At 41.8% G+C, this 72089-nt stretch overlaps 1 protein-coding gene across 5 annotated transcripts; it reads left to right on the top strand.

The window, feature by feature from the left end:
• The first annotated feature begins 20007 nt into the window (after window positions 1-20007).
• On the top strand, window positions 20008-68145 carry SEPHS1 (selenophosphate synthetase 1). Of its 5 annotated transcripts, XM_061582278.1 has the most exons (10): window positions 20008-20329; window positions 23742-23838; window positions 24624-24892; window positions 34609-34712; window positions 36116-36223; window positions 38545-38699; window positions 47262-47352; window positions 49624-49723; window positions 56637-56849; window positions 66877-68145. In XM_061582278.1, exons 3-10 carry the CDS (start codon window positions 24700-24702, stop codon window positions 67089-67091), a joined length of 1179 nt encoding a protein of 392 aa, XP_061438262.1. In that variant the 5' UTR covers window positions 20008-20329; window positions 23742-23838; window positions 24624-24699; the 3' UTR covers window positions 67092-68145. The 5 variants fall into 5 exon arrangements, with proteins under 5 accessions (XP_061438262.1, XP_061438260.1, XP_061438264.1 ...); XM_061582276.1 differs by lacking the exon at window positions 23742-23838 and having other exon boundaries at window positions 20009-20329; XM_061582280.1 differs by lacking the exons at window positions 20008-20329; window positions 23742-23838 and adding an exon at window positions 20401-20606.
• Window positions 68146-72089: the final 3944 nt, after the last annotated feature.

The following is a 72089-nucleotide window of genomic DNA, read 5'->3' as shown; positions in this document are numbered from 1 at the left end:
GAAGGCACATTAACATTTTTTTCGTGCACAACTGCTCTTGTGTAAAAGAGCTGTATTAAAAATAAAAATAAAACATATTCATAACAGACCTCAGGCTTCCAGAGGCTGGGTAATTAGTAACTGAGAGGGGGCAACAATACCCAGTACGAATACATCCCATCATCAAGTACTACCCACTTGTGTGGATGGGAAACACTGAGATATTTAAATGGAAAGTTCTCATATGTGTATGAAAATGCACAAAAGCGTACACAGAAAAATTAGATCTGTATGACAAATGTGCACATTAACAACCTGGTATGTACACAGGCTTAGACAGCCAGAACCTGCATTAACAAGCAAGATATACATGTGAAAGCCTACCCCTGCTGAGATGGTAGTATACAGCTTTAATAAAATGTATTTGTAAATCAGTGTTTACTATAAAAACTGCACTGGAAACATACTTTTTAAATATATATATATTATTTGTTAATGACATTTTTCACTCAACTGTTTAAAATGTATTAATTTTAATTGATTTTATTTGCTTTAGTGCAGGGTTTCTCAAACTTCCTATCCCCCCCCCAACCAGGCCCACTTGAGATAGCTGAAAATTACTGAGGTCCACCAGTCACAAAATGGTGGTGCAGGGGCAGAAAACGGCAGACAAAGCAGAGTTTAGCATAATTAGCTGGCAATTACTGATATTATTTTCTACTGATATCTGATCCATCTTTGGAAATTTTTTTGCTACAGGATTATATTTGTGGCAAGGTGTTCCATAGCTTAGCTTTCCTCAAACTAAACTCATACATTTCCTCTAGAAGTATTGTGAATCAGACTCCTAATTTTAAGCAGAGTTTGCAGGTCCACAGGCTCTAAGTGTAGAATTCTTTTTCTTTTATATTTTCCCCTTTATATCCTCTCCTGCCCCTCTAAGTATTTTACCCATCTCCTGTAATTTCTTCTTCCATTCTCCTTTCATGCTCAACTTGTACTTATCTCTCCACCTCTGCTTCAACTGCTAGTTTCTTTCATTCTTCTTCCCCGCCACCATTACATTCCCTGCTTCCTCCTATAACAGCTTTCTAATCTTACCCCCTTCCTTTCTGTTTCTAGTTTTATTTAATTATTTATTAATAATAAATATTAACCTTTCATTTTACTTTCTAATTTCCTTCAACTCCTCCTCTGGCCCTTTCCCCTCAGAGGAGAGTGACCTTCCTCTCCTCCCCCATAACTTCTGCGTTTCCCAGTCACAACTCAGCATGCAAGGAGTTGCTGGTGCTGGCATCAGTCCAACCAAAAGACTATGGCATGGCTGGGGAGTAGGGCAAGCTATGGCACTGAGTCCCACTTACAAGTGGCCCAAAGCCCACAGTTTGAGAAACTGCTTTAGCGCATCTTCTAGTGTTGTGTGTTAATTTATATTGTAAAATGCCCTGGAATAAATACTTAGGAAGGACAGACTATAAACAGCCTTATATAAATACTGTGGATTTCAGATTCAAATTACACTGTGTATAAAAGAAATGTAAAAGCAGGTGCAAGGATCCTTTTGACAACACCTTATGACCTATTATAATATCTCCACTTGGATAAAGATAAACAACACTATTCCACTTGACCCAAAATGAAGTTCCAAGTTACAGTTTTGGTCTGGCAACAGAAGGCCAGAGAGGAGAAGCTCACTGAGAATATCAGAGAATGTTCCTGAATCTCTCCCAAAGAGGCAGAGAAGAAAATACAAGATCACAAAAAAAATCCTAAGAAAAATGACATGATTTGACAAGAATGAATATGGAGAGCAAAGGGAGGCATCCAACATTAAAACCACAAATATTGATAGAATGTGCATTTGAAAGAGACTCATTTCTCTCCCCCCCCCAGATTAACAACATTAAACAATTTATACATTTCAAATTAAAAATGTCTTCTTAATATTACTTGTGAAAATATTGCTCAAGAAAGTTAGAATGGGTTCGTTTCTCTGGGACTCTCCACATTCTGGGGGCTTTGTCCCTATACATAAGACTGTAATAGCTCAAGGCAGCCATGTCAGCATGCCAGATTCCATCCCCGCCTCCATCCATTTCTTGTTGCCCTTTGCTTTTACCACATCTCCCTATCCTATCCAGGCTGTTCTAACCAGGATTTTATTTATTTATTTATATTTTTTTAAAAAACAAGTTCTTGCAGGAAAATCTACAAGAATAATGCAAATTTTTTTTAAAATATTTATAATATAAGAACAATTTATCAGAAATCCAGTAAAAAAGTAGAAGACTGAAGAAAAAAAACCAAAAGTTTTACTGAACAAGAAAGTTTTTACCAACTGGAGAAAAAGAGCCTCAAAGAGCTTGTCATCTGAGCCTCCCAAAGGAAAGGAACCACCATAAAGAAAGCTCTGTGTTCCTCATCCCAACACATCTGACCTCAGATAATGGAGGAGCCTGGAGCAGAGGTTCCTCTGAAGACTCCAGAGAACACGTGTGGACTGAGGGGTTTCTTCCACTATCTGAATCCCAGCCATGTAAAGCTTGAAAGGACAAAACCAAGGACATTGAATTAGATGTAGTAACCTGCTGGGAGCCAGTGAATCCTTCTGAGCATTATATAATAATAATAATAATAATAATAATAATAATAATTTTATTTCTGAGTCGCCTATCTGGCTGGGTTAGCAGCCACTCTAGGCGACATACATAATAAGATAAAATACAACATATAAAATACACATATAAACCAGGAACCTCAACTATAATTAAGCTAAAACCACCCACAACTGTAACAAGATAAGACTAGTCCACCCCAGGAAGCTTGTATGCCCGCCTAAATAGCCAGGTTTTCAAGGCTCGGCGGAAACTTGGCAGGGAAGGGGCATGGCAGAGGTCATAGGGCAGGGAATTCCAGAGGGTGGGGGCCACAATCGAAAATGCCCTCTCTCTGGTCCGCACCAGCCTAGCTGTTCTAGCTGGTGGGACTGAGAGAAGGTCTTGTGTGGCTGATCTCATCAGGCGGCATATTTGGTGATGCTGGAGGCGCTCCTTCAGATAAACTGGGCCGAAACCGTATAGGGCTTTAAAGGTTAATACCAACACCTTGAATTGGGCCCGGTAAACAACTGGTAACCAGTGTAGATCTTCTAACACCAGACTGATGTGATCACGGCGACGGCTGTTCTTAATTAAACGTGCCGCCGCATTCTGTACCAGCTGTAGTTTCCGGACCGTTTTCAAGGGTAACCCAACGAAGAGCGCATTGCAGTAGTCTAAGCGAGAGGAGACCAGGGCATGTACCACCCGTGGGAGCAGATGGACAGGAAGGTAGGGTCGCAGCCTCTGTATTAGATGTAATTGATACCAAGCTGCCCGGCTCACTGCCAAAATCTGAGCCTCCATGGACAGCTGGGAGTCAAGGATGACCCGAGGCTGCGGACCTGGTCCTTCAGGGGCAATCTTACCCCATTAAACACCAGGTCTATATCTCCTAACCTTCTCTTATCTCCCACGAGCAGCACCTCGGTCTTATCGGGATTCAGTTTCAGCCTATTACCTCCCATCCATTCACTTACGGACTCCAGGCACTTGGAAATGGTATCCACAGCCAACTCTGGTGAGGACTTGAACGAGAGATAGAGCTGAGTGTCATCCGCATATTGATGACACTGCAACCCAAATCTCCTGATGATGGCTCCCAGCGGCTTTACATAGATGTTAAATAGCATGGGAGAGAGGATAGAACCCTGTGGCACACCACAATTGAGAGGCCAAGGGTCTGAAACCTCATCTCCCAATGCTACCCATTGATGCCTGTCTGAGAGATAGGAACGGAACCACCGTAAAACAGTGCCCCCTATTCCCATTCCCTCCAGGCGATCTAAAAGGATACCGTGGTCGACGGTATCTTCTCTCAGACATGTTTTAGTAAGAATCTGGCTATTTCATTCTGAACTTGCTGTAATTTTGAATCACTTTTCAATGGCAGCCACAGGTGAAGTGCATTTCAGTAACCATTTTGGACTCCATACCTTAAGATGTGGATTGGATTGGAAGTGGGTATACGTCTTACCCAATCAGTAGTTGCTTCAGTAAAGACCTTAAGATATAAAAACCCATGAGGCACAAATTTCCTATTTTGTACTCAGAACCAACACAGGAGTACTTTTGTATTCCAAATATGGACACCAAGCCAGAACTACACATTAAATGTGGGTTTCTTAGCCCACTATCTTTAGTTATAACATTCTACTCTGCAAGGAGATGTGTGTGCTAAGCATTGCTCTGCCACTCACCTTTGATAAATCTCTTCACCTCAATTTCTTCCTTTTCCCATCTGTGCAGAAAATAAAAATACATCTAATTATAGGAAGTGCTCTTCTATCTACAGATGATGGGTGCTACATAAATAACATAGCAGGCACAGACTCTTGTCTTTTTGCAAGGTGCACTTTCAGATGAAGCACAATCACACTGGAGTATCCACAATCCAACTCCTTCTTGAAGCAAATTGCTCTTCAACTGTTGCCATCTTGTGGCATCTGACCTGTTACACATTCATTTTATCTGTTAATGGTGTTAGTTCGAATTGGAAACACACATAATTTTAAAATGAAATGTAAATGGATTAGAAAAGCCTACAGGAGATCTATTAGCATAAATCCAATCAAGGGGCCTTTGTTTAAGTTCTTTAAAATGGCTTTATGTTTTAGCTGGGGGGGGGCTTGAGATGGTTTTTGCTTACATTCCTTAAGTTTTAGAGTCACACTGCCTCTAGTTTCTTTATATTTTACATTACTTTAATATTTTGTATAATAAAATTCTCAACTTTGCTTGCAGCATTATTATATAAGTCAGAGGGGTTCAAGTTGTGTTTGTGTTTTAATTGTGCCATTTCCACATTAAAATGTTTCTGAACTCATAGCTTAGGATCTGTGCATTTTGTAATGTAAAGAAGGCCCATGACTAGGATAATGCATTTTATATTGTTATACACATTTGTGAAGCTAATCCCCATATCTGCATCTTGATGTGTCCATTACGACAAAGGATTATACACATTACAAAGTACATGCCAAAAAGCATAGACCTAAAAAGTAAATATATTGTTATCTCACCCAGCATTAAACTTTTTGGTCAAAAGTAAAGCTGCTATACACATCACATTTTCTGACACACGGAGTAAATAGGCAGGAATTATACAGCCACGGGAGTGGCTGTATTAGGGTTGCCAGGTCAGAAGCATCCCAAAACCTGAGATTTTAGGGGGGGGCAAGTGATGTCATGGGGTGGGCCCAAGTGATGTCATTAAGCATGATACATTAAGCATCAATCACAGTTGCTTGGAGCGTACAGTTAAAAAAAAATCTGACTGGAAATTAAGCTAGACATATTAGCTAAAAGATGGAGCCTGGGTAGGGAACATTTAATCTAGCCTACTTGCTTTCGGCAAGAAGGGTTTAAGTGCCTTCAGGCCAGGCCAGTCACCAGAAGGTCACTGTAGGAAGAAAGGAGCCTAGTGTTGTGGAGATGTTTGATGGGAGCATTTGGGAGTAAAGATGGATGCCCCTGAAGGGTGCAATTCTAAACACATGTACTAAGGGACTAAGCCCCCATAGAACTCAACAGGACTTACTTCTGAGTAGATAATAGTTTGGATTGTACTGTTGGTAAAGCTTGACTAGGGATCCTCTGCAAAGACATCCATATCCAAGCAGGGTTGGCAACCCCCTGCCTGGAATGCCCTGCCCTTATCTTTTAATGTGGCTGCTCCAAACTTCTTTACAGATTTGATCCTTCACTTCAGAACGAGGTCTGAGAAATGAGTAAGAGTAAGAAGATTCTCTACCCTTTCTCTCTGCATAAATGCCCTCATCCTTCCCCTGCGCCCAGCAGAAGCTCTGGGCCAGGCGGGACGCAGTGGCATCTCATAGAGGACACCCTCCCCTTTACTGAGGTATATGATTTGTGCTGTCCCAGAGCAGAGTTTGGGGTGGGCACCCCCAGTTACTTTTTTTTATGATTTTATGACATCATTATGTATTTATGATAATATCAGAAGCCTGATGATTTTGATTGCATAAATGTATTGTTATTCTTGACGGGGAGAGTTCCCCAATCACAGTGATATATCATACAGGGTACCCCAACATATATTTTGGGGTTCAGAGACATGTTAAGTTTGGTTTGAAGTTGCAGTAGTTGTCAACTCTTCTTTTTTAGTGTTTTGAACTTTCAAGCAAATAAGGCACTGGGAACTAGGAACCAACTTCAGCGTTGTATCAGTTAAATAGATTAAACAGTCGTGGGGGGGGGCGGCTGACATTTTGGTGTATATCTCGGGAACCAGACCACCTAGAAACTTAATTTTTTTAATAAATTGAAGCTGAAAGTCCAGAGATTAAGGGGTGCTAGCTGGAGAGCCGCAGGGCCCCCCCAAAAACAGACTCCAGCCAAACAATGGAGACCTGGTAACTCTAGGCTGTATACTATAGTAGTCAGCATGGATTTTTCACATTCCACAATGTTAAATTGAAGATACCCCCCATGCCATCTGATGCTTCCCATAAACTCATTTCAAAACAAAACTTTACAAAACTTATAGCCCTGAACTCAGAAATGCTTACCTAACAACCCTCTACATTTTCATGCCGATACACAAAACAGAGAGAATCGAGAGTTCAAAGTGTAAAAAAGAGAGAGAGCAAAACCAGACCACTTCTGGACTTTTTTCTGCCAGAGTGCTGAAAATTTGCTGAAATTAATTAAAAATCAGCCATGTTCAGAGTACCTCTAGTCCTTGCATCATACTCACACCTTCACCTTCTGCAGTTTAAAAGTTTAAAAAATGCCTAGCCGATTTTTAATTAATTTAAGAAATGTAGTATTGAACTCAATAATAAGGCCGGGCATGCTCAGGAAGAACCAACTGTCAGTGTTCTAAAACCTGGGCTTTCCTAAGCAGGGGGCCACACCCACAGCAGACCTTTATTTCACTTTAGACAGTTGTGGCTTCCCCCCAAAAATCATGGGAAGTGTAGTTTGTGAAGGGTGCTGAGAGGAGACTTTTATTCCCCTGACAGAGCTCCAGTGGCCAGAGTGGTTTAACAGTCAGTTGTTCTGACTGAAGCTCTGTGAGGGGAACAAAGCGTCTCCTAGCAACTCTCAGCACCCTTCACTAACTACACTTCCCAGTATTCTTTGGGAGAAGCCATGACAGTCTAAAGTGAAATAAAGATCTGGTGTGTATGTGGCCAGGGACAGCTTTGGTTTAAATTTGGGTGTGAGGCTACATATGCCTGCTGTAGAATAAAAAGGTGAGGGAAACCCTGAAAAAAATGATTCTGTTCACAATGTTTTCCTTTTGGAAAGGGGCTTCCCCTCTGCCCAGTGCCCACCCATCCAATCTCCTCCCCTCCCCTTCCTGGCCTCCTCCCTCCCTGCCTGCCTCTCCCTCACATCAGTATCACCTATCCTAACCATGATTGCACAGAAGTTAATCCCACTGAACTAAAAAGCATGCAAATGATCCAACCTGACCTCCCTTCCTCCTCCCCCTTCTATCCCCTCCCTCTTGCCCCTTCCCTCCACTCCCAATCTCCTCCTCCTCCTCCTTCCCTTCCGCTCCTCCCTCCCCTGTGGTCCATTTTACCTATCCTAAGCATGATTACACAGGAGTAAATCCCACTGAACTCACTCAGTATGCACATGATCAAACCTGCCCAGCTGTCCTCCTCCTTTCCATCACCTCCCTTTTGCCCCTTCCTTCCCCCTTTCTTCACCTCTCCCCTTCTTCCCCTCCCCTTCCAATCTCCAACTTCCCCCTCCCCCTCCTTCTGCTCCCTGTTCCCCCTTCCTCTTTTCCTCTCCTCTCCCCCTTCTCCTACCCCATGGTCAGTTTTTCCTATCCTAGCCATGATTGCACAGGAGTAAGTCCCACTGAACTCAATTAGCATGAAAATGATTAGACCTGCCTTTCTCCCTCCTTCCCCTCTCCTCTCCCTTCCTCCTTCCTTCTTCCACTCCTCCTCTCTTCCTTTTTCGTCCTCCCCTGCCAACTCCAGGTCTCCCTCCCCATGGTCACTTTTACCTATCCTAAGCATGATCGCAGGGGAGTAAATCCCACTGAACTCAATAAGCATACAAATGATCAATCCATTCTCAGCAAACTTGCACAGGATCCCATTTCTTACCTCCCGGATTAAAAAGCAGAGAAATTAACTAATAGGCAAAAAACCTTGTGGTTTAAGATCGTACCTATAGCCAATAGATATTTCTATCAAACTTTTAAAAGCAGGGAAATTGGGCAGTTACATTATGTTATGTTATGTTAATATTTATACCCTGCCTTTTTGCCAAACAGCCCTCAAGGCGGCTTACAGAAAAAGTAAACACAAATATAAAAATACATCAACAAGGCAATACATCAAAAAAGCAATACATTATACAAAGAATTAAATTAAATAGCAAATAACAATTAAGAAAAAATATCCAGTTATAGTAAATATACCAGGGGAGCAGGAGACCTGACCTCCTGTCTGAGACATTGTACTGCCCTACAAATTTGTCAAAAGGCAAACACAATTTGGGTTGGTCTTTCACAGTCCAATCTACTTCCTGTGTAGCTTGGAAGAATTTGGTAACATGTGCCTCTGAGCATATGGTGAATGGTGGCAACACCTGCAATCAGCCCAAATAACAGAAACAAAGCATGTGCTATGCTGATCTTATTTTAGCAGGGAGGAAGCAACAATATTAAAACAGTTGATATAGTTCAGATAGTCACTTTAAATATGTTTGATTTACTTTGCAATTTTAGTGAAGTTTCCTATATTAAATGATTTTATTTTGCTTCCGTTTCTGTAAATATGTGAAGTACAGCAACACTTTGCAACACCAGAAAAAAGCTCCAAAAACAATTGTGGAATAATGGCACTGAGTGTTCTGCAGAATAGTTTCCAATGGACATGAGGAGTGTCTCAGTTTGCACAAGATAAAACAGTAGGAGGTGAAATATATTCTAGCAAAATTCTAGGTGTGCTCTATGCTTTTAATTGACCATGCCCACCTTTCCTTAAGTGGAGTGGTTTAAGCATAGCATCTTCAGCAGGCCAAGTTTGTTTTTTCCAACAGCTAGTAGCAACATATTGTGATCAGTCTGATTTTACATCAAACTGCAGTTTCAGATTCAACTGTTAATACGCCCAAAATAGAAATAGAACATAACCTCCAGTTTGAAACACAAAAGGCTGTCTTCACCATCATATGACATTGACCAATAAAAAGGCTTTGAAATTAATAAAAATAAAGTTGACAGAGATTTCTAGGATGAATAATGCGGGAAATATAATTGCCTAGGTTAGATTCTCTGTAGAAACAATAGTAACACAGGAAAGAAGCCAAGTAAGAAGAACACCAACAAACATACAAAAATGTAATTCTTCATCTTTGGAGATGGCAGGTGTTGCCACCACTCACCATATGCTCAGAGGCACATGTTACCAAATTCTTCCAAGCTAAATAGGAAGTGAATTGGACTGTGAAAGGCCAACCCAAATTGTGTTTGCATTTTGACAAATTTGTAGGGCAGTAAAATATCTCAGAGAGGAGGTCAGCTCTCCTGCTCCCCTGGTGCATTCACTATAGCTGCCCAATTTCCCTGCTTATTAAAGTTTGATAGAAATATCTGTTGGCTATAGGTAGGTTCTTAACCCGCAAGTTTTTTTGCCTACTAGCGAATATACTCAGATTTCTGAGGTACGAAATCTTCGTTGGGAGATACCATTTCAGACTATAAGGGGCTCCATTCCCCCCTTTCAAAAGCTCTGCACATAGAAAAATAAATAAATAGTCTTGTGGCACATTAAAGACACATTTATTATAACATAGGTTTTCATGGTAGCAGGAAGGGAATTTTTATCAGTGAAGATGGAAGCAAATGAAATGAAAAAGTATTTATTATTATTATTATCATTATCATCATCATCATCATCTGCTTGTTACCTACAGGTCTCCAAGCAACTTACAACACTGTTAAAAATAAAAATACTATAAAAATAAAACAGAAAAACAGAAAAGGACAGATTATTTTAATTACCTATTTAACAGTGGCCATTTACAAACACACACACACAGAAAACCAGCTGTATTGATAACATAGACATCCTGACATTGGTAATCCAATTAACACATGTAGTATGATACAAATCCATTTTGCCAATTCAATCCACATGTGATAGTATTAAACCTCTTGATATATTGTAATTCAGTGGTTTCACGCTGCACTCTTTTACGTTTTTTTTTTTTTAGGATGGCTACCTTAAGGTTAGACAGCCAGTGTGGTGTAGTGGTTAAGATGCTGGACTACGACCTGGGAGACCAGGGTTTGAATCCCCACACAGCCATGAAGCTCACTGGGTGACCTTGGGCCAGTCACTGCCTCTCAGCCTCAGAGGAAGGCAATGGTAAACCCCCTCTGAATAACGCCTACCATGAAAACCCAGTTCATAGGTGCACCATAAGTCAGGATCAACTTGAAGGCAGTCCATTTCCATTTTATGTTAAGGTTAGTTACAGAGTGTTCTGTCCCAGAAGGAGAAATGTCTAATTGTTTTTTTGATATTGTAATTTCTGATGTCAGATTTGTGCCTATTTATTATTTTTTGGTAGAGAATGTCTTGCTTGCTTGTAGAATGCTGAACTGTATTGTCAGATGATGGCATACAGCACATTGGAAAATGAGCAGTTGAATGAACCCCTGATGTTGTGGATGACATTGTTAGGTCCTATAATAGTGTTCCCAGAGTAGCCATGAGTTGGTATTTAGGTCCATGTGTCTGCCTCCCTGTTGTTGGTGAGTAGCTTTTAGGTTGGGGGCTGTCTGCAAGTAAGAATAGTTTTCATACTGGTTCTAACTTTTTATTGATTGTAAGTCACTTTGGGTTCAATATTGTGAAGAAAAGCGACTAACAAAAGGGTGCTGTAGCCCCTTCTGGGATGATATTCTTGATGTCTTATAAGTCCATCTTTGCCATCCACCTACTGTAGCTTGGATGGCATTGTGGTGTTTTCTGGCAGGTTGTCAATAGACTGCCAGCTTGAGAGCAGCAGCGGAGCAGAATGACAACAGTATCCCAAGTTCTGACATTTCATAGGCCAGGCAGAAGGTGGGGGCGGTTGTTTTTCTGCACCAACTCCAGGCTGGCACAGCTGAGAGACTCAGACCAGACCCTTCTCAAGGGTTTGAAAAGGCCTAGGATACAGCAGATCCATAGCTGGCTCTGCTCCACCCCACAATGCCCTGCTTCAAGTCCCTGTCCTAGCTGCTGCCAGTGGGAACTTCCAGAGCTTGGAAGATTACTTTTTAAAAGTGATAAATTACAGTTACAATTACTTGGCCTAAAAAGTAATAATTACCATTACAATTGCTCTGAAAGTCATCACTACTATTACATTTCAGTTGCTTTTTTGAAAAACACCTACAAGCTGCTGGCCTTGGCTGTTGCACATCTAAGTAGCCTAAAACAACATTAAAAATAAACACATACAGAGGTAGTTGTTGAGCCTCCTCTTCCCCAAGAGGGCCAGGGAGGGGGGAGACATGAGTTCCAGGTTTCCCAGCTCTCAGAGGGCGGGGAAGACCAAGGGATTGTTGAGTCTGAGCAAGACCTTGGGAGGGGGAGTGAGTTTGACTCCGGGCCAGTTCCCACGGATGGCAGGGCCTTGGAAGCAGAGGGTGCACCGCCCCCCAACAGGTGGGAGGAGTCGTTGGAAGAAGTTTCAGAGGGGGCACTGACTCCCCCTTTACCAAACGGTTCTCGGGATGCCTCAAGCGCATCACTGCCCCCTGACCTCGAGCTGGTTGCTAAGGAGACAGTTCTTTCAGGTGAGCCGTTGGAAGCACACACCCCGTCACCCCGCTCTCAACGCTGCGAAAAGCGGACAGGACAGAGGCAGGACTTGCGAAGGAGCCAGAGATTACGATCTAAAACTTTCTCTACTTAAGACTGCCGCTCTCTGGGTTAAGTTGCTGAGTCAACTTTCTTCACGCGTTGCAGAGCATGTCTAGAGCGCAGTTAGGGACTTCTAGTGAGCTAGCTTAGAGATCTCTATGAAGCGAACTGCTTTTGATGTATCCATTACTTTAATAAAACAAGATTTGATTGCACCTGCGTCTCAGCCTCGTGAATCCCACTCTGAACAGGACAGGTAGTAGAACAATTCTTTTTATCCATAAGATAGCAATGGTGTTAACTCCATTCTGGTAAGGGAGGTGGGGAGGGAGGCAGAGGCCACTACTCAGATCTTTGCATGTCAAACCAAGTGCAACCCCCCCACTCAGCCAACAAGCATAATCTCTCCCACTTAACCACCTCTCAGACCCTGCCCTGCCACCAACTAAGGGACACTCGCCCAAGCAAGCATTTTCCCCTGAGATGCAAAAAAGTTAAAATACTGCAAATGCAGCACAGTAGCCAGAGAGGGTGGTGGAGGCCACTTTATGTGCCAAATGCAAACACAGTATTCACACACACACATATTGTCATCTTTCACTTCCACAGCTCTTTATCTCCATTCTGCTGCTGCCTCCTTCTCCTCCTTTATCCATGTTCTTGCACTCCGGCTCCTTTTTCCCTCCACTCCATTCTTCACCACCACTATCCGCTTTTTTTAAACAATTGTTTTCTCCACTCCACCCCGTCTCACTCTCCACCTCCTCCCTCATCACCTCCTACCCACCCACAGAGCATGAGGGAAGAGCGACGCTACACAGAAGCCCAGTTTGAGGCACATGATTTTCATCTACAAATCAGAGGAGCAGAAGACTTCCCTTGCTTTCCCCTCCAAGTAACGCCCAAACGTAATGCTGGAAACATTACAATTACTCCACAAAAGTAATAAAATTACTCCTAGTTCTATTACAATCAAAATGAAAAGGAATTACCCACTCGTTCCTCAAAAAAGTAATGAATTACAAGTAATTTGTTACTGTAGCAAATTACTTCCAAGCTCTGGGAACTCCACCCACAATAGTGTTCCATTCACTGACCTTACAACTCACTGTTTTCTAACCCTCTCCACCAGCACAGATTATTCCACTTGATTGCACAGGAACGTCCCTATTCTCTGTCAGCCTTCTGCCTATCCCACAGCCTAGGCCATACCGTTTTCTTGTTCCAGTTTTGATTCTAGACTTGTAAAAATTTTTGTATTTGACAGAATTTCAGGTGACCTGTACTCCTCTACCTTGAGAACAGCTGTAATGGACACAGCAGTAAGACAAATAATTTCATAGCTTTAACTATGCGGTGTGAAGAAGTATTATTATATTGGTCTTATTTTTCCAGCCATTTAAGATTTTGCATTTATTAAGGTAATAATAAAATAGTATTGCATGTCCCCCACTTTCCTGAGCTGTTTGAAGTTCCAGGGGCAGTATTACTGGTTTTAATTATTTTTTATCATAAAGCATTTGTTTTATTTATTAATTAAATTTATATCCCACTCTTCCTCCAAAGGTGTCCTCAATGTAAAAATCTACAAGCAGCACAGAAATGAATGCAAATAGAAACTCGTACAAGGCAGATACTGTTTTTTTCCCTCACACACACACACACCTCTGCCCCCTTCCCCTCAGCTGGAGGAGGGGTCATCCTCCTCAATATCTGATGGGTATCTCATTCAAAAACACAGAGGTTCCCCCAAATATCAGGAGGCCATCTCCTATTAGCTCCCATTAATGTAACATTAACAGCCAACATTAACCAGCAATCTGTCTAACAAAATAATTGTTGGCCAACATCCATAACAATAGCTATACCTGACAGATAGGGTCTTGAATCTCAGAAAGTGCCTAAATAAGCATTTGTTACATATTTGCTTCATAAACTTAAAACCATGCAGCAGTACTTCAAGTCCTCATTTTGTGGCAGCCATGCCCCCCTTTAAAGGTCAAACATTAGCATACTTCTTCAGCCCCCCCCCCAATCATTTTGGAGGGGGAGAACTATTTGCTTTTTGTAAAAAAAAAAAAAAAAAGGCTGGCTTTTCTTAAAATTTACACACCGTTCCTAGGTGTTTAATCAGGTTAATTTGGGGATTATTATTTTTTTTGGTAGTGAAGAAAAACAGAAAATAAGACAAAAACTTGCTAAAATGCCATCTGAAGCAGGTGGTTTCAGCTCACAGAAACACTACACTATTTATATTCTCAAGCAATTTACAGGGAGCTATATGTGATTATATAAAAAAGCAGAAGACAGAGGAAGGCAGATGTTTTAATGGCTGCCAGTCACTGCAATGTGATACCTGCTTTAGTTCTGTCCCCACCCTGCTACTTGATATGGTAATTCAGGAAGCTGATGCTGGACTTGTATCCTCAAGAAGGCTAGGCTACATATTGAGGCATCAGCAGATCTGGTGGTACAAATAAGAACCTCCCTCTCAAACAAAGGACAGACCAGTAACTATGGCAGAAAGCAAGCCTGTTGACCAATTTCACAGAGAGGAAAATATTATGGTACAGAAATCTCTAGAGAGTGCAGTCGACATGAAATAAAAGTCAAACTGTAAATTTTCAGCAAGGCAATTGATTCAAAAATGGTTGAAAAACCAGGCCTTCTTACACTCAGGTATAATGACCAGCCAATACTAGCCTTTCAGCTTGCAGCCAAGTGTTTATACACACTCCTCAAATAAATTTACCCCTCAAATAAATTTACTCCTCAATTACCAAGAGCTGGACCTCTTAATAAACGATCGGTTTTAACACTAAGAGGCAAGTTGGAACAATTAAATCATTCCCAGATTGTTCTGTAGTTTAGTCCAGTAAGTTTGAACCATACTTATGAATGTTGGTATACGATTAGCTGGGAACAGTAGTGTAGTAGCAAATTCAGAAGTGTAGGGCTCCTTCACAACAGTTACACCATGCCCTCTCACAGCCAACATCCTCTTTCCCACTTTCTTTTGTCTCCCTTCCTCTCCCTGTCATCTCGCAAGTCCACACTCCACTGCAACAGATGTCCCTAGGAGCCAATAAGCATGAAAAGGGAGCTACGTGTTAGATACTGAGAAGAGTCTTCTCTGTGGCTGACTCGTCTGCTTTCACTCTGATTAGCTCCAGTCAGCATGAAAGGACAAGGACGCTTCTCAGTGGCTAATATGCTGCCTTTTCATGTTGATTGACCCATACATAGGGATCTTGCTGGGACCCTGCTTCCAAAAAAGTAACGGGTCTACAACCCCCAGCATCCCCAGTCAACTACACCCCCTGGCTGGGAAAAGATAAGCCAGAAAAGTCTGCAAATATTTCATAGGACCATAAGAAGAGCCTGCTGGACATGGCCAGCGACGATGATGGCAGAGCCATTGATAGCCTCTTCAATATAATATAAATATTCTCACAGTGGAATGCACAATAAAGTAATCCAGATATTATAACAAATTTAAAATATATTAAAATATTTTTAAATGGTAGCAATAACATAATCACAGTTTACCAATTAAAAACCAGGAACATAAAGACGTCTTTCCCCTGGTATTGAAAAGATAACCAAGCACCAGACAAGCTTCCCTGAGGAGAGTGTTCCATAAATAGGGTGCTACCACTGAGAACAGCCTCTCCTCAAACACTATCCAGTTCATTTCCAATAGCAGCGGAACCTGGAGAAGAGCTTCTAATTATGAACTCAGCACACACAGGCTGATTTGGAGGCAGGCATTCCTTCATGTATCCTATTCCCAAGTAATGCACTGGCATTCTGAACTGTGCTCGAAAGGAGAATAGTAAGCTGTGGAGCAGTTTAAGCTTTAGTGTGGTATGTTCCTTCCCTCTTATTGATCCCAATGTTCTTGCAGATGAGTTTCTAAACAGTCTTGAAATAAGAAGAGCCTGCTGGATCGGGCCAATGATCCATCTAGTCAAGCATCCTGTTCTCACAGTGGCCGACAAGATGCTTATGGGAAACCCACAAGCAGGACCTGTGCACAAGAGCGCTGTCCCCTCCTGCAGTTTCCAGGAACTGGTATTCAGAAGGATACTGCTTCACCACAGAGGGAGTACATAGCCATCATGGCAAGTAACCATTGATAGCTTTACCCTCCATGAATTTGTCTAATCCTCTTTTAAAACCATCCAAGTTGGTGGCCATCACCGCGTCTTGTGGGAGTGAATTCCATTGTTTTAACTATGTGCTGTATGAAGTACTTTCTTTTGTCTGTCTTGAATCTTTCAACATTTCACTTAATTGGATATCCGTTATTTCTTGTTATGAGGAAGAAAAACTTTTATTTGTGGATATTCTCTATCCATGTCATGCATAATTTTATACACTTCTATCATGTCACCTTTTCCTCGTCTTTTCTCTAAAAAGCCCCAAATGCTGCAACCTTTCCTCATAGCGGAGTTTTTCCACCCAGCTGATCATTTTGGTTGCCCTTTTCTGAACCTTTTCCAACTCTACAGTATATTTTTTTAAGAGAGACAACCAGAACTGTACACTGTATTCCACAAATCACACCATTGATTTGTATAATGACATTGTTATTGGCAGTTTTATTTTCATTTTTTCTCCTAATGATCCCTAGCATGGAATTTGTCTTTTTCACAGCTGCCACACACAGGGTCAACATCTTCATTGAGCTATCCATTACTCCAAGGTTTCGTTCCTGGTCAGTCATCGCCAGTTCAGACCCCATGTAAGAGATCCTTTTGGAGCTCTTTGCAATCCCTCTTTGTTTTAGTGATTATGAACAATTTAGTATTCGCAAACCTAGCCACCTCACTGCTCTTTCTGAACTCTAGATTATTTATGAACAAGTTAGAAAGCACAGGTCCCAATACTGATCCTTGGGGGAACTCCACTTTCTACCTCTCTTCATTGAACTATCCATTTATCTCTGCTCCATAGCCAGTTCCTGATCCACAAGAGGCCCTCTCCTCTTATTCCATGACTGCCAAGCTTATTCAGGAGTCCTTGGTGAGGTATGTTGAAAGCTGTTTGAAAATTCAAGTATATTATGTCAACTGGATTACCTCCAGTTGTCACTCTCAAAGAACTCTAATAGGTTAGTGAGACAACTTGTCCTTGCAGAAGTCTTGTTTTTCTATATGCTGGGTTATTTTATCTTTAACAATGCTTTCCACCAGTTTTCCTGGAACAGATGTTGTTAACCAGCCTGTAATTTCCAGGATCTCTCCTGGATTCCTTTTTAAAAAATGATGCTTCAGTGGCTCTTTCCAGTCCTCAGATATGGAGGCAGAACTTAAGGCCAAGTTACATATTTTTTGTTAGATCAGCAATTACATATTTGAATTGTTTGAGAACTCTCAGGTGGATGCCATCTGGACCTGGCAGGTTTTGTCTAATAGGCTTAAAGCTTTGACTCTCATCAGCAATATTTGCCTCAGTTCCTCACACTTCTTTCCTGCAAAAGTGCTTTTGTTTGCCGCCCTGGACTTCTGCTGGGAGGAAGGGTGGGATATAAATCAATTAATAAATAAATGTTAGTTCAGGCACAGTGATCTGCCCTATATCTTCTGCTGTGAAGACATATGCAAAGAATTCATTCAGCTTCTTTGCAATCTCCTTATCCTCCTTCAGTACAGGACTCCTTTGACTCCCTTGTCATCCAAAGATCCAACCACCTCCCTAGAAGATCTTCTGCTACTAATGTATTTAAATAATTTTTTGTTGTTGGTCTTTATGTTTTTAGCAATGTGGTCCTCAAAGGAAGCCCCATGTAGTCCAGCCTGGATGTTACTGAGCATGTATAACTGTATCCAGCCTGTCTTAATTCAGGAAATACTACTGCTGACACATGAGCCATAGCCAAGGGACAGCATTCTAGAGATACTGACATCATTTGGACATGTAGTTGCAAAGCTAGATTTAGGTGCACTTCCTGACTGTACACCTTGATCCTTCAAGGAGAGTGCAATCTCATCTAGAACAGATTGAACCACACCTCCTTGGATAAATCAACCACCTGCCAACAGTTCTAATGCAGTACTACTTCAGTTAGTGTTTGTGAGACTAAAGCTTCCGTTATATAAAAGATGAAGGGCAAATTTGGACTTCCATTAAATTAAAAAACAACACAGACACAGGAAGCATATGGAGAAAGCAGAAGATATATTTGGAACTAAAAATCTTTACCAACACGTCCATAATCTTTCTGATATAATTTTTTATAGCCAATTTATACATTGGTTTCCCTCGTAAAATGTCTTAAATTTTGTTCCACAACTGAGATGAAACATCACAAATGGAAACTTGAAGCACAGTTGTGAAGAAAGTAAAGCAGCGGTCACTTGAAGCTATTGCTCAATAAATCCACCATTGCAAGAAAGACAGACAAATCAGTTCCACTAGCAGCAACTCAGCATCAGTGGTAGCCATACTTTGTTGTGGTCCCTTGTGAGAAATACATTTTACCCCACCTCTCTCAATCCTGATTATACATCAGGATCCGATTGGAAATGAAACATGATTGCTAGAAGTCATTTAATTAAATATGAAGTACATATCTTTACAATGAATATAACTGATACATGCATCTTTATACATCTTAGTTAACATGACAAAGTTATATGAGAGTATTACTATATATTAACATCAATCACTAAAGTTTTGCAAAGAAAAATTTAAGAGGATTTCTGGTTTTGGTTGGCCCCTCTGTCTGTGAGCTTTTGTGCACCCCACACCTTATGTGGTCACTACTGCTCATCATTCCCTTTCCCATAAAATGGAGAAAACAGAATTTTACTGGCCTAGTTAGAAATTATTCTGTCCAGCTGTCAGACTAGAAATACATTGAAAAAAGAATGCAAGTGTAAGGTTGCTCTCAAGACTTTATAACATGTCTTTGTTTTTTAAAGTGACAGAGTGTTGCATATGCTCAGGAGCAATGTGTCTTTGATTTCTTAAAAAGTTGCCGTCTGTTGGACTGGAAACATTTTGCACATGTTCAGAGGCATTGTCACCATAGATGCTTCGAAAGGCTTTCCCTCAGATTCTTAAACACACTAATCCTATAGTGCCACTTAAAAAAAACAAGAAAACAAACAGCATCTCTACCTCTTACAGATATGCTTCACAGATGTAGATGCCCCTTGCTCTCTGGCCATCCTTTGACAACATACAAGACTTTATGCTTGTCCCATATAGGCTGGGGTACAGCCAAGAGTGTACAGACTATTACACATGCATAGATACAATGTCCTTTCACTTGGATTTCTTTTTACAAAGATACTTCCTGTGAGTCTGGCAATATATTCTGCATATCCTGAGGCATGTTCCAGAGAGGAGGGAAAAGACAGACATATGCCTGAGGATGAGACATCCCTTCCTGACGCATATATTCCCTCTCTATAGTAGTTTAGGGCAGAGGTTCCCCAACTGTGGCTCACAGACCATTAGTGGTCAAGGAGCTTCATTCAAATGGTCTGCAGTGTATCTGTGAAAACATTTACCATTTGAACTCTATGGAATTCAAATTGTAATACAATTAAATAGATCTAAGAATCAATAAAACGCAATTAAAAATCATACATCATTCAGTGCAGTGCATTACTATTGCTCCAGCAGGCAGAAAAAAATCATGAAGTACCCACCAAAACCCTCAGCAATATTCAAGAGGTCCATGGGGAATTTTTTTTTATTTCCCCCCCAAAGCTGCTTATCTGAATAGAAATGCATTCTTATTATCTTAATAGAACTGCTTAGATACGCTGTTACCTTGCATTATTAATAAAACTTGCTTTCACAAAGAGAAACACTCTGTGCATGCTTACACGCACTAAGGCAGAGGGGAAAAGGAGGAGGGGAAGTGTCTTCCCTTCTTTCACCAGAACCACCTCACAAGCATGCAATCCCTTGCTCTCCGGCATCCATTCCGCAAGATTTGTTTAAAAAGGGAGGCGCAGGCTTTTCCAATCCCGTCTTAAAACTGAGCGGCACGTGCCTCCCTCTTCCGTGCGCGGTGGTACCCACTGCTGCGATTCTCTCTACAGCGCGCACGCAAAGCGTGCAGCTCCCTCCTCTTAAAGGCAGGTAGCGGCCGCAACCGTTAAAGGCACCTCCTTGTCCCTCCCCTCTTCCATAGGTCCCCTAGAGGGCGGGGCGGGAGCAGCCGTTGAAGGTGGAAGGGAGAAGAAAGGGGGGGTGGCTTAACCCTCTCGATCCCGTGGCGGTATCTCCCCCCCCTTTCTCCTACTGAGGCGGCGCTCGGGGAAAGAGAGCCGGGCCGGCCAAACGCCCGGTGCATTCTGGGACTGGCTGGCTTGGCTTAGCAAAAGGAGGAGGGGAGTCCCGTTCGCGGGCGGGCGAGGAGCAGCAAGGGAAACGGTAAGAGGGAGACCGGGGGGGGGGAGAGGGAGACTTAAAGGGGAACGCGCCCCCTCGCCAGCTTTCTTCTTCCGGGACCATGTCTGAGTGACTGGTGGTTGGGAACAAGGCCCCGTCCGTCTGTTTGAGGGGCGCGTAGGGGAGGGACGTGGAGGTCGAGAAAGATGGCATTGGGCCGATATGGCCCAGAAGAGCTGGTTTAAAAAAAAAATCTGCCCGCGCTGGCGGAGAAGGGGTTAATTTTCACCAGCCGACTTTTTTTTGCTATCGCTGAGAGGTAAGGGGGGGGGAAGCGCGCGAGCTGGCCTGCCCGCCGCATGGAATCCTGAGCGCGAGCCGGGTCCCCTCCCCTCCAAGAAACCTCCAAAAGCCGCCTCAGCCTTGCTCGCGCCCTTCGCCGGAGCGTTGCATCTCTATTCTATTCTTGTTGCGTTCTTCTCAGTTTGTCTTCGCCTTTAAATTTAACTCTGTTTCTTCGCATCTAACAAAGGGTTAAACCTCTTCCTGAAACATTTAAAACACGCAGACACACACACACCTGTCCTTCCCTTTTACTTTAACTGCCGCGTTTTAAGGAGGGCACGATGTGATGGTGGATCTTCAAGATGATTTGTATTTGGGAGAGGAGACGTTTACAAAGAGTCGGTTTGGTCGGCGAGAGAAGGCGGGAACGTTGGTTGTTGCAGAGGTTCCTGTGTGTGCAAGCAGTAAGTGCCTAGTCCCAGTGGCTGCCGAAAGGGAGCAGTAGTAAAGGCCCTGGCTTGACTTTAAAGGCAAGCAACTTGCAAATTTAAGGTATGCCAGAGCCATGGCTTCCTGTAGTTCTCTCTACTGCGCTCCAGGGCAGAGTTGCCCTCCTCTGCCTCCTAGATTTGGCTTCCTTTTGCATATTTCTATGTCGGCCTACCTAAAATATTTGTCCGTGGGCAGCACGCTTTTATGTCAAATCTATAGTGAAGCAAAGATTAAATTCTATTAATCTGTGTTAATTTTTGAACTAAAGAAACCTGAGAGGTTTGTCTTCTAGGGAGACTGTGGATTCATTCATTTCATGCAAAACTTCAATTCTAACCTGGTGTTCTCAAAGTTAGGAAACACAATCACAAATTGTTTCCAAAGTGGTGGATAAAGTTTGGTGTTGCAAACCCTGCAGTCTTTTGATCGAAACAGCTTTGCTTCATTTCAGGAAATAAAGAACAACACATGTTTGGGAATTCTATGCACTTTATCTGAAGTTCAGTCAAGATTCTGAATTTTGTATCTTTTAAATTATGACACAAGAAGGTGCATTAACTAATCATAGTTCCTTGTATGGTTTTAAAGCCACACACCTGTTTGGGGGAACAGAATGAAGAGAAAACTATTGTTTTGTATTTGTTAAAGTTAAAGTTCAGTTCCTAATTGGAAACACGGAAGAATCTAAAACTTTTGACTGCCCATTAAATACTGTGGGCATGATCCCACTGAAGTTAAACATTATATGTCCTGTTGATTTCATCAGTTGATCTTCATACTGAAATAGGTGATTAACTTTGATTGGATTGTACCTTATATCAGCAGTAGTGTGTATGGTAGAGGGGAGCTGCCCTTCTGACACTGACTGCTTACCTGGATGGGGCAAGACTGCATGGCTGTGGTGGTATTACCTGTGAATACAGCCTCAATAACCTCACCACCACCACCCCATTCTGCTAAGCAGCCACTATGCTGGTGATGGGAGTACCCCACCACACCTACCACTGCTGCCTTATATTCATTGCGGCAAGCAATAAACCTCCAAACGCTTAGAACTTGGGCAGAATTTATTTATGTAGTTTAATGGTCTAGGGCTTCCCCACCCACCCTCTTGCTTTAGACCACATTAAATATACTTCAGTAATATTGTTTTAACTTTTATGCATCTTCTACTAACAAACTAATGAACAGTAACAATCTAGCTAGTAATGCAGGCTGAATTATTATGTCAAGCAGAATTTTCTTTTTGAAGAAATTGTATACAGATAGGTTAAATAATGCACACAACCATTTTCTGGAAATACTGTTTAGCTGCATATTTTCTCTTTGTGAAACAATAATGCTGCTTCCTCCACCCTCTTAACTGAGCGTAAGTCCAATGGAACTCAATGGGTTTTACGTCTGTCGACATCTATAGACTGTTGGATAGTATTGTATATCTGTGGTATGTGCTGGGAAGAGGTATATCTATTTTACTTTCAGTGAAATTATTAACAAAAGGGTTTTAAACATGGATTCTGATGCTCAGTGGCCACAATTGGGCATAATGCTAAACAATTAGGGTTAAGAATTGTCATGAGCAGGAGTTCTCTTCTCCCTTAGTTGAGGAGGGAAGCCAACTACAGTATAGGATACAGAGTAGTTGGCTTGGCATTATGTCTGAACCAGCACTCAAACAACATTTGGGACACCAAGAAGAAACCTTGGCCTCAGATTGTGATTTGTTTGGAGAGATACAAACACTGCTTCAGACATAATGCTAAGCCAACTGCTATGTGGCTTCTTTCCCTCCTTAGCTAAGGGAGGAACAAACGGGACATCTTGAGCTACATGTACAGGATAATTTGCTGTACTATAGTAGATGACAGCGTTATGTCTGAATACAGCCAATGAGTCACTTATTTCCACAAATAACTGCTCATGTGCAAGAGTAGTATGGGAGCAGCTAACTCACTTGAGATTGCCCATTCTGTAAATTTGAAAAGTCTAGTTTTTTCCAATCTCTTGTTAGGAACTGGTTTATATGTTAACACTATTTATTTTAGCAGTTATTTGCAGAAATTAGTAACTCACTTATTGTCAGGACAAATTTGCAGTGTGTTAACTGCTTCCCATTATAATTAGAAAATAAAAAGGTGATCTAGACCAAAACTATCTGGAGGGAGGACCTTGTGCATTTGGCTGTTTGAATGACCAGGTGACTTTCTGTCGGCCTGTAGCAAGACTATGTATAGGCCTCTGTTATGCACTGAATTCAGTCGAGTTGGTTTGGTACACTGCTACAAGGCCATGTTTTGGTTGCTGTTAAATGGCATGCCATAAATTGAATTCAACCATGGTAGTGCATGTGCAAGCGGAACTCAGCACTGACTTTTGAAAACAGCTGCCACAGACTGAACTGGCTGTGTGACTGGACTCTTGAGTGTAGAAGTTAACGAGAGTTCTTTTGTTGGTTCTAAAGAATTTCCATGGCCTTCTTATTTCTGGATTATATGCAACATATTCCTTACATATTAAGATTTTGAGCAAAATCCAGTCACATGCGTTTAAATTCCATTGAAATTAGTAAGGCCTAACTCTTCCTTGTGTTTTCACTAGAATGGTTTAAATGGTGCACAAATGTTGACACTTGTACAGAACTGGTTACAGCAGTCTTTCCCAATTTGGTGCTGTTTAGATGTTGCTGGACTACAATTCCTATCATCTCTGATCATTGGCCATGCTGGGTGGGTTGATAGAAGCTGTAGACCAAAAACCTGTTTGGAGAAAGCTGGGTAAGCGTTAAGGCCTTAATGACCTCTCACCCTGTAGAACAGCAGTAGGGAACTAACCCAAACTATGCCCACATATTCATTACCTGACATATGACATCGGGCCCTGAATAGGTAAACCCATGGTGCCAGACTGGAAAGGAAGAATTGGATGTATAATTGTTAAGTATGCTCCCAAACAAAAGGTAGTCACTGGTAGAATTCAGTACTTTTTGAATTGGTTGTCTCTTTCTGTCGTCTTGTGGCAAAAGTAAAAAGTACTGAATTCAAAAAGTGATAAATGAAGACTGGAAAGGAAGAACCAGGAGTGTGCTCCTGATTCTTCCTTTGCAGCTGTAGCTTGAATTCAAGCCGGGGCTGCAAAAGAAGATTGTTCCTTCACAGGCACAGATCAGATTAAAGCTGGGGGTTGCAAAGGAAGAATTGGGAGCACTCCCAACTCATCTGACGTTATATGATAAGTGGCCTGTGGAGGGTGGGTCAGTTCTGGATCTGCCCCCTGCTATAGAACTTGCAAGACAACATTTTGAAAAACCTGTTTTTTGGAAAGGGTTTGTACAGGGGCTTATATGAAAAAAAATTGCCTATTGTTTTGAAATGTTAGCAGACTAGGAAGAGCTGGTGGTATCAGTGAAGGAGACATCTGTTCTTGCAATATATAGTTTCAGCTCAGATTTTTACATAGAACGGAAAAATAATCTTTATATGAGCACCTATTCTACATAACTTTGAATGATATAAAAAAGTCTGTATTATCTTAATATTTCTTTTCTTTTAAAAAAACCTAGGATAATTACCAGGAAAACAAACCAACATACTACCTAAAGAAGAAGGACAGTTTCTGGTACTTCTTGTGTGAAAATCATGTCTGTCCGGGAGTCCTTTAACCCAGAAAGTTATGAACTTGACAAGAGCTTTCGGCTAACCCGATTCACTGAACTTAAAGGCACTGGCTGTAAAGTGCCTCAGGACATTTTACAGAAATTGCTTGAATCTCTACAAGAAAATCATTTCCAGGAAGATGAACAGTTTTTGGGAGCTGTTATGCCAAGATTGGGTAAGCAGTAGATTTTGAATGGTAATTAGATCTTCAATGTTTGTATTACCTGTTGGAGAATAAGATATTTAGCTATAACTCAACAAAAAGTAAAAGATGATTAAGTCCATTGAAATCATATTTATTTATTTATTGAAAATATTTCTATCCCACCCTTCTACCCTACAATAGGGCACTCAGGGCGGCTACAATAAAATAGCACACATATATAATAAAATACACAATAAAAACACAAACATTACAGTAAATTAAAATGAATAAAATGTATTATGCATACACATACAAACATACATAAACGTATGTATGTACATACACATATAAAAGAGTGAGAATAAAAGAACTTAAAAGATAAAAACTTTGAACAGTGTCAGGCTGACCCATCAGTCCCAACCAAAGGCTCTCCTGAACAAAATGGTTTTTACAAGTTTCCGGAAGACCATCAGGGTGGGAGCAAAGCGGGCTTCTTGGGGCAGGGAATTCCAAAGTCTGGGAACCACAATTGAAAAGGCTGTCTCCCGCTTGCCTGTCAACCTAACTTCTTTCATTCCAAGCATGCAGAGGAGACCAGAGGCAGATGATCTTAAATCCAGGGTAGGAACATATGGACATAAGCCGTCCCTTAAATATACTGGTCCAAGGCTGTTTAGGGCTTTAAAGGTCAAAATCAGCACTTTGAATTGGGCTCGGAAACACATTAGGAGCCAGTGGAGTCGATAAAGCACAGGGGTGATATGCTCCCTGCGCCGTGCTCCAGTTAACATTCTGGCTGCTGCATTTTGGACCAACTGTAGTTTCCAAATCGTTTTCAAAGGCAGCTCCACGTAGAGTGCGTTACAGTAATCAATCCTCTATGTCACCAATGCATGTGTCACCGTTGCTAAGTCAGCTGCTTCCAGGAATGGACGCAGCTGGTAGACCATTTTGAGATAGCTAAATGTACCCCTGGCTACCGCAGCCACCTGATATTCCAGCAGCAGGGCAGGATCCAGAAGAACTCCCAAACTGCAGACCTGCTCTTTCAAGGGGAGTGCAACCCCATCCAGAACAGGTTGCAACCCTATCCTTGGGTTTTTTTTCCCTTAGCCAGCAACACTCCCGTCTTGTCTGGATTAAGTTTCAGTTTGTTCGCCCACCTCCAGCCCTTCACAGCCTCCAGGCACCAGTTTAGGATGAGTACTCCCACTCTGCCATCAGATGGAAGGGAAAGATAGAGTTGAGTGTCATCAGCATATTGATGACATTGCACTCCAAATCTCCGGATGACCTCTCTCAGTGATTTCATATAAATGTTAAAGAGCATGGGAGACAGAATGGAACCCTGCAGTACCCCATAGGCCAACAGCCAGGGGGTTGAGCAGTAGTCTCCCAGCACCACTTTCTGGGTCCTGTCCATCAGGTAGGAACGGAGCTACTGTAAAATAGTGCCTCTAAGACCCATCCCAGCAAGATGGCTCAGAAGGATACCATGATCGATGGTATCAAAGGCCGCCGAGAGGTCCAGCAGCACCAGCAAGGATGCACTCCCCCTGTCCGATGCCTGGTGTGGGTCATCAAGCAGGGCAACCAGGGCAGTCTCTGTCCCATGACCAGGCCTGAAGCCTGATTGAAAAAGGTCTAGATAATCCGATTCATCCGGAAAAACTTGGAGTTGAGCCGCCGCCACCCTCTCAATCACCTTGCCAAGACAGGGGAAATTAGAGACTGGCCGGAAGTTATTAAGATCCGCAGGGTCTAGTGAAGGCTTTTTAACAAAGGTCTAATCACAGCCTCCTTCAACAATATTGGCATAGAGCCTTCCCTTAGGGAGGTGTTAATCAGATATGTCAACCAACCAGCTACTCCAAATCTGGCGGATTTAATTAGCCAGGATGGGCAAGGATCAAGCGAGCAGGTAGTGGCCCTCATTTCTCCCAGAATCGTGTCCACGTCCTCAGGCTCTACAAGCTGAAAAATATCCATGGAAAAATGACCAGAGGGAGCAATGGGACATCTGGCACTACTGTAATTAACGAGGAGTCCAAGTCAATCCAAATGCAAGCAATTTTATCTGCAAAGTTTCACATTTCACAGCGAGCAGCGGATGGTTCAGAGTCTGCTGTCGGGCCAGAGCGCAAAAGACCCCGGACCACCTGAAAAAGCATACCTGGACGGTGGGCTTTGTTTTATATTTTGTATTCCAGGACAAAGTACGTAGAAAAAAAAAATCTCTAGATAGTGTACTGTGTATATATATGTGTACAGATAATCAGTTTGGACAAGGTTGGTTATTTCACCAGTCAAAAATGCTTGGTCAGTTTTGACCAATTGGGTATTGGTCAAGCATGTATTTATATTTATTTACTACATTTATATGGCTGCCCCATAACAGAAGCTTTCTTGGCTTCTCCCAACGTAAAACAACAGCAGGAACATTAAAATACAGTATAAAAACTGCAACAAATTAATTAAACTGAAACACAAATAAAACATAACAAAACTGAGAGGCTCATGCTATGAGACATAAGGGTCTGTTAAAAGGGTCTGTTTTTTATTCTTATATTTTAATTTTTGAATGTAATCTCCCTTGTGGGTGTGTAAATTAAGGCAAGGCATAATTTTAAAAAACCCAGTGTTACTGACTCTTATCCTGGAATCCCACCATAGCTACAAAATGTGCTTTAAATACAATTACATAGAAATTATGAAAGGCAAGTCAGGTTTCAGATGTGGTTATGATCATACCTGGTGCCTTCTCTGGAAGGAAAGATTTGTCTCGTAAACTCCTACTCCTGTCTTTTCTATCTGGTAACGCTATGAAACAAATTAAAAAGACAGACTGCATCCTACATAAGGTCATTCTTCACTTCATGGATTATTCAACACTGTTTGATTAGCCTTGAGGCTGTTAAGTCAGTTGACTACTTTGTAAACTGCAGTTTCACAGTCGGAAAGCATCATACTTCCCCCCCCCCCAAGACCTGGAAAAGCAAGGTGGTAGTCACCCCAAAGTATGATGCATTTCAGAAATGTTCAGAGTAACTTGTTTTGGTACCATGTTTCTGAAGCACTCTTAAGTACCTCAAAAGTGTAGTGCCCCAGACTACAACTTCAGCTCCAAAATGAGAGGGGATGGGGGCTGATCAGCATTTTTGAGGTGCTCATAGTGCTTTGGAACCATATGGCCAAAACAAATCCTAGCCTGATTCTCCAGCTCAGAAGTAGAGAGGTGCTGTGACTTGTTTTTCATGCTTTACTTTCATGTAATATGATCCCACTCTATAGCTCCTCATAAATGCTTGTAAATTAATGTTAAAAAAGGATGGTAGGCCACAAAAGCAAAAATTAATGCTTTTCCCCACCAAAGTACATTTTGCATACTCTGGATCTTCTGGCTCTTAAGTATTTCACTATTTAATTTTCAGATCCCTGTCATATACCACTTTGTCATGTGATCTAAAGTATTAATTTGAAAATGGGAGCACTAATATTTTCATTGGTTGAAATTTAAAAAAAAACTGGAAAATGAAATGTTGACTCCAATAATTAGCTTTTTACAATTATTACCATTGTCCTTTGGATTACACTGGACATAGCCACAATCTAGTTGGAGCAGTGGCTGCCTTGTAGCCTCTGCGCATATCTGGCCCTTGCTCACTTCGACCTAATTTTGTTCTAGAATCCACCCCATCTGAGTATTGTTGGTCAGCTGGGAGGAAGTCCTATGAGTAGTTCTACCTTCTGCCAAGCTAGTACCATTGCTTTCTACTTTGCTGGTGCACATACTACCACCATCATGACCACACACAATGACAGGATGCTCAAAGACCGTTTGTATTATTTAAGAGGCTTTGGGGTCATTCAGTACTTTGCATGGCTGGGTCACTCTGGCACACAAATCTCTGCTTTTTATTGAGAAAGCACTTCATGTTTTCTCTTTTTAATTGAACCCTGCACCAGATGATTGGAAAGTACCCAATGTAACAACATTTTTTTTAAGGGAATCTAGGAAATTATAGGCCAAACAGCTTAACATCTGTTCTGGGTAAATTGGAAAGCGTTACTAAAGCTAATTTTATGAACAAGAGGAATCAGCATGACTTCTGCAAAAGGATGCCCTACTTTGCTAACCTTTTAGAGTTTTTTTAAATCTTTATTTAGTTTTCAGATTTGTTTACAGAAAATGGTCAACAATTAAAACCACATAACTCCCTAACAGCCCCCACCACTACACTCTCGCCACCCTTAAGTGTAGTTTCCAAATTTTGATATGTAGGAAATAGACAAGAGACAGCCAAACAACAACAATAAAGAATTCCCTCTTCATGTTATAGACCAGTGTTTCCCAACTTGGGGGCTGCGAAGTAATCCAGAGGGGGCCATGAACAGTAAAGAATTTATTTATTTATTTATTTAAAAAGTCTTCGCTCCCTGGACACTGTCTGCTCCCCACTGCTGCTGCAGATGACACCTCCCCCCTGCTCCAAACGAGAGGGGAGGACTTTTGCTGAAGCGACAGAGCATCTTTCAGGTGCACCGAGGGCAGGCATCTGCCCATAAAATACATGGCAGACGCCAAAGGAGGCTGAGGGTGGAGATACCGGAAGAAGAGGGGATTACTATCACCGATTCCTCCTTGCACTGCCGCTGCTGATGACACCCTTACTCAGAATGAGAGAAGAGGGCTTTTTGTGGAGCAAAAAGAAGCAAGGCTGCAAGGAAAGGCTGTTTTCCCTCTTCCTTCCTAGAAGCCAGCCTGCCTCCCTAGGGAGAAGGGGTCACGACATTTTTTGAGCTCATAAAGGGGGGCCCGTACTCATAAAGGGGGGCCCGTATTCATAAAGGTTGGGAACCACTGTTATGGACCATTAAGTGTTTAGGCAAAATACCCAACCAACTGTCCTTGGGTGAAGTCGGTGGTGCTATTGCGAAGAGAGGATACCATAGCTCCAGGAAGGTGTAATTTGTCTTTATGCCCCAAAGTACTTTGCTGGAGGCTGTGTGTTTCTTAGCCGGCACCATCGTCCATATTTTAGTCCACCAACCGTGAATGGTAAAGGGTGTGTTGTATCACCAGTAGTGTGCTGTTTCTAGCCTTACTGCTGCTAGCAAGAACATAATTATTTCTTTATGGAGCATCGTCATACTGGTAGCAGGAAAAATAGTCAACAAAGCTAAACCAGCATCCATTGGTATTAATTGCACCAGTTTCTGAGATCACTTGGAATACCTTTGGCCAGAATAATTGTACAATCCCACCTCATGTGGAAGTACCCACGCCAAGAGTTGCTTCTTTTCCAGCAGTCTGAAGATTGTACCTCTGTTACTTGATGTAATTTTGACTGAGTGCAGTGCCATCTGTATATGAGCTTGAGCATAATCCTTGCAGGGGATGTTTTAATTGGAGCTTGCATCCACAGAGTATTCCATTTGTTGCATTTAGAGTTCTTTAAGAGTATCAGCAAGCATGTAGATATGCATATCAAAAAGCTTTTGATAAAAGTTTTTGTTGAGGGAGTTTAAGTAAACTTGCCATCCTGGGATTAGAGGGCAGGCCCTCTTATGGATTTGTAACTGGCTAAAAAAGATGAAGCAGATCATAGGAATAGACAGTTACACAAGGAACGTAGATAAGTGGGTTACCCAAGGATCTATAATGAAACTGGTTCTTTTTAACTTGTTCATAAATGATCTGGCATTGGGGATGAACACAGGTGGCCAAGGATGGATAGCACCAAAAGACTTCTCCAAATAGGGTGAAGAGTCAGCAAAATGGCAAATGCAGGTCAGTGTAAGTAATTGAAATATGATACATTTTGGAATGAAAAATCCTAAATTCACATATACGCTGGTGGGACATGAAGTGGCAATGACCAATCAGGAAAGAGTTGGCACCATGCTAGATAGCTTAGTGAAAACCTTAACAGTTTGAAGCAGCTGTGAATATTATACTAGGGATTATTTGGAAAGTGATCAAAAATAAACTGTTGTCATAGAGCCATAGAACTAGAAGGGTTGCAAGTGAATCAACATGATAGAGCTAGAACATGTTCCTTGATTTAAAGGCTGTGGTATTTGACGCTTTTAGGTTTAGAAAAAAGGCAACTGTGAGGGGTGGAATGATACAGGTTTATCAAATTATGTATAGTGTGGAGAAACTATTTTTTCTCCTTTGATATAGTAGAATTTGGGATCAAGCAATGAAACTGATCTTCACGAGATTTAGAACAGAAAATACTTCACACAATACACAATTAACTTATGAAATTTGCTGCTACAAGATGTGACAGTCACTAGCATAGTTGACTCTAAAATGGAATTAGATAAATGTATGGTTTTTAGTCATGATGGTTATGCAGAAATATGTTGCTTAATCCCAATTGCTAAGGAGCGACAGCAGGCGAGACAATACCTTTTATGCCGTGCTTGTGGGGTTCCCTGAAACATCTGATTTGCCTATTACAGGGAGCAGAATGCTGGGCTAGATAGACCTTTGGTCTGATCCTGCATGGTGCTTCTTACGATACAGTGTTTTCTTACTCTGTTGTGGGCAGGAGATGATGAGGCAAGTCCAAGAGTGGAACTGGCCAGAAAAAAAGAGCACAGTTGCTCTCAGACTTTCCTCCCAGCTAGTCAGCATCCCTCTTGGTGCTATATGTACTGGCACCCTGGCCTTCCCCATCTTGTTGCCCTCTGACGTTTTGCACTAACCAATAGGCAGAGATGCTGGGAGTTGTAATCCAAAATATCTTGAGGGCCACAAGCAGGAGAAGGCTGCCCTAGAGGTTTCTGCATTATTGCTTCCATTAAGGCTTAGAAGGGTCTGGCTTGTGCAGCTTGGCTTGGGAGTATCCAGATGCCTAAAAAATAGCCCATTCTTTGGTCAGAATTGTACTACAGTAATGAAAGTGTATGTAGGGGCACTGGTATGGCAGATGTTCTTGTGCTTTGTAGTTAGTGTGTGTGTGTTGAAAGTGGTGAAGCTCAGTATGAAGCTAATAATGCTCTTGTGGAGAGCGAGATCACCTCCAGTCAGCTCACCTGAGACCTACTGACATGTGGCTTTTCCAATCCCAGAATTTTTTCTTGCTGTGATTGTTTCATATGTTACATAATACAGCAGCAGGAAAGACTTGATACCTGAAGTTATTTTCATTTTGTACCTTGTCTCAAGTTACAAAACCATTTATTAAAATGTAAGCCCTTTATTAAAATGTAAACTGCATCAAGTCTTTTGGCAAAAAGGCAGTATATAATAAATATTAATGGGTTGCTGTACCCCCACCTATTCTCCTGTCTAGTGAAATCTGAGAAAAAATCTTCGGGTGGTATTCAATGCTCCTTCTACTCATAGACCCATTGAAGTTAATAGACATGACTAACTTAGGTTCATTAATTTCAGTGGATCTACTCTGAATAGGACTTCGTTGAATACAACCCTAAGTTACTATCCTTTACATTTCCTTATATAAAAGGCAGTCATCTATGAAACTTTGTAGAGATGGATCATGTGATATCCCCCCCCTTTGTAACAGTAAAATTGGCTCAAGGTATTTTTCTGCTCTAGTCAAGATGGGTGAGGATACCCCTATGCCCATGGGCCCTTCCATTTTTGCAGAGAATTGCACTAGTGTGTGTGTGTAATTTACTATACATAATTCACTATACTTTTATTTCACACTCATGGAACACAAGATAGTATACATAGGGTTTTCAGGTAGTCTCCTGTTCAGACACTGATCAGACCCAGATCTGCTTAACTTCAGCAAGTTTGATGCACCATAGATTTCAGATCATGACCCTGGCCTAATGTGAGGGCTGCCTCTGTTGTGGGGTGAATTTCTAGATTGTGCAGGGAGTTCATAAAACCAAAAATTAAAACTAGCTAATAAAGTAAATAGTATTTTGTCTCTAGGACTCTTAATCCTAGTCACCCTGCCATTACTCTCTTGGACTTCAGCTACTCATTGCTTTCTCATTTGAGAACCTTAACCTCTTTGCCATAGGGAACCAAATTCTGTAGAACCCAATTATTTTGGTTGTGTAAATTCAAATTGGTGCAGACAATAACCTCTTCTGAGTATAGAATATTTATTATTTGGTTAGAATCTTATCTCCTTGCCCAAGGCTTCAGGATTACAAAATATTAATCAAAAATATATAACATTATGTACATTCAAATACACATCCAACCACAGCTATATGTCTGCTCAACTAGAAAGGCCTTGCATTATTTATGGAATTACGGGATAAGGATGTGGTGAGTTTTCATGAAAAAATTATAATAAATGGTTTCTAGGGGGGGCTGTTTATCATTGGGTTTGCTGCTGTCTCCAGAGAGAGCAGCAATTCAGCCAGACTATTAGGCCTTGGGTGAGGACTAATGGATATCTTTGCGTGCCATTGCCCCTTTGCTCCACCAAGAGAGTGAAGAACTGGGACTGTGTGATGTCAAGTTAACTTTTTTCAAGGCATTTAGTAGCACTGTATTGATGTTATTGGTACACTAGGACCTTATTCAAATGTGGTGTTTTGTTGTTCATTTTGGTGAAATTTTATTCATAATTGTTTTTTAAAAAAATGTAAGCTGCCTTGGGGATCTTACAAGGTGAGATAGAACATCATAGATATAAAAGTTCATAAAGCTGGGACACTTACTGAGAACATCACTCCGTGTGTTCTTCAAAGCTTCCTGGGCCCAGAAGTGGTCTGATGGAACATGTTTGTCAACATTGTTAAAGCTCAACAGGTCTTGTGGGAGACTTGCATGTAATGCTGTGAGGGCAGCTCTAAGCTGCTTGAAGGAAGAGCTAGATGGATTAGAAAGAGTACCCAAATCCTATCCTCTGAGGGATATCATTTGGCCGTTAAAGGTAAGAGACATGTATGGAGGGACTGATGTTTTTGGCAAAGGCTCTTCTTGTCAGTCCACTATGTGAGACAGGGCGGGAGGTTTGATCTCCTACTGTCCCTCACCTTTTGCTTCAAAGTGACCCATATAAAATTATTTGTTAATCAGGGGGTCTAGTAAATATTAGCAGGTTGCTTGAAGTTGATTTTAGAGATTGTGACAGCCATGGGTAAAAGTTAAGTTTTGTGGAAGATTGGTATTGAATTGTATTTTGAAGCCAAGGAAGACCAGAGCACCGATGTTCTTTGTTCCTGACATTGTAGTTCAACTACAAGTTTCTATGGAAGCTCTTAAGACTGAATAGCCTTTAAAGGGACAGTCTCATATAGAGCACTTTGCTTTTTTATGTTAAATCAAGAAAGTAAAATGGTATTGACAGCTTTTCATCTGCCAGGTTCATATTAGACGGAGAGGATTACAGCCTTTTTGCTAGATCGAGATGGTAAAAAGCTCTCCTGGGTACTGTAGCAACTGTATGGTCTGGCAGTCTTCATAAGGCTGTATGCCACAGGAGTGGACTGAACCTCACGAATAGCTACTGTCTAGTGTGCAGACCATACTATTTTTTTGTAGTAATCCGCTTGTGTGTGTGTCAGTTGTTTTCTGTAGGCAGACCTATTTAAGGACTGAGACTGTAGGGCATGGGTTTAATGATGAGTAACAGACTGACCTGTCCCTCCAAACCACCTCAGCTGCTGCTGTGTATGCACCTTTCAGATTTCATTGGTTCATAAGGAATATTTGTGGGTGGACAAGGATACAGTCCACTTCAAGAGTTATCAAGCAAGTTACTATTATTAATTGATAATCCCTATTGTTGTCTTTCCAGGAATTGGAATGGACACTTGTGTTATTCCTTTGAGACATGGAGGTCTATCTTTGGTCCAGACAACAGATTACATTTATCCCATTGTGGATGATCCTTATATGATGGTGAGCTGTCTAAACACATTTGTCACTTTCTCTCATATCTGAGATCGGGGGGGGGGAGGTGGCTGCCTACAATGTGATTGGCTAGCTCTGTTTTGGACTGTGCTAGAATTTCTCAGTTGTGATGGAACACCCAGTTCACCTTTTCAAGTGGTCACAGTTTTTCCCTAGTTAGAGACAGAGATCTGTATCTGAACTTTGTACTCCAGTATCTTGGGATATTTTGAATTAGAATGACACTGCATCCCAATCGCCCTTGGCCTCTTAAGTATATATCTGCCCTCCATGAAATTTCTCACCCAAGGTGGTCCAACCTATTGATACAAACATACTCAGAATAAGTTTGAAGATTACTACTAGGTGCCGCAACCTAAAAGATCAATATGTACATTATAGAATATAACTGCAGGTATATCACAAGCATGTATGATGTTTGTGCTGCAGCAGTTCCTAATACTGAAAAGGCAAGCTGCTTTTTAATTAAATGAATAGTAGTGTATCTTGTTAGTAATGGGAACTGCTGGGTACTAGCATCAAATGAAACTAGCTGCATGTGCAGTTATGTGTCACACATGCCTGTTTATATTACAGACAAGGTTTCTTGTGTTCTAGTCTGCTCTGTGAGGGCTAGATTTCTTACAGATGTGTGTAACTTAGAAATTGCCAATAATAACAGATTGTAAAAGAATGTCAAGTAGACCCACATTAAAAAGGGAAAAATTGCTGACCACTTTTGCATAACTGATATGTTGACAGTCGGCCACTTCCACTTCTCTGAAATGTTGACACTAGTTGAAAATCTCAGATCTTCTAGAGCTGTTTGTTTCTTTTTATAGATGAAGAAACAGATACAGTTTGTGGTATCTTGGACAAATCATAGAATAGTAGAGTTGGAAGGGGCCGATAAGGCCATTGAGTCCAACCCCCTGCTCAATGCAGGAATCCAGATTAAAGCATACCCAACAGGTGGCTGTCCAGCTGCCTCTTGCATGCATGCCTCCAGTGTTGGAGAGCTCACCACCTCTCTAGGTAATTGGTTCCATTGTCGTGCACCAATGCAATATTAAAATGTTTATTGAAACGAATTCTGATTGGAGTGGAATTGGCTGCCATTTATATTTCTGCCTGGGAAGTGTATTATAGAGTCCTGGACACTATTGATCAAAGTACACCAGAAATATCTTTTAATATAGTCATATAAAAAGGCTATTTCAGGGATATTTCCTTTAGAAGATAATAAATATTTGTTGTATCTTCTCTTCTCTTTGCTTCTTTCCACTGTTAAAATGTTTAAACCAATAAGCTGTTTGGGAAAGGGACATATCTATTGCCTATGTTACTTGTAAAGCAGCAGATGAATAATGCTTTGTAAAAATAATTCAGTAAGAACTCTTTGTTTTTTTTAGGGACGTATAGCATGTGCCAATGTTCTTAGTGATCTTTATGCTATGGGAGTCACTGAGTGTGACAACATGTTGATGCTGCTTGGGATCAGTAACAAAATGACAGATAGGGTAAGTTTCTTTTTAAAATGCTGACATATTGCCTTGTGTTTCTGTAAATGAACATTAGCTTTCATTATTCATCATAGTGAATAATGTAAATTGTATTTCAAGCATCTACAAGAGAATCAACATGTTTGGTGTTGAATGTCTGGGTCAACAGAATCTGTATCCTAGGATAACATCTGGTGTGTTTTTTTTCAGCTTATGTGATGCATAGTCAAGGAGAAGTAAGAGGTCAAAATAGTTTAAAAAGAGTAAGCAACTCTCTGCAAGATAAGATGCTTACTATGGTCATTCTGGAATTGGTGATCAAGCAAATTAGAGGAAGGTTTTACTCTCCTGCACTCTGTTCTGTAGAGAAATACAGTGATCCATCGAGGACCAGAGCAGAGCCAAAATCAGATGCCGCTTTATCAGAATCCCAGTAGTCGTACCCTTAACTTGCATGTTAGGTCTTTTCCTCCTGATTTGGCTGCCTGTACATGTCACAAAATTATGGTTTAGTGCTACATGCATGATCCTCAGGCTCACATTCTCTCTCCTATCCTCTTACCATGCAATCACAAGCAACTCTACTGGTCTTTGCTTTCACTTTCTTCTATTTTTGGCTTGTCTTTTCATATGAACAAGAGATCATGGTTTATCTTAACCTTCATTCTAACTGTTAAAAACACACACACTTGCCTGACTTGGGGGTATATTTGGATCCCAATGAGATTTCCAGTGGAAGGAGGGGGTCACTTTGTACCCCAGAGCTCCCCTTTTTTTTGGTCACCTCAAGTGTGCTTGACACTACAAAAGCATCTTGAGCCAAAAAACACTTATTTAGAGGAGGTAGAATTTTTCTGAGCAGTCTCCATGAATGTTTAGTAAATGGGTATTTTTGGACTCTTGTGACTTTTTTGCTTCCAGAAGGAAAACGATAAGTAGTAACTTGCTGTAATTTGGGAACATTGTATGGATGACAACCTTGTAGGTCTACTTATGTATAAATTACACAGTAGAAGGCAGAAATTCACCCCAGGGCTTTTTTCTGGGGTATTTTTGGACCTCAGTGTTTTTTTCCCCCATAAATAAAATGGTAAGTAGTAACTGGCTGAAATTTGGGGAGATTGTACAGGTTAAAATCTGTTCCAGTGTCCTAGGAGGACACCCCTGTAGGTCTACTTATGTGTAAATTACAGTGAAAAGTGCAGCTGGGGGTCCAAATAGACCCCAGAAGTCAGGATGAAGGTTAGACTTGAGATAGATAAGCAAGCTAGCTTTGTAACCTATGGTTTAAAGTTAGCTTGTTTTGAAACTGGTCAGAGTTTGTTATAAACCATGAGATTAGTGAAAAGTGAAACTAAAGCTGGTCCTGCAGGAGCATGTAAGCCTGAAACTTTGGTGAGTCTCCTGCCAGTTCATGCACTTAGCACTAGATTATATATCTTAGTGTTATGTGAACTGGGCCGTTCTGTAATTACCAAGACCAGATCATTTTTGCAGTTCGACTAAAACATTCAAGCAGACTTATTACTGTTCATCTCAGAATTGAGATATGGCAAGGCATTGGTGGTTGGAATACAAAGCACTTTGGCATACGTGTAATATATATTTGCATGTTATATTTGCAAATCAAGCAATGTAGCTTCATTTTAATTTGAAACTCACAAATACAGGATGTTTGCTTGCTCAGTCTGTGTTTTGCATTTTCATGTCATTATTGGATATTGCAAGTGTGTGAGAGGAATGCTTTTTGCATGGCATAACTTACACCATAAAGAGAACTATTTTGCTTTTTAAAGTGTAGGTATGTATTGCTTTGTGTTCTCCTGTCGCACTAACCTGCTGTGTGCTTTTTATTAAAGTATAGAGTATCTTGTACTGGATCCAGTCTAACCCTTCTGCGAAAAGAGAGAATCCTTCCATTCACGGAGAGGGGCTTCAGTCTAGTGGAGGCTTCCACAAACAAAAAAGTCGGGGAGGCAATTTTTGTAATTTCCCCATGCATTCCCCCATATCACCTTCAATGCTGCACTGGAGTATCCGCTAACCCTCGGGTGATGGTTTTTTGGGTTGGGGGAGGAAAAAAAGGGGCTATAAGGTGAAAGAGGAATTGCAGAAATCCACCTTTTATGGCAGGTGAGAGCACCCAGTTTCATGAATGGAGTACTCGCATCTCTGGATCCAACCCATTTAATTTTAAGAACTTTGCTGGATTTAAGAAAAGCATAATTTTTGAATCTAGGAAATTGTTCTTAAGCATTTTTAACTGGTTTGTACCTCTAGATTGGATCCCCCCCAATGGGTAGATACTGAGTTTTTCTACTTGTGTTTCTGATCTGTAGGAAAGGGACAAAGTAATGCCTCTCATTATCCAAGGTTTCAAAGATGCTGCAGAAGAGGCAGGAACATCGGTGACTGGTGGTCAGACGGTGTTAAACCCTTGGATTGTTTTAGGAGGAGTAGCCACAACAGTCTGTCAGCCTAATGAGTTTATAATGTGAGTTGAAGCATTTAATCTTATGCACAAGGTGTTGAAAAAGATTGAAAGGCATAGCTACTGTTAATTTGGGTTGTTTGCTTTTTGTAATAGTAATTATTGGAAAATTTGGTTTTGGGTTTTGGTTCTTCAGTATTAATATATGTCAAACTACATAATCCTATGCATACTTGGATAGTTGCGTTCAATGGGGCTTACTCTCTAGTGTTTTTAGAATGTAGCCTCAGAAATATTTAAAACAAGTCACCATTTTCATTTGAAGATGCATGTGTCAAGAATGAAAGGTAAGCGTCTGTTTTTCGAAACTGGGAAAAGTGCTCATAGTGTCAAGTTCTTGATCTGAATGTTAATTGAATGCAAGTATTAATTTCTAGAAAAAGGCCATTGGACAATGTATTTGAACTACCCAGGAAATCATATTAATATTGTATTCAGCATCCTGGCTACTTGTAACATTGTAGTATATAGTATTCATTAATGAACACTACAGAGGAAAGCATTCCTTTCCATCAGTCTTTGGAGAACTGTGTGGCTGTATGTCCTTCCATGATTCCAGCAGTTTTGAAAAAATGTTTGGTTTGAAAACATGGTTACTTTGGTGTCCGCAGTACAATAACATATGCTGCAGTCCTAAGCACTTGAAGTAAGAGCAAGTGATTTTCCATAGGAGGTGGGCCATCACTGCGGGTTATAGTTCCACCTATCGTGCGAAGGCAAGAATGTTTTTGAAGTCAAGACTAGGGGCGTCAGGCCCCTCCCACTCTCCAGTTCATTCTTGCCTTCGTACGAACAAGATTGATATTCTATAGCGTAGCTTAGCTAAGTCTCTGTGTGTTTTGTTCTTGTATTTGTCTGACAGGGTGTGGAGGTATTGTTATTTGTGTGTTTACCAACCGTTTTCCCTTCCCTCTGTCTTGTTTCTAATGTTGTTTGCCATTCCTGGGGAACTTCCTTGGGGGGTTTCTCCCTGACCCGGGCCGTTTATTTTCCCAGTTTTTTGTCCTACGGCCCTCGGAGAGACCGCGGCTGCGGTTCTCTCCATTCCCAGCGGGAGCTTGCGGCTGCAGCTCCCGGTGCTCTCTACCATTCCTGGCCGTTTTGAGTCAATTCCTTCCCAGGGTTTACCGAGGCTTCTATCCTCACGGCGGCAGCTTCGGTGTCATATCCCCTCGAGAGCCAGCTACTGCGGCTCTCTTTCGTGCGGCTTTGTCCGTTGGTTTTTTCTTGAGGCTCGCTGCCTTGCTTTCCATGCTGCGACACTTGGGCAGATGGCGGCTGTGGCGGCTCCCTACTGCCCTCTAGCGGCTGCGATTTCTCCCTAGCTGCTTTCTACCTATTTTCTGTGCCGCAGCTTTTTTCTTGAGGCTCTCTGCCTTGCGTTCCACGCCGCGACAGTTGGGCAGACGGCGACTGCGGCTGCTACCTACTGCTGTCTAGCGGCTGTGATTTCTCCCTAGCTGCTCCCTGCCTATTTGCTGTGCCGCGATCTTGCTAATCGGCCCCGCGGCTGCAGATCGAGTTGTGTGCCTCAGTCCGCCATTGTCCCTTCTTTATTGCCCGCCATGTTCATTTGTATTTTCCCGCGCCTGCCTCGGGTGCCATTTTATTTGTCCCCTTTTCCTCTCATGTACTAACTAATAGCAGGCTGCCAGAGCTACTGTATGTGTGGGACAGTTAGGATCCTGCAGATATACAAGGCTTCTTTTCCACTCGACTATTGCTGCTGCTTTTCAAGTCTGGGACAGTGATCTACACCGTATGCACTGCGCTTCTGTGGCTGCCTCTTCAGGCTGTGGCTGTGATCTAAACTGCTTTTGAACTATACCTTGCTGTGGCTGTGTGCTGACACTACTCATACTGCGCACAAGTTGAACTGTACACTCTAACGCATCTGTGGCCGTGCGCTCAGACTGTGATAACTTGCATATGCCTAAACTAGTCTGCATTATATTGACACTGACAACATAGTGCATTCTGCCCCCTCTGTGGCCGTGCATCAAGCCTGAAGTATATCCTGTACATTCTGCCCCCTCTGTGGCAGTGTACCAAGCCTGAAACCCTGAAATCCAGCCTGCATTATACTGGAGCTGATACCATAGTGCATACTGCCCCCTCTGTGGCCGTGCACTCAGCCATCTACCAGTGCATTCTACCCCCTCCGTGGTCGTGTACTGAGCCTGTTCGGGTCTCTACATTCTGCCCCCTCCGTGGCCGTGTACTGCACCCATAGTGATTATAAGATGGCGGAACAGCCAGACATGTCTCAGACAGCCAAGCCACAACCATCCAAGGCAACTAAGACTAAGCATACCAAAGTACTGGCTAAAACTAAACACCTTTCCAGCCACAACAAAACCAAGCGACCACGCTATGCTTCTGTCTCGACACCCACCACAGCAGCTCAGGAACAGTTGACGGATATCTTTCATTCTCCCACTGCTTCCTCAGATGAGGAGGGCTTTCCTGGCTTCCCTACTCAGCCAACACGTAACCAGCCTCCTCCCACATTACCACCCAGAGCTGGTCCTACGTCACAGCCCACTGAGCCACCTACTCAGCCACAACCATCTGCTTCAACGGGGCTACAGCTGTCTCACGAGTTTCTTTCACAACTTCAGGACATGCTGTCTTTTTTTACACAGATGCAGTCACCACAGGTCTCTGCCATATCTCAAAACATCATGGACCAATATGTAGGCCATGAGACAAATCCTTCCTGCTCCCCAAATCCCTTTGATGTAGCTAGAGGCAGATGTTGTGATGACACTTCATATGGGGAGGAGTCACCCTTCGCTGAACATGCTGATGGAGATGAATGGAGTGACTCTTCAGAACATGAGGAGGATACATCGTATCGCTTGTTTAATGGATCAGATTATCAACCTCTAGCTTGCAGGGTAGTTAACACTCTTGGTCTCCAAGCTGCGCCCTCCTCTGCTGCCGCTCCAACTATTAAAGGAGCCAGGGGCCTCAAATCCCCTGCACCCACTGAGCATTACATCCCGGTGCCGGATCCCATCGCTAAACTGGCTGCCGATGAATGGTCTCATCCACTCCAAACTCGCCGCTTCAAGAACCTGGCTGACAAACTTTACTCTCTAGCCCCTGACTTTACCACCAAGCTGGCCGTTCCTGGCATAGACGAGCCAATCGCCAACCTAGTTTCGCGATCTCTTTTGCCTACAGAAGGAGAATCTCAACTCAAGGATGCTACTGAGTGAAAATTGGACTTCGCTCTACGCAAAAATCACGAGGCCACTGCCTTCTCCATGCGGGCCTCCGCATCAGCGTCCGTCTTCTCCAGGGCAGCAATGATGTGGCTGGATGATCTTCTAGAGGACCCTAACCCTGATCCTGCTTCTCTTAGAAGGTCACTCATAAAATTGTGCAAGACAGCGGCGTTTGTAGCGGATGCCACTCTGGATGCCACTCAACTGGGGGCACGAGCCATGACGGCTCAGATAGTCGCTCGACGGACCCTCTGGCTTCGCCATTGGCAGGCTGATCCTACGTCCAGAGTGAATCTCTCTAGGGCACCTTACTCCGGATCTTTGCTCTTCGGCGAGGAAGCTCTAAAGGCAGTGCTGGTCGATCCCAAAGACGCTCGCAAACCGGTCTTGGCCACTGTCAAGAACATCGACCATAGGCCTTTCAGGCGATTTCCCCCTTTCCGCACTAACAAGCCCTTTCGAAGACCACGGCCAGGAGGACGAGGCCGCGACTTCAGATCCTATGACTCCAGTACTTTCAGGGGAACCTGGAACCGTCGTTTCCACGGCAGAGGTCAGTACCAAGGGCGCAGAGGTACCTCATCGTCCTCATATAGGGGAGGGTCTCGCCAACGCAAACAGTACTAGCACACTACCTGTGGGTGGCAGACTGCTTATGTTTGGAGACCAGTGGCTGCATCTGACTAAGATCGCCTGGATCAGGGACATTTTCTCCTTTGGCTATGCAATAGAGTTTTGGGCGACCCCACCAGACAAATTCCATCTATCCCCTTGTCCCAGGGCACAGACCAGGCACAGCATCATGCAGACAGCTATACAACACCTCTTGGACATAGCGGCAATAGAGCCAGTCCCCACAACTGAGAGGTCGGAAGGGGTGTACTCCCTCCTATTTGCTGTGCCAAAACGAGATTTATCATGGAGGGCAGTATTGGACCTCAAGTTTGTCAACCGTTTTGTAACATATCGCAGGTTCAAAATGGAATCACTCTACTCCATTACGGAGAGTCTGCATGAAGGAGACTTCCTGGCTTCTATCGACCTTAAGGAAGCGTATCTCCATGTGCCCCATGTGGGCATAGCCCACAGAAAGTTTCTTCGGTTTGCTTTTGGCCACCAGCACTTTCAATATAGAGCGATGCCATTCGGCCTCTCCTCTGCTCCAAGAGTGTTTACCAAAGTGCTACTCACCCAAGTGGCTTATCTCCGGACCCAAGGGGTTCATCTCTACCCATATCTGGATGATCTGCTAATACAGGCCAAATCTGAGGAGCTGGCTCATCATCATTTAACGATCACCCTCAATGTTTTGCAGGCCCACGGCTGGCTTGTCAACTTCGACAAAAGCCATCTCCAACCAACCCAATGCCTACTACATCTAGGGGCAATGTTGGACACCCTGCAGGCAATGGTCTTCTTTGCTCCAGATCGCATCACAAGCATTGCAAGGTCCCTGATACAACAAACATCCGCAGACGTCATGCTTCTCGCCAGAGCGCTCGGGATGTTCATCTCTACAATCCACATTGTGCCATGGGCTCGAGCCCACACTCGGCACCTTCAATGGACTCTGTTGCCATTTCAACAGGACATTGCCAGCTCCAACCATCGCAAAGTTCGTTTGAGCCCCGCACTGCGCCTCTCCTTCCGCTGGTGGACCAAGGTTCAACACCTCTCCAGGTGCACGTCGTTCAGAGAACCCCGCAGAACCGTTGTAACCACAGATGCCAGCCTCATCGGTTGGGGAGCCCACTGCAACTCCCAGTACGTTCAAGGGGTTTGGTCCACCGCAGAGCAAACTCAAAGCATCAACTGGCTGGAGCTAAAGGCTGTCCACTTAGCTCTACGTCGTTTTCAGTCTCTGTTCCCTTTGGACCACGTGCTCATTCGAACAGACAACGCGTGTGTAAAATCACATTTGAACAGACAGGGGGGCACCAGGTCTCGTCCTCTGCAGGACTTAGCCTCCCTCATCTTTGTCTGGGCAGAACAACATCTACAATCCCTGAAAGCAGAACATCTCAGAGGGATTTGGAATGTGACAGCAGACTGGCTCAGCAGACAACAAGTCTTTCCGGGAGAATGGAAACTTCATCCAGCCATTTTCCATCGTCTCCAGTGTCGCTTCGGCGCCTTCTCAGTCAACCTGTTTGCTTCCAGTCGCAATTGCCAGCTTCCCAGGTACTTTGCCCGATACCTAGATTCAACAGCGGAAGCAGTGGATGCTCTGACAACACCGTGGCCAGACGGTCTCTTGTACGCCTTTCCTCCCATACCATTGTTAGCCAAAACCTTGAGGAAGGCGCAAACCGAGAGAGCACAACTGGTTCTGATAGCACCATTTTGGCCACGCCGACCGTGGTTCTCAGATCTTCTGGCAATGTCAATGGTGGATCCTTGGACACTTCCAGTCAGGCCAGACCTCCTATCCCAGTACTGCACCAGGACCCTACTTGGCTCAATCTAACAGCGTGGCGTTTGAACGGGGACATTTGAGGTCAGCTGGACTGTCTGACGCTGTGATTGATATTATTTTGGCCTCGAGAAGACCATCTACCACTCGTATTTATCAACATACCTGGGTGGCTTTCTCCAAGTGGTGTCAATCACACCACCATGATCCATCCCAGGCCACTGTGCATCAGGTGCTGCAATTTCTCCATAGCGGCTTTATGATGGGACTTCGACCCAACACTCTACGTCGACATGCGTCCACTCTGTCGTCCATTCTCTCAGTGTCCTCTCCTGGAGCTCCTATTTCCTCACATCCGTTCATCAAACGTTTTTTGAGGGGAGTCGCCCTACGCTCTCCGGCTGTTGTCCATCGGTTCCCCTCATGGAGTTTGCCGAAAGTTCTGCAGACTTTGCAACGCCCTCCGTTTGAACCCATCAGGACTGTGCCCCTACGTATGCTGTCCTTCAAGGTCTTGTTTCTGATCGCAATCACATCTGCCAGACGCGTTTCGGAGTTGGGCGCATTGTCTTCTGCTCGACACCTCTGCGTCTTCCATAAGGACTCTGTTGTGCTGAAGACTGATCCGTCCTTCCGTCCCAAGGTCGATTCAGTTTTTCATTGCAACCAGGACATTGTTTTGCCTTCCTTTTGCCCGAACCCTATCCATCCTCTCGAGAAGGCTTGGCATTCGTTAGATGTCCGGAGGGCTCTCAAGACCTACCTGTCTAGGACCTAAGAGATTCGACGAACGGAGTCTCTGTTTGTATCCTTTCATCCAAGGTCTATGGGGCATAAAGTATCCAATTCTACCTTATCCCGTTGGTTACGGGCATGCATTACTTTAGCATATGAGTCCCTGAAGCTGTCAGTTCCAACTAGTATAACGGCTCATTCTACCAGGTCAGCTGCCACTTCGGCTGCTTTTGCCACTAATGCTCCTGTTGCCGATATTTGTAGGGCTGCAGTCTGGTCTACCCCACACTCGTTTATAAGGCATTATAAAATTGATCGTTATGCCTCTGCTGACGCATCTTTCGGCAGACGAGTGTTGCAACAGGTTCTTAATGAGGATTAACACGTGGGTGGTCCCTCCCTGTATGGGCTGCTTTGGTACATCCCGCAGTGATGGCCCACCTCCTATGGAAAATGTACCGTTGGTCTCACCTGAAAGGTGATTTTCATAGGAGTGGGCCATCACGGCCCTCCCAGTTGGAGGATGACTAGATATTTTCTAATGGGTTACATATTTTTTAATCGGTTACATATTATTGTTACGCTATTATATTTAAATGTAAGAGTGAAGTCAAGACTTTAGTTCTGTTATATTGTTATGTTAGAATCATGTTGTTATGCATGTGACTATTGTGTTATTTTCCTGGCGGGCCTGTTGGCCTTGTTCTTGTATTTTTAGATATTTCTTTTCAGACTCGCCACGAATGAACTGGAGAGTGGGAGGGGCCTGACGCCCCTAGTCTTGACTTCAAAAACATTCTTGCCTTCGCACAATAGGTGGAACTATAACCCGCAGTGATGGCCCACTCCTATGAAAATCATCTTTCAGGTGAGACCAATGGTACATTTCCTTCCAAGAGCAGAACTGAGACTAAATGCTGCTATGGAAGCTTGACATAAAGATCTACTCTATATGAGAGGCTTTTTCTTAACGTTAAGCACTTTGATCATAATGTTTTTAATCTGCTGACACATAATGAATATCTCAGGAATTATTTGTGTTGCCTAAATGAATGCATTTCATGGACTTAATTCCACAGATCTAATGTCTCTGGCCGGTTCACAGTGTAGTTCTGAAGATGTTCTCCTTTCATTGGCTATCCATAGATATCTTTCTATTGCTTGTAATGAGTGGACTGAGGGTGACTGAGACACAGAATTAATAAAATTGTTCTCCAGCATTTCATTTCTTAAAGTCCTCAGTTTTTGAGTATGCTTTTCCATAAGAACCATTGTCCAAAATTAATAAGAACATTCCTGTGCCCAACTCTTTCAATTTTTTTGCTACAATCATTCTAGCAGCTGAAAACCTCTTTCGGCAACACTATTTTTGCTTCCCAATCAATTATCAGGAGCCTTCTTTAATCTAGTACAATCGTTCAGTAATAATACTGACTTCCTTAAAGATTGCTTTTCAGAACACTTTGATCTGTGCACAGGACCACTACATCATTGCTCCAAACCCCCTCCAGCAATGTGGAGATGTGTTCCTAGCAATTCTTCTCAGAGTGTACCATCTGCACATGTCCTTCAGTGACGCTTCCCTAAGACATGCTGAAATTGTCCTGAAAGGCGCTTTACCCCATACTCCTGCCCATTTTGTTTCTTCAGTGTTAGTTTGCAGATTGTGCTCTCATACCACCTTAAGACCATCCAGGGTCCCTGGATGCTTCTGGTAAAATAATGTTGTAAATATCAGAAAGCAACTCTTTGCTCAATGATGTTTGTGTTATAAGAGTTTCCATTATAGTAAGTGGCTGCATTGACTTGTAACCTCAGGGATCATAATAAAATATATAATTTGAAAGGTTTGGATCCAGTTGTGTCACCCATTCCCATTATTTGAGGCCCAGTCTTTGGAGTAGTTACTACATAGAAATAAAGCGTTGTTGCTTCCCAGTCTTAAATCTGAAGTAATTTGTTATAGTAATAAAATGTTAGGTGACTTGAGAACAGAGTGAAGGGTGGAATCAGTTTTTTACCCCAGCATCTCTATACTGTTAAATTGTTTTAACAGTAGGGCTCATTGCCTGGTCCATTGCCTTGATTGGTGGTTGAGCATTGTTGAATATATTCTGTGGAATGATGTTTGGGAAATAATCATATCATACGTGCCTTTTTAATATGTGGGTGTCTTGTTTGCAGGCCAGACAATGCAGTACCAGGAGATGTACTTGTGTTAACTAAACCCTTGGGGACTCAAGTTGCTGTAGCTGTCCACCAGTGGCTAGATATTGTAAGTAAATTGGTCTGAATGGGATTAGGGGAAACTATCAGAGAAATATTCGGTGTATCTTATCTCTAAAGCAGCTGTCTTGATAATGAGCATAGATACATTTAATCAATATTTGAACTAGTAAATAGGCGTAGGCTCAAACCTAATTAACTCCTGGCAATGTTCTATTGAAATCTTTAAAACTGGGGTTTTCTCTGCATTCATAGATCAGTTAATTATCTGTAGATTTAAAGACCTGTGAAATGTATGTGGTAATATTAAAAAATTTCACTGTAAAAACACGTCTCTGCTGTGTTTTGACATGGCGCATCTATGAAGACATTATGCTTCAAAGTGATGTGCTTTTTAATATGCTTGATGCAGAATTCATTGAAGTAGATGAAGAGTTGAAGAACCACAACATGCTGCTTTTTTCATGTTTTCCTTTGTACATCTGTTGTTTCCATGACATATGGACTTGTAAATTAAGTATACTCTGAATGTGCATAAATTTCAGATGCTTTTAATTTTCATCTGTTGTCAGTCAGCACACAATCAGCTTAGTGGTGGAAAAACTAGAGCAAGAAAGAAGTCTATTCTAATATTGCTTGCAAATAAAAATATTTTTGCCCGTTTGTTAAATTTATATACTGTTCCTCCTGCCAAAGGGATCCCAGGGCAGTTTTATGTAAGGAAGTTCGAAGTATGCTGTCTTTTTAGCTTTCTCTCCCTTTCTTTTTAAGAAAAGAAATGAAAATAAAACCAAGATTGTCCATCATTTATATTATATGCAAAGGCCAGGAGTGTGCTTTGCACACTTCTTCCTTCTCAGCATTGAGAGACATGAAAGAACAATTCAGGAAGTGCCATACTTATTTGAATATGGGATATCTCCTGCATCGGGAGATTAAACCTTTCAGGTCTTGCAGTCTATTTGGATATAGGATACTAATAAACTAATTAAAATTGAATCTAGATTGTCTAAGGGCCCTTTGCTTTCAGGTGCATTAGGACACTTGTCATTGACTAATTCGTTTCCACTTCCTCTGCCCATGTAGGTCTGCAGACTTGGAATGTTTGTTGATTCATTTTTGCGCCTGAATTCCCAGGTTGCAGTGCTCACTGTGTATGACTGAAATTTCTAATATTGAAGCTAGTAAGACTGTAAACTGCCATTGCAAAACAGAGTTTATTGGTGTTCATATTTGTCAACTCTCATTTTGAAGAGTGTTGAAATTAAGGCTGCAATCTGTACACACTTAACTGACAGTAAGCCCCATTGAACATAGTTCTGAATAAATATAGACAGGATACCAAATTATTTAAGATAGTAAAAACCCAAGTGGACTGTGAAGAACTTCAAAAGCAGCTCTTCAAAGTGGCTGAGTGGGCAACAAAGTAGCAAATGCAGTTCAGGGAAAGTAAATATAAAGTGATACACATTGAGGCAAAAAATTCTCAACTTCATATATATACTGATAAAAATTTGAAATGGTGGTGATTAACCAAGAGGTTGTTTGTGATATATAGCTCACTGAAGATGTCAATCCAGTATGCTACGTATGAGAAAAAAGCAAAATTATCCATTGTTTGGGGAAAGCAAATAGAGAGAAACCTTTGTCTCACCACTACCTCCACGTCCCCATAATGTTAGAGCTTGGTATCATCCAGAGAAGTTAGTTGGTTGGCAGAACATTCGGGGCAGACAAAAGAAATAACTACTTCACCCAATTAACAATTATGTAATTTGCAGTCATAAGACAATGGGGGTGGCAGCTAGCTTAGATTAATAAGAGGGAGGGGATTAGACAAGTTCATGGAGGATAGGCCTATCAATATTTTTAAGTCATGATGTCAATATATATCCATGTTCAGAGAAAGTACGCTTCTAAATATCAGCTGCAAATGGCAACAGCTCACTGCTTGTGGGCTTCCACAGGCATTTAAGCAAGCTTTCCCAGCTGGATGAATAGGTCTCTGCCACGTGTCTCCCTTTCTGTGCTGTTTTTAACAGGTTTTTTTAGCTGTTCTTATTATATTACATAAATTGCCTTGAGACGTATATGTGGAAGGTGATTAATAAATCTTTATCATCATCCTCTAGTTGGCTTCTGTTGGAAACAAGGTGCTGGACTAGATGGACCTTTGTTGGATTCTAACAAGCTCTAATTATGTTCACCTACTGCACTGTAAACAAAGTAATTGCACCACATGCAAAATTCATGTAGTTAACAATGGTCATTTTATCAGCAGTGTGGACAACTTGATCTTGTTTCTTTTTCAACAAATTAGCCAGAAAAATGGAATAAGATAAAGTTGGTGGTTACACAAGAAGATGTGGAGCTGGCATATCAAGAAGCAATGATGAATATGGCAAGGCTCAACAGAACAGGTGTGAGAATGGGGTGTATGTGCTTCATGTTGAAACTACTGGGAAATTAAAATGGCTAAATAAGTCACTAAGAGGTTAATAGCCTTTAAAAAGCATATACACTATATTTATGTGGCTAAAGAATCAGGCAGTATAATTTTTGAGCTTTTTATGCATTTGAACCTGAAAAATACTAATGTTTCGATATGTGAATCTTAGGAAATAAATCAGCTTTTCAAAGTCCTCAAAATATGGAGGCCTTTACAATGTTCTGAAAATCAAAATTTTTGTGTATAAGTTTTTTATTTTTTAAAGAAAATAAATTACAAATAACATACAAAAAATTAAAAATGCAGTAACAGATGACTTCCAATCTATCTTCGATCAGTTGTAACAGATACATATAAAGATACCTTATAAATTACATACTCCTTTTTTCTCAATTAAATAATCTAATTAATCGTCAAAACCCAATATCACCAATTCATTTTCTGTATCTCGCAAAAAACTCAAAAAGGAATCCCAATCCTTGAGAAATGCGACTATTGTTTTTTCTCTCAATAGACACGTCAGCTTATCCATTTCTGCCAGGTCCATTATTTTTAGTAGCTATTCTTCAATTATTGGTAATGTTGTATTCTTCCATCTTTGCGCATATAGTAATCTCGCTGCAGTAACCATATATTGAATCACTCTTCCATGATTCCTTTCCAATTGTACGTCCATCAAACCCAACAAAAAGAGTTCTGGTTTAAATTGAATATTAACCTTTAAGATTCTCTGCATTAATTTATATATTTGACTCCAAAACGTTTTTGCTTGTTTACATGTCCGCCACATATGGTAGAAAGTCCCTTCCTGTTGCTTACATTTCCAACACTCATTATGAACAGTTTTGTATATTCTTGACAATTTCTCTGGGGTCATATACCAACGATACATCATTTTATAAAACCTATTTGAGATTATAGCACAATGTAAATTTCAGCCCTTTTGCCCACATATTTTCCCATTGATCCATTTGTATGTTATATCCAAAATTCTTAGCCCGTTTTACCATACAGTCTTTTACTTTTTCTTCATTTCAATTTTTAACAAAAGTTTATACATTTTGGCAATTACATGTTCATCATTTGTACACAAACTCATTTCAAACTCAAATTTACCTTGTTCAAAATCAAAAATTATTTTATCAATTTTAAATCTTTCCATCAACTGTAAGTAAGAGAACCAATAAAAACTATAACCCTCTGCTGCCAGCTGTTCCCTTGATTTCATTTTGTATTCCTCTTGTTCCTTTTCCAAGAGATCTTGATAAGTTAGCCATCTTTCTTTTCCTAAAATTTCCTTTCTATAAAAAGCTTCCTGCACTGAGATCCATAGTGGCGTTTTAGTGCATAGCCTTGGTTTATATTTATGCCATATTCTCAACAAAGCACCTCTTATAAAGTGATTTTTAAAATCTACATCTACATTAACTTTATCATACCACAAATAACCATGCCATCCAAACCTCAGGTCATGCCTTTCTAACTCCAATAACCTTTTATTTCTCAACAGAATCCATTCCTTCACCCAAACTAAACAACAGGCAGCAAAATACAATTTCAAATTTGGCAATCCCAATCCCCCTCTTTCTTTTACATCTTGTAGTAATTTTAATTTAATTCTTGTTTTTTTCCCTTGCCATACAAACTTAGAAATATCTTTTTGCCATTGTTTGAAAGGTAAATCATTTGCTATCACAGGTATTGTTTGAAATAGAAATCATTCTAGGCAATACATTCATTTTTATCACAGATATTCTTCCCAATAATGACAACTGTAATTTATCCCATCTCATCATATCTTTCTTAATTTCTGTCCATATCTTGACATAATTGTTTTGGAATAACATATGATTCATATTTGTAATAGTAACACCTAGGTATCTCACCTTTTTCTCCACTGTAAAACCAGTTTTTTCCATTACTGCAATTTGGTCTTGTATACCCATATTTTTTGTTAACATCTTCATTTTTAAGTTATTAATCTTAAAGCCCACCAATACCCCAAAATCCTTTAATTTTTCCATTAACACCTCTAATCCTTCCAGAGGTTTTTCCAAAATTATCACCAAATCATCAGCGGAAGCTCTCAATTTGTGTATTTCTTTTTTAATCTTTACACCCCTAATTCTCTCATCTTGTCTTATGTCTCTGAGCAACACCTCAAGGACCAATATAAACAAAAGTGGAGACAGTGGACATCCTTGTCTCATTCCCTTTTGTATTTCACAGGCCTTTGTTAGTTCACCATTCACAATTATTTGTGCCTTCTGTAATGTATAAACTGATCTAGTCCATTTAATAAAATTGCCTCCAAAATTCATCTTTTCCAAGACTTTAAACATAAAGTTCCAATTGAAATTATCAAAAGCCTTCTCTGCATCTAAAAAAAACAATGCTACTTGTTTGTCACTATGTTGTTCCAGATATTCCAATACGTCCAACACACTTCTGACATTGTCTCGCAAGTGTCTTTTAGGTAATAAACCACTTTGGTCCTTATGGATAACTTTCTGCAAAATTAATTTCATTCTTTCCGCTAAAATCATTGTAAATAACTTGTAATCATTATTTAATAAAGATATTGGCCGATAATTTTTTGTTAAAGTCAAATCTTGATCCTCTTTAGGAATTAAAGCAATATTAAAGCTTCTTTCCAGCTGTCAGGTATCTTTCCATTCTGTAGAATAGAATTCATTGTTTGCTGTAAAGGTAACAAAAGCTCCTCCTCCAAACATTTACAATAACATGCTGAAAAACCATCTGGCCCTGGTGCTTTCCCTAATTTAACCTTTTTAATAACTTCGGACATCTCACCATTATAGGTCCATTAATAGTTTGTCTCTGATCATCTGTAAGTTTTGGTAACTTCTGCCTAATCAAGTACTCATCTATTTTTTCAGACATAATATCTTGGTTCTTATATAAAGATGAATAATATTGGTAGAAAGCCTTTTGGATATTTACATTGTCAATACCTCATTCCCTTCTTGGATTTTTAATATCAAATTTTTCTTTCTCTCTTTTCTTAATTTATATGCCAACCACTTTCCTGGTTTATTTGCAAACTGAAAATTTCTTTGTTTGACATAGTTCATCTTCGTCTCAATTTCCCTCACTGTCAACATTGATAACTATTTTTGTAACATCTTAATTTGGTTTATAACAGATATCTTTGCAGGAGTTCTCGTTAATTCATCTTCATTCCTTTTTATCTCATCCAAAATTAATTGTGTTTTCTCTTGTTTTTTCTTTTTTAATACAGAGTTATACTGAATAAAGTATCCCCTCATAAAAGCTTTACTAGCATCCCAAACCATTGTAACATCCATTCCTTTATTCAAATTATTTTCAAAAAATTCTTTTAAATTCTTTTTACAATCTGCAATCACCTTTTCTTTTTGCATTAAAGTCTCATTCAGCCTCCATCGAAACGTACCTCTTTTTTTTAAAAAAAATCAATATCACAGGGCTATGGTACGAAAAAGTTTTTGGTAATATCTCTACCTTAGAAACATTAGTCACTGCAGATTTTGACAACCAAATCATATCAATTCTTGAGAAAGTTCTGTGTCTCTCAGAGAAGTATGTATATTCTTTTAAATCACCATTAATGTGTCTCCATGCATCCAATAGTTCTAAGTTGTCCAGCAAGTCGAAACAGATCTTTGGCAACTTACCCTGTGCCACTTTAACTTTTCTTCCAGAATTTCTATCTCTTTGTGGAGATACCACACCATTCCAATCTCCCATAATACACCAATTCTCATATGGGAGCTCCATCAACTCATCCATAAGTCCTTTATAAAACCTTGTTTTGTCGACGTTTGGTGCATAAATACCCAAAATTAAAGTCTTAAGACCTTGTATAATTATTTCCACTCCTATATATCTACCCTGTTCATCAATTAATATCAATTTTGGACAAAGTACCGAATTTATATACAGGACAACTCCATTTGTTTTCTTCAATCCTGCAGAAACAAACTCTTCCCCTAAACTCTTATAAATCAGATACTTTATATCCTTTTTTCTGATACGACTTTCCTGTAAACAAATTACATCCAATTTTAACTTTTTCAAATAATGAAATATTTTTTCCTCTTTTGTGGAGCATTAGCTCCATTTATATTCCAAGTTAATTATTTGTAAGCCATAAATAGGCTTGTAGTTTAAAAGCATCTATTCCTGTATCTCCCAATACCAAGTAATCTTCCTCCATTTCAGGGGTAAGTTGTTGCTATCCTACTTTCGCCTCTAATGGCTCAGTATTTTTCATTTGTTGTTTCTCCATACTATCTTTAAATCTTTCCAAAAAGTCTCTTGCTTTCTGTACAGTATTCAATCTGAACCGCTGGTGTTTATATATAAAAATAACACCTTCCAATTTGTCCCATCGAAATTGGATATTACTTTGTTTGAGTTTATCTGTCAAAAATATATAGTCTTTTCACTTATGCAAAATCCTGATGGGAATTTCTTTGAGCACAATTATTTCTTTACCATCCACTTGCATTTTAACAGTAAAGTGTTGCTGTAGAACAATATCTCTAGTCCTTTTTCTGACAAAATTTTTGAATATTGTCTTCATTTGCATGTTAGAAGTAGGGTCAGAGGACATCGGTACACGTTTTCTCCACCTTGATTGAAATACAAAGAATTTTTAATCTTGCACTTCCTGTTTCGGCATCTTATACAAATAGTTTTTTAAAATTTAAACTATGTAGCATATCTACACTCTTTTAAACTATGTTCTTGCTGTGTGCGCACATGAATGAACTGAAACTTGTAAACTGCCCAGGGCATTCTATGTGTATTGAGGTTTCAAGACTGGAATAGTATGGAGAACACTCTGTGTGGCCTATTAGTGCTTTTGACAGGTGATGTGAAAACACTTTTAAATAAATAAAACTCTAATGGTAAAAAGAGAAATTTTGATTTTTCGTCCCGCCCACACATCAGACCAGTAGCTGTAAATTTTATTCCAAGGCTCTCTACGCTTCCATAAAGCTTTTTTAAAGGCAAAATAAATATTGAAGTTCTTTGGCACGATTATCAAGTTCTTAAAAGCTGGTGTTAGCATTACTTTGTTGTCAGTCTAGTATAAATATTTTGACTGATTTCATCATTCACTCTCTGGTGCTCTGTAACAGGTGCTTTTGGGATATTGCAAGCCCTAGCTTACTTCTGGTCTGTTCCTAATGAACTGATACAACTGTTTAGATAGTTAATGAAAATAGTTTTCATAACTTTAAATATTTAAAAGATAGACTTGTAACTCATATGAATACTTGTTAGCTGAACTGATATGGCAGGATGTAACTATAGTATATTTGGCCAGCCTGTCTGCATCAGAGAGAGAGGTGAATCAGTGAAGCCGATGTGGCTAGGATTAATGTTGTTCAGGTTTCCCTCTCCCAGAATTGTCTTCACCAATCACCATTGTACTTGGTTAATCATGTAGGAGTTGATATATAAATTTGTTTTCCTCTTCCCTCTTTATTCCTTTTGTGTTGGCAGATTTGAAAAACACTGACAGGGACTCATCTTTGCTTCCTCTAGAGTGGTCAAACACATTCCCACATATGGATTTCAACCTCCACCACAGCATTTGGCACAACCTTCTGGTTCTGGAAACTGTTGCCTATTCAGAGCTGCCTGTGCAGCAAAGAATACAGCCAGTCTCCAACTTGAGCAGTACAGTGGGGTGTGGGGGTGTTCCTTTTTTCTACCTTTAAGAATTATGAGGAATAGGAACTGGGGAGCCCTAGAACAGGGTGTGTGTGAATTGGCTCCAGAGAGGCCACTTTTCTTTACCCCTATACTTTTGTTGTCATTAGAGCTTTTAACTATTTCTAATGTTGTGGTCCTGCAGGAGGGCTTTGCAAATTTTTTTTTCCCTGCAGTTGCCCAAATTTATAGAAACTCTTAACTAGACTGTGGGTGGCCCCAGGTCCACAGAGAGTATTACTAGTATGTTCTGTAAAAACTGTTGCTATTCAAAGGTTAATGTTGCTTTTGATATTTATGGTAATAACATATGATTATCTTATAGAGTGCACAAATTAAGAAACAAAGTCTGTTTGATAACTAGAACAGCTTTATAAACTACCTTTCTGCAGGAGCATATTCTAAATATGGTTCTAATTCCCCAAAAGGAAAGGTATCTCATAAGTGAACCATGTGGAGTGTGCATGTGCATTTCAAGCATGAATGATACAAATCTATTATACAAAGAAGGAAAGAAGTTCAGTCTTTAGTTCATTACGGTTAAGCTTTCCTATTCACTGACCATGTAACTAAATGTGTTAGTCACTCAATGTGGGGGAGTATATGCAACGACTCAAAAGAAAACAAAGTCAGACTTAACCTGTAACTGTTCTTTGAGAATGATAAAATACATTCACACAACCTTCCCATTTAAGAACAAAATTTTCCAAACTCCTCTAATTGAACAGCATTGTAGAACTAGCCATCTGTAGCATAAACGAATGATTGCTGCTTTTGAAGACTTCTTGCTCATATGGGACAAGGTTATATGCAATGATCTTACAGCAGCAGTTGGACAGAATTGAAGAGCATGTTTTCCTCCCATCTTTACATAAGTGGAGGTGGAATACTTTGAGATGGAAGGGGCATCTCATAACAGGAAAAGGGTTCCACCATATGCGGTGTTGGAGATTGATCACCCTTATGTGGAAATGTGTGATGTGAAGACTTCAAGTGTGATTTCATTTTTACTTTTTCTGCAGCATTTAGGAGTATTTTAATAAAATTGCTGAGATTTAAAAGTGTACTGTACATAGCTTTAAACTCTGATTCACATAATGGAAGGTTTAATTGCAGAGTTCCTTTCCTTACATTTTTCTCTTGTTTTCCATTTCAAGCTGCAGGGCTCATGCACACGTTCAATGCACATGCAGCCACAGACATCACAGGCTTTGGAATCCTGGGACATGCACAAAATCTAGCCAAGCAGCAACGCAATGAGGTGTCCTTCGTTATACATAATCTTCCTGTTCTCGCCAAAATGGCTGCAGTTAGCAAGGCATGTGGCAATATGTTTGGTCTTATGCATGGGACATGTCCTGAGACTTCAGGTAAATATCTTATATATAATGCTTTTTCTCCAAAGAAATTAGAGCATATTCTTTGTATAGAAGGAAACTTAATATGAATTTGTCAACAAGGTTTTAGCCAGGCAAATGCTTACAGATTATTAAACTACTTTATGCACTGCATTCTGAAAAATATTTGAAACACCTTATGTACATTAGAATGAAGATTGCTGGTAATTATTTTTATTAGGATTAAATGTAATTTGAATATTTGTGAAGTGCAGCCTGCAGTACAACTGGTGGAGACCAGTAATCAATTTTAGGTAGGTTGCGGTGCTTGTGATGTTGTTTTCTGCAATTGAAAGTGTGCCTTCAGTGAGACAGGTAGAAATAAAGACTAGCCAAATCGACTGGATGATAGCAGTTGATTCTGAAGAACAAGATTAAATTCCTATCTCCGCAATAATTTCTGTGTGAGACCCTGGAAAAGTTGTTTGAGAACTATATTAGCAGGCCAATAAATAGGATAGGTATAAGTGTCCTGACCGAAGTCAAGGAAACCAGGCTCAGACTTGGCTGTGGCTTCTTCTCTGTTTATTAAAGTAATAGATACATCCAAAGAAGGTCGCCTCATTAATCTAACTGCTCTTTCTAGGAACTTTGCACTGGTCTAACTCTGACTAAGTATGACCTCGTGACTCTTAAGACATTGACTCAGCAACTGGGTTCCCCCCCCAGTCCCCTTAAGTAGGCTTGGATCTCACGCACGTACGCAGGCTTCTCCTTGGCTCAGTCAGTTGAACTTCCTGCCTCAAACACCTCTGAGCGTGGTGCGAAGGTGGCTTGATCTCAGCTTCCGTCTCCAACATAGGGTAGCTGCTAGCTGATAGTTTGGATGGGGGAAGCTGGGCAGTGCTTGGCTGGGAAACATCTGACATGCAAGGTTGAATCTTTGGTGGTGGTGTTTGCACAGGGGGGGTCACGAACTGAGGGGGCCAAGCTGTCCAAGATGGGGGCTGGGGCACCCTGCGAGTCCATCCTGCGAGTCCATCCTGCGAGTCCATCCTGCGAGTCCATCCTGCGAGTCCATCCTGCTATCTGCTCCCTCCCCAGGTTCCCAGTCCAAGTCCTCATCCTCTGTGTCGCCCTTGTCTATCCTCCCCCTCCCTGCTTGGCTCATGACATCATCCCCCTCCCCATGCCAATTCCCCTCCCACTCTGGGATCTTGGGTTTGTCTGGATAAGCTTCATGGAACTCTCTCATCAATCCGGCGGGTGGATGTCAGTCGCTGCTTCCTAGGATTCCTCCAGACCGAACCCTCTCCAATGAATCAGATACTGCAGCTTTCCTTGGCACCGGCGGGAGTCAAGGATCAGCTCCACTTCATACTCTTCTTGCCCATTGACCACAACTGGTGGGGGTGGAGCTTTGGATGCTTGGTGGGGGTCTGGTGGCTCCTGTGGGGTGAGCAGAGATGGGTAAAATACTGGGTGGATCTTTAAGGAGGCAGGTAAGCATAAACAGAAGGCTTCTACTTTGAAGGGCCCCAGCCTCCGCGCCCCTAACTTGTGGCAGCGAACCCGCATGAGCAAGTAATGAGTGGGAAGCCACACTTTGTCGCCTACTTGTATTTCAGGGCCTGGCTGGCAATGCTGATGTGCTAATTGGCTTTAGCCCTGGCTCATTGTTCTTGTAGCAGCTGCAGCACGGCTTGCAACTCCTGCACAAACTCCGCCACTGCTGGGACGGCTGGATTAGAGCTGGTGAAGGTGCTCGGGTGGCAGCCGAAATTGGCAAAGAATGGTGTCCGCCAAATGGATGCGTGTACCAAATTGTAAGCAAATTCAGCTATGGGCAGCAAGGACAACCAGTTGTCTTGCTAGCAGTTCACATAACACCCGAGGTACTGCTCCAGGGCCATGTTCACTTTCTCCGTTTGCCCATCTGTTTGGGGATGATGCACGGATGACATCCTCAGCGCGATCTGTAACAGCTGCCACAAGGTGTGCCAGACTGGTGCCATGAACTGGGTCCTCCAATCCAAGCCCAAACTGGTGAGGAGTACATGCAGCTGGAAAACATGTTGAATGAACAACTGGGCCATCTCCCTCACGGTTGGCAGTCCTGCACAGGGAATGAAATGAGCTATTTTATGAAAGGCATCCACTACAACCAAAACCGACATTTTCCCCTGAGAAGCGAGCAGGTCTGTGATAAAGTCCAGAGTCACCATTCACCACGGTCCTTTGGGCGTGGGGAGCAGTTCCAGCAATTCAGCTGGCCATCCTGGGGCATGTTTAGCTGTCATGCAAGCAGGACAGGACTCTACATATCTTTCCATGTTATACTTGACCAGAAGTCCCGCTTGACTACCTGTAAAGTTTTAAACACCCCTAAAAGCCCTGTGGTTGGGGAGTTGTGGCATTGATGGAGGACCTTGGCTCGAATCTCTCATGGAAGCACATAAAGGGCTTCATAGTGATAGAGCATCCCCCTCTCTGAGAGAAGCTTGGCGCACTGTCCTAGGAGGGCTGCTCCAGTCCTCGCACCCTCTCCTGAATGAAAAGGTCTTGCTCTTGAGCATGACATAATTTATTGAACCATGGTTCTGGACAGGGCACCGCCACCATTTTCTCCAGTGGTATAATGAAACATAGTGAGGACCAAGGTTGGTCTTCATACTCTGGCTTGCAGGCTAAGGCATCAGCCCAGCAGTTCTGTACCTGTGGAATGTAGTTAATGCGGAAGTGGAACCTAGCAAAGAACTGAGCCCACCACACCTGCCACTGGTTCAGCTTGTGGGCCGTCTGGAGTTTCTCAAGTTCCAGGGATCAGTGCAGACCTCCACTTCGTGCCAAGCTCCTTCCAGGAGGTGTTGCCAGGTCTCAAATGCATCACAGATGTTGAGTAACTCTTTCTCCCAGACTGTAGTTTCTTTTCGCACAAGTCAACTTTTGAGAGAAATAAGCACATGGTCGTAACACCACCACCCCTTTGATCTGGTTGTAATAACACCACTCTGATGGCAACATCCGACGTGTCAGTCTCCGCCACAAAAGGGCATCGGGGGTCTGCATGCTGGTGTATTGACACTGAGGAAAATAGCAGCTTTAAATCCTCCAACGCTTGTTGAGCTGCTTCGGTCCATCAGAAGGTGCCTGGCCCCTTTAGGCAGTCAGTGAGTGGGCTGTCAAGTTAGAGAAGGCCACGATGAAACGTCAATAATAGCTGACAAACCCCAGAAACCATTGCAAGTTTTTCTTGGTTTGGATGGCGTGTGCCGGGAGAGCACACTGCGCACCTTCTCCAGATACATTTTGACTCTTGTGGGATCATATTGACTCCTGTGGTAACCCAGAAAGTCCAGGGTGGTCAAGTCGAAACCACACTTCTCCAGCTTGGCATACAGGTGATGCTTTTTCAGTCTTTGCAGCACCGCCTGCACATGCGACTCATGCTGCTCTGGGGAGTCAGAGTATATAAGGATGTCATCCAAATAAACTATCATAAAGTGGTCCAGGTAGTCCCCGAACATGTCATTCATGAAATTTTGGAAGACAGCTGGCACGTTCGATAGACTGAACAGCATGACCAGTGTTCAAAGTGGCCATATCAGGTCTTGAAAGCTGTTTTCCACTCATCCCCCTCCTTGATTCTGACAAGGTTGCAAGCTTCACATAGGTCTAGCATGGTATAGATCTTGGCTGTATGTAGACACTCCAGCATCTCAGTAATGAGAGACAAGGGGTAACTGTTGGTGATGGTGATGTTGTTAAGCTCCCTGTAGACATGACAAGGATGCAGCTCCCTGCTTTTCTTCTTGACGAACAGCAGCAGGGCCCCAGCTGGTGATTTGGATCGTTGAATAAACCTTTTCTGCAAGTTGGTGTCCAGGAGCTCCCTTAATGCCACCAGTTGTGACAAGAAATAAATGTGCCCCAGGGAGATGCTAGCTCCCAGGATCAAGTCTGTAGTTCAGTTGTAAGGACGATGGGGGGACAGCTGGTCGGTTTCCTTTTTATCAAAAAGGTTCCTGAAAGTCCTTGTATTTGTGAGGTAGATGGGTCTCCTCGGGCAGGGACATGGAAGCCAGCGTTGCTGGGACGACCGTCTCTGGAGGCTGGCAGTGCCACTCACAGTAATCTGATTAGGAGGTCACCGTAGCCTTTCCTCAACAGATGGAGGATTGTGCTGGGCCAGCCAGGTCATTCCCAGAACCACCAGAAATTGAGGCAAATCGGCTACATAGAATGACATCCTTTCTACATATCCCAGTATCTGCACTCTCAACTCCACTGTGGCTTGAGTTACCACCCCTAATATCAGGGGCCACTCATCAATGGTTTCCATGGACAGTGGCATCTTGAGCTTGATTGGCATGTTGTACCTTCTGGCGAATCCCAAGTCCATAAAGTTGCCACATGCGCCTGAGTCTACCATAGTAAATGCCTGAACGACTTGCCTCGTTGCCTAGACGGACTGGCAAATGTGGAGAAAACTGGCAGAAGAGACTTAACTTGAGGTTGCTGACTCATGGTTAATCCCAGCTCATGGGCCTCTACAAGAGCTGGTATTTGATGTTTTCCTGCACCGAGGCCTTTTCTGACTTAGAGGGGCATGTCTTAACCAGGTGCCCTGTCTTCCCACAATATAGACACAGTCTCTCTTTTGGGTGCTTCTCTTTCTCTGCCTCCATCAGGTGCGGCCCCGGCCCCCAATTTGCATAGGCTCTCCCCTGGGGGCGTCAAGGTTCCCATGCCAGAGGAGATGTGGGGGAGTGGTAAGGAAGGCAAGGATTAAGCCATCTCAGCTCTGCACTCCTGGCGACAACCTTCAAGCTGGCACAAATGGACCAACTCTGGGAAAGTGCTTGGCTGCGGGGCTTGTGTCAACTCATCCAGGACCACCGTGCTGAGCCCATTGCAGTACAAATGCATTAAACCAAAGTTGTTAGAGTCTGTTTCCTGGGCAAGGATACGAAAGGTATTTGTATAAGTCCCAAGTGAGTTTTTCCCTTGCAGCAGGTTTCCCAGTTGGCAGGACACGGTTTCTCTCAGCTGGGGGTCTTGAAAGATCTTGGCCATGGCATCAACGAAGGCAGTATACTGGGACAAGATATGGTTGGTTCGGAGCAACAACAGGGTGGCCCACTGGGCAGCTTCTCCTTTTAAGAGACTGATGATGAATGCCACCTTCACATCATTGTTGGGGAATTCTGACTGCCGCACCTGCATGTAAAGCTTGTACTGGGCTATAAATGTGGAGAATTGCTCTACTTTCCCACCGTAGTGGGTTGGCATTCCCACTGGAGACTTGATGTGGGGTGCTGGCACGGGTGGAACAGGGCCCTGTGCTTGCTCCATGGGGATCCCCTGAGTCATTTAGAGGCGCAAGTTTTGATTCTCGGTTTGTAAAGACTGGGTCTCAGTTTGGAGGCTCTGAACTTTGGTTATCAGAGTTTCCACTGCTCTCTGAAGGTCCTCCCCAGCTCTGCAGCTAGCTTCCATTCCTTCCGTCATGGGGGCATCAGTTGGAGGAGGTTATAGCTGAGTCAAACTGTCCTGCCCGAAGCCAAAGAAATCAGGCTCGGTCTTGGCTGTGACTTTTTCTCTTAAAGTAATAGATACATCCAAAGCAGTTCGCCTCATTAATCTATTTTTTCTAGGAACTTTGCACTGCTCTAACCCTGACTAAGCATGACCTCATGACTCTTTAAGATGTTGACTCAGCAACTGGGTTTCTCCCAAGTCCCCTTAAGTAGGCTTGGATCTCTCTCGCGCACACAGGCTCCTCCTCAGCCTAGTCTGCTGAATTTCCTGCCTCAAACGTCTCCGAGTGCAGGGCAAAGGTGGCTTGACCTCAGCTTCCGTCTCCAACAGAGGGGGGCTGCTAGTTGACAGTTTGAGTGAGGGAAGCTGGGCAGCACTCGGCTGGGAAAAGTCTAACTGCAAGGTTGACTCTGGCAGTGGTGGTGGCGGCAGTGCTTCCACAAGGAGATCAGGAGGGGTCTGAGCTGTCCAAGATGGGGGCTGGGGCATTCCGCGAGTCCATCCCGCTATCTGTGCCCTCCCCAGGTTTCCAGCCCAAGTCCTCATCCTCTGTTGCCCTTGTCTATCCTCCCCCTCCCTGCTTGGCTCACTACAATAAGATAGGAACACTTCTGACAGGTACAAGGTTGGAACACTTCCTAGATCTGAGGATGCATTGCAATTTCAAAAAATATAAAATTATACAGGTGTCAACCCTTTTGCAAGCCTGTAATTGTCAGGAAACTGCCTTGGGGCTCACACCAACTTGTATTTACGCCAGGCTGAGGGACGTTGGATATGGCAGACCCCTGGCAGGGTCTGGGCTCTGCCAGCAGAAGCCTCGTACCCCGGCTCCACTGTGGCAGAGCTGGGACCCTGCTGGCTCCACCAGGGAAGCCCAGCCTAGCAGAAGGGGTGCTGGTGGAAGCTGGTGTGAGGCCTAAAAAAGGGGCGTTCCAGGGCGTGTTAGAGGAGGGGCCAAGGTGAGGGAATTAGGCAACATCCACCTTATATTCGGAGCACTCCTGCAGGTCCCAGTCCAGGCCAAAGTTATGCTGGGGAAAAGGTTGGTCTGACAAAATTACAATGGAAGCCTATGGAGAGTGCTTATTACCTGGTAGAGGTATTTGTAAGAGCTGGCTTTTATTTTCTGGTCCCAGCACACAGCTCTGGGCTGAGCCTGTGTTCAGGCAGCCCAGTGGTTCCCAAGCGCAAAATGGATGCTGTGGGGCTTCCTGGCAGCCCCCCCTTCCTCTGGCTTCTCTCGAGTTGCATTGCTGTGCCTGCTGACCTAATGGATGACCTATACCCAGAAAAGTAACAGTGTTTGACCTTGCTAATTCTCTTGGATTACTTGGCAGCTTGAGATACCATCAGTCTTGGCATCCTTCTGGATAGGCTGGTTGGGGTGGGAGTTGGAAGCTTTTAGTGGTACTGTTCCTCTTTAGAGGGCTGATTCCAGAAGGTGGTCTCAGAGGGCTACTACTCTCTGCCCCATAGCCTTTGTGCTGAGGGGCTCCATGAAGTCCCATTTATTTATGTATTTCATTTATTAATCACTTCCCATGAGGTATAAAAATAGTTAAAGCAATTGCACCTATAAAAACAATTTAAAACAACAGCACATACACAAAATCAATTATCCCAACTGGGATAAAGACTTTAGAAGGCTTGTTGAAAAAGGAGTGTCTTTAGCAAACACTGAAAAGGCAATAGAGAAGTTATCTGCCTGATATGCAGTGAGAGGGAGTTCCAAAGGATAGGTGCTGCCACACCAAAGGCCCAATTCTGACATCGTTTGGAACAAACCTTCAAACAGGATGGTATCTATAGGATACCTCTTCTGCAGAACACAGGGATCTGTCATGTATGTAGGGATGAGACAATCTATCCTGATCCCAAGCTGTATAGGGCTTGTACACCATTATCAGCACCTTGAACCTAGTCTGGTAGCTAACTGACAGCTAGTAATATGATGTAATACAATGGCAATATTCTACCCCTGCAAGCAGTCGAGCGGCTGCATTTTACACTGGCTATAGCTTCCAGGTCACCCTCAAGGGCAGCCCCATATAAAATAGATTGCAGTAGTTTGATCTTGTTTCCTGTTTTTCATCATCACGAAACCACTACAAGAAGTCATGTCAGGATTTGAAGTGAGGTCTCATAAATATACTGATTAGACCCAACTAATTAATTAATTTATTCTAGTACATTATCTCCAGCCTGTTCTGGTATGGGTTGTACCATCCCAAAGGATCACATCTGCAGTTTCCTGATGCTCTTAGATCAGGAATTGGGGGATCGCAGGCCCATAGGTCAGACTTGGCCTGCCAGAGGTTCACAATTGGCCCATGAGGCTGTTTTCTCCGAACCATGCCAATGTGCTCCACACCTGACTTCCTGTGTGATATCAGGTGTAGGGCAGGTAGAGACATGGAAGTTTAAAAAAAAAAAACTTTGAAACCTGCTTGAGAGTGGTATTAAAAATCTCTGCATAACTACAAAAAATAAAATTATACATTCTACAGCTAGTTACGGACCATGAGATTCCAGAGGCTAAACAGATTCTGGTTTTAGTATTATAGCTACCACTGTAAACCTGCCTCTTTTAGTGCCAAGTTCTTCAATCTATGTTCTTTGCTACCTAGAAAAAATACTGATATTTCCTTATCAAACATGTGAACAAAGATTTTGGTGGCGTCTCTTACTGCTTCCACCAGTCTGTTTAGAAAGGCTCAGTTCTGGCTTTCCATGTGTGGCAAATATTAATTGTGCAGCAGCAACAGTATACCATACAACATCTGGCAAGTATAGTGACAACACAGTCTGGCTAAAAATTAAATAAGCATATGATAGTTGCAACTGTACTTGGAGCATTTCAATAATTATCTCAGTTAACATCTTCCAAAATATCTTTTGATCTAAAGCATAGCTGCAACAAATGAAAGAAGGCACCTTTTAAAAGTAACCAAAACTTTCCATTAGTTTTATATATCTTAAAAGTTTCCTTGCAGTGAGATATCATGGCCTTTCCAACGTTAAGCACTTTATCTGATATTTAATTATGCTGCAAGCAAAGAACTGTTGAGAACAGCAAGCAGCGCTGGTTATATTGGTATTCCTTTGGCATTCAGTCGCTGCATTCTGCACAAGAATTGGTGCTTAAAGAACTTCTTCTAGATGTCAGCAGATGGTGCTCTTTTCTCAGAGAACTCAATAAACTAGTGCAAGTTGTAATCTGGAACCGTCTGTCTCTCAGTGTCAATATAGGTGGCTATAGATTAGATGTATATTTTGCAAATTACACATTAAGGTAGGAAAGTAGCATTATGCACGTATGAAATTTGAATGGATTAAAAAAAAATAGTGCATACTCCTAAAGGTTGCTTTCTCACATTAGTGTGGTTCACACGTTACATTTAATCATATTTAAAATAAACTCTGGTTGAATCTGAACAAGCAGCATGCTGGCGCAGAGTGCTGAAATCATACTTCACTGTTCCTCTGCTGCTGCTGTGCTGCCAGCAAATAAATCAAACTCTGGCTTGTTGTGTTGTCTGAACCTGGGCTGATGGTTTGTTTCCCCAAAATCCCAAGTTCAGACAACAGAGGCCAGACCGTGCCTTCTTTCTTGGCAGCAGGGGAAAAGCAGAGTACCTGAAATTTCAGCAGGCTGCACCAGTACACTGGGCATTCACATTAAACTATAGTTTATTTTAAGTGTGGTTTAATGTGACAGGTGAACCAGGCTGACATGGGAAATTGTTCTGCTTGGTATTTCAGAGTGTAGCAGTGCATATTTCACACTTTAGAATAGCTTAAGAAAGGGTCACATGTTACAACTAGGTGCTACTTGTTTACACATTCATCAATATTAAAATTGTCCATTTACCAGCGGTTCTGTTAGCATGTGTTTATCCATACCATGTGAAAAATACATGAACGAATTAGTCTCTAATTTCCATGTTCAAAAGCAGGGGAGTTATTCAGATCACATCCTCTTAGCAACTGGTGGCAGACTCCCAGCTTTGCAATGGCTTACTCGCATTTGAAAAGTTGATACTTGTCTGCTTTTCAAATGCCATCTAAGAAGCTTTGCAAAGTTCCCTTGGGAAACAGAATTGGAATTGGAGCAGGAAGAAGAAAAGAGCTATAACCATTTTTTTTTAGCAAAATGATCACTACTCTACTTTTATTATATACCTCAGGAATGGGGAGCCTGTGGGCCTCCAGATATTGGTGAATTTGAACTCCATCAGTTCCACCCAACATGCCCAAATATCCACAAAGGATAGATGCAAGGAAGCAAAATCTAATGAAAAATAGAGGCCTCTTCTCTTGTGCCTTGGCAGGATCCATGAACATGAGAAAGAGAGGTGCTATGTCCATACTGTTATATTGTTTCTCGCTCAACTAGCTATTGCCAGCTTCCACTAAAAGTAGTCAGATTAAGACTGGAGTAATTTTGAGAGAGTCTGCAGTAACTTCTGGTCTGAAATTGTAAATAGGAGCTAATTTTAATCCTTTTTCCTTTCAGGAGGGCTCCTTATTTGTTTACCACGTGAACAGGCAGCACGTTTCTGCGCTGAAATCAAGTCTCCAAAATATGGTGAAGGTCACCAAGCATGGATTATTGGGATTGTAGAAAAGGGCAATCGCACTGCCAGAATTATAGACAAACCTCGAATCATTGAGGTTGCACCACAAGTGGCTACTCAGAACGTGAACCCAACGCCTGGGGCAACTTCTTAATCGAGATGAATAGCTATTTTTGTTTTGTTTTTGTTTTTTAAATAGATCTATTCCTTTACCATTTTACAGCCTAAAGAACTGTAAAAAGAGAAAAAGAAACACATTGTGTCTGCAAATCTGGTGGCCTTAGGTCAGTTTGAGTGGATGCGTTTAATAAAATAAAACCCATTGCCTTTTTTTCCTGTTACATTAACTGAAGATGCACCTAATCTTGAGGCAGCTTCTGAGTTGAGAATTATATTGTTATCCAATACTGTTGATTCATTTTGAATCTTTAGACACTTATTTCTTGCCGCATAGGCTCTTTTTAAAAAAGGTGCTTTCACGTAGCACAGACATTACCAATAGTGGTGTCAAATAGCAGTTTGTGTCCTTTTTCACTATATGTATATTTATCATTAGGTCTAATTTCGAATGCCTTGAATGAAATTCCTGAAAGGCAATAAATTTGATAAAGTGATGCACAGTGCTTTTATCCAGTAGCCAAGAGGGTTGCATGTCTACATTCAGTCTTTGATTTGTAAAAGTCTTACTCATGAGCATCTACAACCCTGGACATTACTTGGTAGTACACTCTGTTAAAAACAAGCAAGTGCTGACTTTGCATGGAAGCACTTCAGAGTTGAAGGAAAAATAATTTTGTTCTTTGTAGATCGGACAATATTTACGTGTATTATCAATACTTGTTTCCTTTATTGATGGTATAAATGATGATGCTCAGTTTTGCAACGTGATTGGATGTGCTGTAGAGCAACAAGGTATTGCCAGCCAAATGGAGGTTATTGTATAATCATTTACAATTCACTATATGATTAACTACACAAATAATTTTTAAATATAACCAATTGAAAAAACTGTTTTGTGGATGGTAGTGTTTAATACATTTTATATTTTGTATAGTGATTATTATAAATCTTTTGTTTTTGTTTTCTTAAAATCAGCAGCTGTCTAGTATAATGCCTAGTACTTTTGTTCTATGCTCAAAATTCATTTTTGTGCACGCTTTTGTGATGTGTTTAATATCTACATTGCCAACATTGCAGTCTGAACTTAAAGCTTATTATTTGAATAAATATTTAATTTTTTATTGCTCTTGTACAAGCGGATGACCTTTTAAATTTTATGCCTAAGCTTTCTGGTTGGCGAAAGGTGGTGAGTAAATTACTTTGCCATTTCCAATTCTGGTATGAATACTTGTACTCTTGATAGGTGTGAAATGAAAGCAGTTTTATCCAATGGCTATTTTACAGCCAAATTACCTCTAAGGCTGCAATCCTGTACTTGCTTACCTCTGAGTAAGCCCCAGTGAACTCCATGAATGGGCATATATTGGATTATAAATTATGGAAATGTACTATCTAAGGGAGTTTAAATTTTTTTTTCAAGAGCATGAATGCTAAAACTTAAAATTATAGGATTACAGGGCCACAATTGAGGCTCTGTGTTAAGAATGAGTTGGCTAAATCTCATCCCACCAATATAATGAGTGAAGATGAGCAGTAGGTTCTATGACATATAGTTAGAAAAATGGTTCAAAAGACTGATCTGAAACTTGACAATATGTAAGAGAAGCAAGTTTGAGGATGGTTTGTATGTTGAGTGACTGGGAAGTCGACAGGTGGTGTTTTTTTTTCCTTCCATAGATTTTGTTGGGGTGGTTTTGTCCACAAAACCCTCTCAGTTTGTACTGTTCCTTTTGGGAAAGGTTGTTTTAGGAAAGTCTAATACGTACCACTACCCATGAGTTGTGTAATGTATTTATAGTTAAAAAGGCATTTTTGTGGCCAATGTTAGCCAGTAGGATTTCATGAGGGTGTCCCCAACACATGCTCAGAACAAACCCATTGTGACAGAAGGTGAAGTAAGGAGGATTGGAATGGAATGTTGCGTGAGTGATGGTCAAAGAGGGTGGGATGGAAATCAGAGTGTGGCTGTGTCAGGGACAGAAGGGAACTTGGGTCAGGGGAAGGAAATGAGAGAGGGGGGTATTAGATATACATCTCTCTCTCACACAGGTTTACTCCAAGGATCTCAAGATGGCACATAAGGTTCTCTGCTGCATTTTATCCTCACAATAACCCTGTGAGGTAAGTTGGGGGGTGAGGCAGTGACTGGCCCAAAGACACGCTGTGAGCTATATATTACCTGATTGACTAGGTTTTACTTCTAAGTAAACATGCACAATATAGTGCTTTTAGTTACTAATCTTTAAGCAAACTTCCCCTGTGCCTTTTTAGAACTTAAGCTATTGTTCTTCCTTGCACACTGTACAGAGAGAGGAGGAAAACAACCCACAAAAACACATTGGGTAGGAACAAAAGGAGAAATTGTTGTGAACAACTACTATTCATATTATGGAAAAAATAGCACACTTTAATACAACGAATACATTTAAAACCAAATGTCCATATACAAAATTCATCAATAATGTGAAAAGTGGAAATGGATTCAAGTTGATCACAACCTTATGGCGACCCTATGTATAAATATTTCATGGTAAGAGGTATTCAGAGGTGGTTTACCATTGCCTTCCTCTGAGGCTGAAAGGCAGTGACTGGCCCAAGGTCACCCAGTGAGTTTCATGGCTCTGTGGGGATTTGAACCCTGGTCTCCCAGGTCGTAGTCCAACACTCTAACCACTGCACCACACTGGCTCTCTATACTTATGTGACAAACAGCCAAAACCAAATGAGTTTCTACCATGCAGGTCTTCCTCAAGGGTTCAGAAAACTTGTCAAATGATGTCGCAATGACTCTCGCCTCTTAGCTAGTATGGCTGAATAATATGGTGAGATTACTACTCACCGGATGGTATTCAATGCTAGTTGTACTCAACAGCAGACCCACTGAAGTTAATGGACATGACTAACAGGTACATTAATTTCAACTGATTTACTCTTGAGTAGGGTTTGGTTGACTACAACCCACTACTTATGCCAATCAAGTTGCTGTAAAAATGCACACTCATGCTGATGTGAAGATTTTATCACAAATGGTATTTGTACTGTGTCAGTGCTTAGTCGCATATCATTTGGGGCATCTTCCAAAATTCTTGTGACATACAACAGCTGCAGACAACTAATCCCTAACAAATATAAAATGTGTAGGCAGAAATGCTACAGGTACAACTTCCACAAACACTTGCTACAAGTACATATGACAAATTTTTGGCTGGACACATCTCCCCAATACATGCACACACCAAGCCTAGTGTCAAACTAAAAGACCAAGTGAAATTTGCCTAAAATTTAGATTCTAAATTTCATACTGACCCAACAAATTATTTTAATTTTACAACGAATAGAATTTATAAAGAAAACTAGTTTGGTGTAGTTAAAATGTTGGAATAGGACCTGGGATAACCAGGATTCAAATACCCACTTGGCCAAGCAGCTCACTGGGTCATATTGGGCCAGTCATTGTGTATCTTAGCCGAACCTTCCTCACAGAATTGTTAGAATAAAATAGATGGGGGAGAACCATATAAGCCACCTTGAGCTCCTTGGAGGAAATATGGCATATCAACGTAATAATAAAACTTTTTTTAACATTTACAATCTTAGACTGAAGGGCTGGGGGAAGCTGCCTTAAACTATATATGTGAATCTCATTTCATCATAAGAAATCTAGGGGATGAAAGTACAGTAGGGCTGTTGGGCTATGTTGCTTCACAAAGAATTAAACAGGGAATGAAAGTGTTAACTATGTAACAGATTAGAGAAGGATTGCATCAGCCACACAGCTGGACATAATGAGCCCTAATCAGCCCAAGGGCAATAGTGTATAGCGTATGTGTGTACTGGTTTGTCACCAAGAACTTTATGCAAGAAGTAAAGCTCTTCCTAAATATCTGTTCCTGTGTATCTGTGGATTCTTGCTGGAACGAGACGTAAGAGGGCTGGACCAGACTGGGACTCTGTATGGGAAACCTACCGCCTGGGAACTCTAGCACTCTAAACAACCAACAAATTCCGCTAATATGGTGCCAGCGGGGCGATCAGCTGGAGGGGGGGCTGGAGCTTCCCACACTCCAGCATGCTACAGCTGATCTCTTGGTGTGATCAGTCTCCCCCGCTCAAGCTGATCACGCCTGAGGAGGGGAAGATCAGCTGTAGCGTGCTACAGCTGATATTCTCTTCTGGCACGATCAGACTCCTGCTCGAGCTGATCGCACCCGAGGAGGGGAAGATCTGATCTTCTCTGGTGCGATCAGCGGGTTAGGTTCCAGACCCCTGTACTACAGCTGATCCGCTTTTTGGCGGTTTTTGCTTTCCGGCGGGGGTCTGGAACCTAACCTGCCATATGAGTGGGGCCCTACTGTATCATGTCACAGGACTAGACCTCTTAAAGGTTCAGTTCCACACAGGCTCTTTAGGAGGCAATATCTCAGACTTTTAGAATGAGATACGGCTTCATCTCGGCCCAACTGACTCAAAAGGATTTAGAAACTGAACTAAGTAGGCCAAGAGGATCAAGGCCTCCAGACAGATTGAAATAATCTGGTATTTTAATACTGTGATTAAATTAGTGCCCACAACTTTAATTTATGACACTGTCTAGAATAATGCATAGCTCCTTATTATAGGGAACAACTGTGCAATTCTAAAGCAGCTATTTTGTGTAGAGCCTCCATTTACCTGTCATATACCATAACTGCAGATATAAACAGAACTTTAAAATGGAAATAACCATTTTGTCACAGAAGGTTAATCCTAGCCGCCACTATCATAATAGGAAAGGGTTCAGCCACTTAGTTATGCTTTCTGGGCAGGGAAGGAGAATTCAAAAACATGACATTTATGATTTCTTCCAATAAGTTGTGAATTCTCCAGCATCTTCATCACAATTTTGACTTTGTTTTTTCTTAATAAATTAGTCACTTAACAGGCACAAGATAAGTTGTATGTTGCATCTTACATAATTTCATGTAAACTGTAACGCCCTACCATACTGTAGCTTGTGAACATGGGAAACCCTTAACACAACATGTTAAACCAA

The sequence above is a fragment of the Rhineura floridana genome, chromosome 8, assembly GCF_030035675.1.
Source record: "Rhineura floridana isolate rRhiFlo1 chromosome 8, rRhiFlo1.hap2, whole genome shotgun sequence".
Taxonomy (NCBI): Eukaryota; Metazoa; Chordata; class Lepidosauria; order Squamata; family Rhineuridae; genus Rhineura; species Rhineura floridana.
Note: the sequence above shows the minus strand (reverse complement) of the source record. Positions and strands in the feature narration are given on the sequence as shown.

Bases quoted from the DNA above. Each gene is read 5' to 3' on its own strand.
- SEPHS1 (XM_061582278.1), top strand. From the start codon at position 24,700: ATGTCTGTCCGGGAGTCCTTTAACCCAGAAAGTTATGAACTTGACAAG. The intron at 34,713-36,115 runs GTGAGCTGTCTA...TGTTTTTTTTAG, and splicing joins TGGATGATCCTTATATGATG to GGACGTATAGCATGTGCCAA. The intron at 36,224-38,544 runs GTAAGTTTCTTT...TCTGATCTGTAG, and splicing joins GTAACAAAATGACAGATAGG to GAAAGGGACAAAGTAATGCC.